Source organism: Leucopleurus acutus, assembly GCF_964270905.1.
Source record: "Leucopleurus acutus genome assembly, chromosome: 5".
NCBI classification, from domain to species: domain Eukaryota; kingdom Metazoa; phylum Chordata; class Mammalia; order Artiodactyla; family Delphinidae; genus Leucopleurus; species Leucopleurus acutus.
In genome coordinates this window covers 3,299,032-3,370,045 of record NC_139147.1, presented here as the reverse complement: position 1 = coordinate 3,370,045, position 71,014 = coordinate 3,299,032, and the positions used below count along the sequence as shown (strand labels likewise).

General features: G+C 50.6%; 2 protein-coding genes across 3 annotated transcripts in view; one reads left to right on the top strand and one right to left on the bottom strand.

Moving 5' to 3' along the window:
- Nucleotides 1-19,268, bottom strand: part of TMPRSS3 (transmembrane serine protease 3) — a gene marked incomplete at both ends in the record, with an annotated part of 19,663 nt that extends 395 nt beyond the window's left edge. Inside the window, 11 exons of the mRNA XM_082839161.1 lie at nt 2,465-2,617; nt 3,233-3,375; nt 4,474-4,569; nt 6,640-6,809; nt 7,558-7,723; nt 8,220-8,263; nt 9,493-9,618; nt 12,359-12,482; nt 12,879-12,995; nt 13,858-13,968; nt 19,175-19,268. Of these exons, the coding sequence (XP_082695287.1) occupies nt 2,465-2,617; nt 3,233-3,375; nt 4,474-4,569; nt 6,640-6,809; nt 7,558-7,723; nt 8,220-8,263; nt 9,493-9,618; nt 12,359-12,482; nt 12,879-12,995; nt 13,858-13,968; nt 19,175-19,268 (1,344 nt within the window). The remainder of the gene's footprint in view (nt 1-2,464; nt 2,618-3,232; nt 3,376-4,473; nt 4,570-6,639; nt 6,810-7,557; nt 7,724-8,219; nt 8,264-9,492; nt 9,619-12,358; nt 12,483-12,878; nt 12,996-13,857; nt 13,969-19,174) is intronic.
- Nucleotides 19,269-30,781: 11,513 nt separating this feature from the next.
- On the top strand, nt 30,782-70,505 carry UBASH3A (ubiquitin associated and SH3 domain containing A; the record flags this gene model as incomplete). 2 transcript variants are annotated; one of them, XM_082839450.1, is made up of 14 exons in its annotated part: nt 30,782-30,894; nt 32,864-32,917; nt 35,622-35,808; nt 38,192-38,390; nt 42,249-42,418; nt 43,340-43,548; nt 49,967-50,090; nt 55,562-55,661; nt 58,486-58,608; nt 59,909-60,001; nt 64,275-64,419; nt 65,074-65,180; nt 68,378-68,487; nt 70,368-70,505. In XM_082839450.1, the coding sequence occupies 14 exons, from the start codon at nt 30,782-30,784 to the stop codon at nt 70,503-70,505; spliced, it is 1,872 nt and encodes a 623-aa protein (XP_082695576.1). The 2 variants fall into 2 exon arrangements, with proteins under 2 accessions (XP_082695576.1, XP_082695577.1); XM_082839451.1 differs by lacking the exons at nt 65,074-65,180; nt 68,378-68,487 and having other exon boundaries at nt 70,368-70,395.
- Between the last annotated feature and the right edge of the window lie 509 nt (nt 70,506-71,014).

The following is a 71,014-nucleotide window of genomic DNA, read 5'->3' as shown; positions in this document are numbered from 1 at the left end:
ACTGGGGTGATTCCCCTCGAGGTGTGAGAGCTACTGGAAGGCCCTCACATCAAGGTTCAAAAGAAACAACTAAAAATGCAGGCCCGGGGCTTCCCTGGTGGCGCAGTGGTTGAGAGGCCGCCTGTCGATGCAGGGGACGTAGGTTCGTGCCCCGGTCCGGGAAGATCCCACGTGCCGCGGAGCGGCTGGGCCCGTGAGCCATGGCCGCTGAGCCTGCGCGTCCGGAGCCTGTGCTCCGCAGCGGGAGAGGCCACAACAGTGAGAGGCCTGCGTACCACAAAAAATAAAAAATAAATAAAAATGCAGGCCCGCTGGAAAACTCTCATGGGAGGGAAGCCTCTTCTGGGTCGTCCCAGAGACGTCTGAAGAGGCGTGACTCACACAGGCCTTCAGATGCCAGAGGCTGCCGTGGCTGAGATGCTCTCCCAGGCCTCAGGGGAGCGGTCCACCTACATCCAAAGAACCTGCCTCTCGAGCTCCGGGAGGAAGAAGAGCCCTTTCTAAAATCCCCCCACGTCCTCAGAGTGTGCCCTGGAGACCCCTGCCTCAGAATCGCCAGGGCGTCCGACCAGACCCTCTGGCCCCTCAACGCTAGCGGGCAGCCAGAAGGAGTGCTCTGCGGCCCCGCTTGGAGGTCCATCACTGAGCTTTGCAGGGTGGGGGGCTGGGCTCACAGAGCTCGTTAGACTCATGCCCTGCCCTTGTTAGCCTCGGCAGGGGGCTTCTGTGGGTCCCCTCACCTCTAATATGGAAATGGTCCTAGGGTCCCACAGCCAGGGCGGTGCTGGGGGGAAATGGGCTGGGAGGTCAGGACCCCTCTGTCCGAACCTCCCAGACTGATTCTGGAACCTGGTCCTCCCCGCCAGCTCAGGACTGGGCCGGACTTCTTCAACCCACCCCTGCAGCAAGCCTGGTCACATGGACCCTCTGAGCCTGGGGGCAGCGTCGTGGAGCTGCACTCCGAAGCTCCCTGGGCGAATGCGGAGGGTCCTCCACTCCCTGTACCCACGTGATGCCCCCACCCCCCCGGCCCACATGACCCTCACCCCTCTCTATCCTGCTCATGGGCTGTCTGCAGCCACTGCAGCAAGGAGGCTGCTCTTTCAAACGTCTGTTTTCTGAGGGGGTGAGGGATTGGGGCTGAACTGGGGGCTGAAGAGCATTGCACAGCCCTCAGAGCTGGGCCAGGCGGTCAGCTAACAGCAAAATGCGCCCCAGCAGAAGTCCCCGGCAGGCCTATCTCCTAGCCTTGCCCTGCAACGGGCTGGCACTATATGCCTGTAGAGGACACACAGCTATACGACAGCAGGGCTGGAATTCCAGCCAGGCCCAGTCCTGGGGCCTCAGCCCTGCTCGTAGCTCCTGATTTAAAGCAAATATTCAAGGAGGAAGAAGTGGAAATTAACACCAAGGCACTTGAGGAGTTTGGTCCTTCTTAGCCAAATGCTTTAAATTAAAAGGAGCATTTTAAAGGTCTTGATCTACCAGGACAGAAAGCAGATTACTGGTCACTGGAGGCCGGGGGACAGGGAACAGGGAGTGACTGCTTAATGAAGTCTTATTTCCAGAAAATGAAAATATTCTGAAACTAGGTAGAGACGGCAGCAGCCCAACATCGTGAATGGGCTGCATGCCCCCAGATTTTCACTTTAGAATGGTCAGTTTCACTCTGTGTAAAGTTTGCCTCAAAAAAACCCAACGAAAACAACAACAACAAAATACACCAAAAAAAAAAAAAAAGTTCTTTGAAATTGGTCCAAGGCCTGACGTGGGACTCAGAGCCGGTGATCAGGTCCGCAAACATCTGCTGCGCGCCCGTGGGGTGGAAGGCCGGGCTGTCCAGGCTCTCGCTCTCTAGGTGGGTGTCTCCCCCTATCTTCTAAGCCATTGCGCTGGGGCCTGGAGTAGGCTGGGGCATTCCTTGTCCCTGGGCGTCCCATTCTTCCTCCCGCCATCACCAGGGCTCCCCCTGCCAGCCCTGGTCCTGCCAAGCCAGCCTCACTGACCCATCTCCCTCCTCCAGCACCACCCCCGACCGCCCACAGGGAGGCCCCCCCAAAGCACAGAACCGCCCAGACCCCTCCTGATTGGAGACTCTCCATCCCCCACCTGTCTCCACACCCACACGTGCCCACCTGGCTGGTTCCCGTCCCCCAGGGCTCTTCCTCGGCTGCCCCTCTTCCTTTCCCCAGTTGGTGGAAGCACATTTCCTTCATGTCCCAGCAACACTCGCCCCATGTGTGCCCACCCGCCATGCCCACCCCGCCAGGGCCTTGTCTGTGGGATTAGCCCTGCCCAGTCTAACGCCCAGAAGCACGAAGTCACTGCTTGACAAATCGATAACTGATTGGTCACTTCCTGGCTCCGGACAGCAGGACTGGGGTCCCACGGAAGGGATGCCAGAGGTGGACTGACTGACGGGTACCAGCACGAGATTCCAGGGCAGGGGCGGCGCTGCACCCACCTCCATCTGCTCGTGAATCCAGTCCAGGAAGGCGGTGATACGGGTGTAGACTCCGGGCTTGTTCGCCGCGGCACAGCCAATGCCGAAGCTTGTGGCTCCCACCAACTTCCACACCCTCCTCTCTTGACACACCAGGGGCCCCCCACTGTCTCCCTGGATGACAAGGAAAGAGCAAAGGGCACACAACAGGCACTGCCATGGTGTGTCCCTTGTCCTGGTGGCAGGATCCCCCCCTTCACTCTATCACAAAATACAGCACGAAGATGGCTCTGCATTCACCCCCCAGTCCTTCTGGAACTGACTTGTACCCCTAATAGTGTGGTCCTTATCCTTTGGGGACGGTCCCCCTCCAGCCGTCTCCCTGCCAGATCTCGGTACCCTGAACCCACGCAGGTCAAGGCAGCTGGGGAAACAGAGGGATGCTCCAGAGGGAGGGTCTGCCTGGCCAGGGGCTTCGGCTGGACCAGGCAGTGTTGGAGTGTCGCCCACTGTAGCTTTGCAGACTGGATTCCCTGGTTCCCACCTGCCCTCTGCCCCTCTGGTCCCTCTGCAAACTCTGAAACCCTTCCCACTGCCCAGCACCCAGGCAGAGGGGAGCATTGGGTAAACACTGATATCCTGAGCAAACTTCTTCCCACGCCCTGTAAATTTGCTTTTCAGTCAGTCACAGGGACATGCTGGTGGTGGCCTCTCCCGCAGGCTGGGTTGCCACAGCAGAGCCTCGCCTTGCTCGCAACGTGGCCCCCAGGGGTCACCAGGGGCCCCTACCTGGCAGCTGTCCACACCGCCTTTCAGGTAGCCAGCACAGACCATGGAGGGGGAGATGATGCCACCGTACACATCCCTGTGGTTGCAGATCTTGTTGGAGATCAGAGGCACAGCCGCATGGTTGAGGACCGGGGAGGCATCGCCTGGGTCAGAGCAGGGGGTGGTTCGTGTGGTGCGGGGGGCCCCCACCGGGAACTCAGGGGGCCTGCATGCGGGTGGGGAAGCCTGGAGGTGGATGGCCTTAGAGCTCTGCCCCCTGGGGAGTGGGCTGGGGGACCCCACTGCTTCATGTCAGGGCCACTCACTTCCCTAAGGTCACCAATGTGGGAGGACGGGGGGCAAATGTAGCCAACAGGGCCCCCCCCCACCGCCCCGCCAGAGCCTGTCCTGGGCCAAGCACTTGACCTACACCAGTCTGTTTAGTTCCCAGAATAACCCAGATGACAGCAGGGAAACTGAGGCACGTGAAGATCCCACTCACAGCTTTGGGGTGGAACCTGGGGGTGGTCAGCAGAAACTTGTACTCCCAAAGGCATCCACATCCCAACCCCTGGAACCAGGGACCGTGTCACCTTCTAAAAGGGACTTTGCAGATGTGATAAGACCTTGAGATGGGGACACGATGCCGGGCTCTCTGGGTGGACCTTAAGTGTAATCTAATCACAAGGGTCCTTCAAAGGGTCAGAGAAGGAGATGTGACGATAGGAGAAGCAGAGGTCAGAGGGGAGAGAGATTGGAAGATGCTGTGCTGCTGGCTTGAAGGTGGAGGTGAGGCCAGAAGCAAGAGATGCAGGGGCCCTAGAGGCTGGAACATGTGGGAACGGATCCTCCCCCAGAGCCTCTGGGAGGATCACAGCCCTCCCAACACACTGACTTATGACTTCCGATCCCCGTAACTGTAAGGTAATACACGTGCATTGCTTTAGGCCAGTAAATTTGGGGTCATTTGTTACAGCAGCGACAAGACACTAACACATCTGCGGTGGGTCAGCCTCGCCACCCACCCGAACAGATCGACACCCTCTAACTTCACCTGCTTGTAAACTGTGACCTTCACGTATCACAGGCTCACCACAGGGCACACCCGCCTCCCATTCCTCTCATGTCTCAGTGGCCGGCTGCGCTACACCCCGACCGGGACACGGGGGCGGGGACATTACACTGGGAACCTGGGGAGCAGGGCCACAGCCCTCTCGGTTCTAGGCACCCTGGACGCAGAATCTTGATTTCAGAACACTGACCTCCATCCTCTGTGGCCCCCCAGCCTGACGTCCAGCACATTTTCCCATCAGGAAAGTGCTCTTCGGAGTTGGGCAGACAGACTGGCTGGATCATCTCTGTTTGGAGAGGAAACAAGAGCTTTCAAGCCTGCGGCAGCTGTGGTCTGAGAAAACCGTCTTCTCAGTGCCTACCGCTCTGGCTCAAGCCAGCTCCCAGAGAAAGGCCAGGCCCCTGGTCGTTTGGAAGCTATTTGTTCAGAGTAGGGACCCCTCGCCCACCAGAGCCCTGAAACTTTAAAACAACCCGAGACCGTGGCAACATGAGGGAGTCCAGACCAGGGCTCAGCATATTTTCTATAAAAAGACAGATAGGGCTTCCCTGGTGGCGCAGCGGTTGAGAGTCCGCCTGCCGATGCAGGGGACACGGGTTCGTGCCCCGGTCCGGGAGGATCCCACGTGCCGCGGAGCGGCTGGGCCCGTGGGCCACGGCCGCTGAGCCTGCGCGTCCGGAGCCTGTGCTCCGCAACGGGAGAGGCCACAGCAGGGAGAGGCCCGCGTACCGCAAAAAAAAAAAAAAAAGAAAAAAAAGCCAAATATTTTAGGCTTGGCAGGCCACGTGGTCTCTGTTTCAACCCTCACCTCTGCCACAGTAGCATGAAAGCAGCCACGGGCTGTGGTGAACAAATGGGCCAGGCCATGGGCCGATAAAACTTTATTTACAAAAGTAGGCAAAGGGTCAGATGCAGCCCATGGGCCATAGCCTGCCTGCTCTTGTTCTAGACCATGGGCACGCTGCTTTATGGACCAACAGTGTGTGAACATTCCCATCCCTCCTGACATATCTGGAGGCGACGAGCCTGCCTGTCCACGTGGGCTGTGTCACGTAAGCCCTCCACCAAAGACCGTCACGGGGCCTTCGTGTGCCCGCATTCTGGGACACGCTAAGCTTCTGGGGCAGCTAGAGGAGAGGTAGAAGGGGGAAGGGCACTCGTTCTAATTTTTGTCAAAGTGCAAGTGTTGGCACCTCAGTTCTTTATAACCAAGGGTCATTAATCATAATTAACAAACCAACACCACCTTTACAATTTCTCCTTGTTTCTCTAGAAAGATTTGTTTCCGAGTGTGATACGTAGAGAATTCTGTGTGCTGTGTGATAAACACACTGTTGATTCTGCCAGGTCCAACCTGCTGCTTGTCCTGAGCCAGGATCCTGCTCCAAGGGGCCTTGTTTATCATACTCTGCTGCTCTCTGAGCTGCCCTAGTCCTTGGGAAGCAGGAGGGGGCTCTCACTTATTTAGGAGTAAGCTCATATGCTCTGCTGCATCTGCAACACCTTGGAAAGTTCTGTCCTGTGTGGCTTTTCTGGTGTTTTTGAAACCTCCGGGAGTCGGGACTTGACATTTCTGTGGAGAAACAGAGCCTCTGAACTCAGCAGCTGGTTGGGAGAGAACGTTTCTGAGTATTTCCAGGAGCTGGAGATTCCCAGTGTCTTCTGACTTGGAAAGAAAGGGCTGCGGGGAAGATCCCACCACAAGCACCTGGCTGGCCTGGGAGGCCCTCTCTTTCTCAGCCAAGATTGAGACACCAGGCAGATGGGTGGGGACCTCACCACAATAAACACGACACAAGAAAAAGCTCTTTGTTCCCATGTGCCTGAGACCCCCTTCTACCACCCACAGGCACCGGGTAGTCTGGCCTGGGGAAGTCCCTCTAATCTCCAGGTGGTACCAGCAGAAAGGAAGTAGCACAAGTGAGGGCCCCCGTGGCCCCAGCCAAACCAAGTTGACCAAAGTAGAACCACACAGGCTCTGAAATCAAATAATCATCAGAACCACAGCCCACAGAAGCAGGCCAGGACCTGCAGAGTGAACCTGAACAGGGTGACCGTCTGCTAAAATTGAAGATGTACGTCTCCTTACGATGTACGTCTCCTTAAGATGTACGTCTCCTAACACGACGGTCCAAATGACCAGAATGTGACTGAATATTTCTTATCATACCAAGAAGGGGGAAAATCACAACTTTAATACAAAGAGACGGTCAACTGAGGCCAACGGGGGAAGGAATCCCGTATTGGAATTGTCTGGCAGAGTTTGTAAGGCAGCCTTCATCACCATGCTTCAACAAGCAATTCAAATTCTCTTGAAGCAAAGGATAGCAACAAAATGACAGAGACCCAGACGTACCGTTGAAAGTGACAGGCCCGGCCAGCTTCATGAGGGCGATGTCATTGCCCAACCTCTTTGGCTTGTACTTGCTGTGGTAGATGATTTTTTCCACCAGATGGGAGGGGGCTGGACTGTCCAGCAGAGAAACGAGGCCCACCTGGATGGTCCATGACTTGGGGAGGTAGAGACTAAAATGAAAAAGCCCCAAGCACGTTAACCCACGGACCCCTCAGGTGTCCCGAGAGCCGGTGCCAAGCAGATGCCAGCAGACGTCCCCCCACCAGGCCCTGCAGAAGCACAGACCCACCCTATGCATTTCCTAGACAGGCCTTGCTCTTTGCACCTCTGGGCATTTGAGAAGTGAGCTGAACTTTGCTCCCTGTGAGAGTCCACCGGGGTCTATTCTCCATCAGAAACCGAAGTAGAGGGAGGCGGAAATAACGGGGACAATCGCCCCTGTGTTTGGAAGTATTTTCTGTGGTTTTCTTCCAAGCCACCCCCCCGGAGAGAGACTCAAGGAGGGGTGGCTCTGGGGACACCCCTGCCTACCCTGCACCCTCCCTCTCCCTCTCAGCCACAGCATGGTCCACTGTGATGAGCTACGGGGAGGCCTAGGGCCTTTCCGTTGCTGGGTTCCCTCCTGCGAGAGCTTCCTTCCTCTTCCTTCTCTCTTTTCTGTAAGAGCTGCGGGCCAGAGATCCTTAAAATGAGCCCGGGGTCACCAGTCTCACCCAGCTGATGGAGCTGGATCCACAGTGAAGAAGGAAGGTGCCCCGCCCCGGGGACATTACTCTGTGACCATCCGGTCTGTCTTCCTGCTTTCTGGACCTGCCCTGCTGTCGACCACCCAAATCAGCCCTGTCCCAACATGGCCCGGACTGGGATGGGGGTCTGCAGAAGATGAGGACCCCCCGCAAGGAGGTCAGGAGAACTCACTCATAAACACAGTGGGCAGCCGTGACGATCCACACGGGGGTGATGACGGACCCTCCGCACAAGTGGTAGCCCTGGAACTGCAGGCTGGCCTGCCAGGGCCACTGAGCCAGCAAGGACACGTTGCCACCCACGATGCGCGGGCTGGAGCCCGTCCTCAGACCGCAGACTGCAGAGCGAGAGGGAGGGGCAGGGGCGGGAGCTTTGGCAGGAGCACAGGGTGAGGGATGGGGGGGGCAGGTCCCCTGCGGCGTGGGACTAGCAGGGTGCTGTAGGGGTGCAGTGGGAAAAGCCCGTCAGGACACAGCGCCAGGTACGGCGCCCCCTCGCCAGGAACACAGGGTGCCTGCCCAGGCTGGGGGCGGGCACTAAGCAGCCCGTGCACACTTTTCTGGCAGGAGGGGTGGGGAAGAGAAGGTGACAGAGAGTCAGGCGATTGGAGCCACCACGGAAGGACAGGACATCGTGCGCCGTGGTCCTGTCTGCTGCTGAGAAGTCGCCCAGGGCTCTCTTCACCAACCTAGCAGATGGGGGTCGCAGAGTTCCCACCTGGCCCCTGGGAGGAAGGGACTGCCAACAGAGCGGTCCAAGGAGCGGGGAGGGGGGACAGGAGCCTGTGAGCCAGGGCTTCCTTCCGTTTCTCTCTGCGTTTCTGTAACTCTCACCTGAGCACTTCAAGGTAACCACGTAACCCGAGGTGCATCCCTCCCTAAAGTGGAAAAGGAATGCGTTTAATGATAAATACCCGAGGCCTGTGAACTGAACACTTTTTTTTTTTTTACTTAAATCTTGGGGTAAAAGAAAAATAAACTTTACTCCCCTGCTCTTGAATACAGATTATAATTTTAGTCTATAAAAAAAACCCCACGAGAGTGAGGTCGCACAATTCATTATAAAACACGTGACTACAGTGAGGTATGGTGTGTGTGACCGGGTGTTGAGTATTTCTAGGTTTGTATAGCTAATGATAAGAAATGTCTAATGAGCTATATTATATAAATATACACTGGTGTCATTTGCATGTCAGTTTTGTGGCTCTCCTGCCACAAAGTCCTTGTAGCCTGGGACACATGCATGTCAGAGAAGACCTCCCCCCACCTCCAGAGCTGAGATGTGATTGCCCGGGAAATGACACACACTGTCCCTTGCGTGGGTGGGTGTTCATGTTACAATCCACCCTGGGATCCCTTTGTAGATCCCTTTGTAGATTGCCTGCCTTTAGAGCCCCAGTCCTGTCACATGATCATGCAAGAAAAAGCTAGTGTCACCAGACTGAGGTTCTAGGACCCAAGAGATGAGCTGTCCCTGCAGATTTCACGTGGGTTCAGGAGCGACTGTCAATTGCACAATAGGCTGACAGGCAGGTGTTTCCTGGAGCAGAGAACACACTCCTCTTGGGGTTTGGTCCAATGAGTCAGGAGGAGCACATGGAACGTGGGTTCAGAAAGCCTGACGTACCTCTGTGCACCAGACAGGTGACCCCTGTAAGCTTCAGGTACCTGACTGTCATTTAAGGATACCTCGTTTTACCTTCCTTACGACTTCTTTGGGGAAACATGTAATACAAATGGTGAACATTAAAGTATTTTGTAAATAAAGAAGGATACGTTTCTTTCTTAATTTCTTTCTTTCTAATATTTTTTCTCCTCCCTCCCTCCCTTCCTTTCCCCTAACACATCAGCAGCGCCCACTGTGTGCACGGTGCAATGCTGCATTTACGACACGCGCATCACGGGACCCCTTTACCATCCTTCCTCCCTCTGTCTGTTGGGCTGTATTTGCCTGGCTTGGGATTAAGTTCTTGTATCCCAGCCTGGTGCGTCCACCCTTCTAACCAAAGTGGCCAAACCCGCACCTTGCACTTGGAGAGCACAACCTCATGCACAAGTCCAGCGGATGAGTGGACATAAGTGGACACAGCACCACCTGGCCGCTTACCTCACGTACACCGACTGATGTAAAGTGGTCACTTTGTCATCTGGCAAGAGGTGATTGATGGAAACGAAGTCCTCTCGGAACTGCTCCTCCAGTGAATCCACTCTGATGGTGTCCGAACTCACATAGCTGCAAGCACAATGGAAACACAGACCTGATGTGTGGAATTCACTCTGTCGCAAATCTACCTGGGCTCAAGTCACAAGGATACAGGTATCATACTGGGAGGGGAGTCATTTTGCAGCCCCAAACCGTAAATGGCTTCCTTCTGCCAACTTAGCAAGGTATTCCAGACCTGGAAGAGTCTGGGGCGACCCTCTCCCCACAGCCCATCCACCCACCATGGGCTCCAGCCACATGCGAGGGAGGACCACTTCCTGACGTAGCTGGGGGGACACTCCCTGATGCATTGAGCTGAACTGACCTTTGCTTGGCCTGAAGCGAGCCTCAGAGGGAACAGAACACAGAATTGGGTGGAGTGTTTTCAGGTGAGCACCGAAGTGGGGATGCTGAGCGCCCCAGGTACGATAGGCTGGGGGTGGGGGGGGGATGAAAGACTTTCCCAGGTTGCCCAGAGCTGGCAGGGCTCCCGTTACAGAGAGATGAGCACGTAGACGGAGAGATTCGGGGGCACCAGGACAAGCCAGTGTTTAAAGGGTCAGGAGACAGGTCTGGAGAATGATGGAAAAGAGGGAATAATATTTTTCAAATCAGGCATCCAAAGAGTTATGAGATGGGAGGTCGTGGAATGAACAAAAGACAGAGTCGCTGGCTTGCTTCGCTCACGAACTCACCAGCTTATCAAGCATGATTTCATCAGGTGATTGTAAACGCTGGGGGGCGGCGCGGGCAGCGTACGTGGTGTACAAAGTGCAGCCAGGTTTGAGTTTTGAGAAAAATGTAATCTAGGCAGCAGCAATGACCCTTCCAGCCTCCCCAGGTATTGCTCAACCCGCTGATACGTCAGGCACCAGATGAAAGAGCCGGATGTTACCGAGATGGAGATCCTGATACAGGTGGACTGGGCCACCAGTGGGGCGGTGAGGGTGATGCAAAGGGACCCCAAAGGCTGCACCCGGAGCCCCATAAATTGTCAAAGTCTCAGTGGTAACAACAACCATGACCACAGACTCTTATAGGGCGTCCCTGCGGTCCAGGCTGGCTTCAAAGCCCCAAGATCACTTGACCCTCACAGCGACCCTTTAAAGCTGGTATTATTATTTGCCTTGTTTTTGAGGCCTCAGTCATGTGACGGGGCTGCAGGTGTGCTGGGATTTGGACCCAGGCAATCTGAGTTGCCAGTCCATCTTTTATTCTTTATCACAGACCTCTGACACAGGATGCTATAGAGCAGAGGGGATCAAAGGAGGGCTTTCAAGAGAGAAATAGGAAGAATAAACAAGAAAGGATACAGAAGCAAATCTTAGAACTGAAGAACCAGGGAAGAACAGAGCAAGTTTAGAGGGAAGAAAATGGACAGTGTTGAGGGGACAGACTGGAAAATTGCACACTCCAGACTTGCCCTGAGATGGAACACGGAAGGAGCCTCTCCGCAGACGGCTGGGGTGCAGAGACGCCTGAGCACTGCCGGGAAGCGTTGGGAGAAGGAGAGAGGGGCTGCTGGGTCCTTCTGCAGGGCAGGGGGGAGGCCAAGGATTCAGGGCGGGGAGGTGGTCCAGGAGGGAGAAGCAGGGGAGGCAGATGGGAAGAAGAAGGGACGCCCCCTAGTGAGTCCAAGGAACTACCTCCTATGGAGCAGAAATGCCCAAGGGAAGCTTTCAGCTGTGAGCCGTGGTGGTGGGGTTTGTGTGTGTGTCTGTGTAATTGGCGTGTGTGTGATGTGATGTGTGCGCATGGTGTGTGTGTTTGTGGTGTGTGATGTGGGCTGTGTGTGTGTGGTATGTAAACGTCCTCCTTGCCTATGAGGGGTCAAGTCTACATAATTCCTGAAGGCAATTGTGTGGGTGTTTTGCTGTTGTCGTTGGGCTTGAAGTGCAGCTGATTTCTGAATCCAGGTTGTCACGGGTGAGAAAGAGGCACATCTCAGGGATACAGGCTGGAGGGTGGGTTTCACTGGCTTTGGAGAAAAGAGTTGAGAATATGATGCAACAGATTTGCAAGTCAGGGCTCCCTGCTCAGAGCGTGGAGGTTTTAACACCCGTTTCCTTGGGCGCCAACAGGGATGCCCACTTCCTGAGGAGAGTGTGGGTACTCAGAACCTGCTGGTTTTGAACTCCAAGAATCCGGCACAAAGAGGAGCAGAAGTGCAGTCCTGGGCACCCGAGGAAGACAGCAGCTACCAGGGGCCCGAAGGAGGGGCCAGGGGAGGGACGGGGCCGCATCAGGGCCAAAATGTGTCGCCCCAGTGCAAAAAGTCACATAAGGAACGCAGAACGTTGAAACATGGAGATTCCACTGCGATAGTTCTTTCTTCTACCTGTTTCTTTCTTCCACCTGTTGCTAATCAACTGTTTTGAATAACTGGACATTCACTAAATTGCTGACTTTTTGAACTTGGCTCTCTGGGGCTCCTTGGGAAGTGGGACCAAGCTGGGTGGTGTCGGGAAGCTGCCCAAAAGCTGTGGCCTGAGGAACTGGGGGCTCAATCCTCAGCTCTGAAGCTCTCTATTGAATGTTTGCATCTAGGGTCCTGGCCTGAGACGCCCCCAAACACGCTAGGTCCCGTGTGACCTTGAGCAAGTCACTTAGCATGTTGGGACCTTGGCTTGCGCACCTGTGATGTCAGGCATCGCGGGGTTGCCATGGGGACGTCCAGGTGCCTTGTGCGTGCTCAGCTAAACGGCAGCTGTCTGCCCTCATCGTGATCACTGCTCAGGTCCTGCCCACTGCTGGACACTCTCTGAATTACCTTGGAAACCCCAGCTGGGCACAGGCGACAGTAGCGTGGTGACTCTTCCAGTCCTCAGAGCACATGGTCCTCCAGGTGGCAGCCGTGAACACCTGGAGTGCGGCGTTCTGACCGCTCACGCGGACTGACCAATGCACAGGAAGACAGGTCGTTAGTGGCCTGAGGAGACCTGAGACCCGGCAGAATTTCTCTGCAGCCAGCCTAGACCCTCCCGTGCTGAGTCTGACCTGCCCCTGGTCAGTGCCCCACCCACGCAGGGCGGCCACAGTTCTTATCGTCTGTACCCCTGAGCTCTCTTGGAGTTCTCTTCTGCTTGCTTACAGAGTCTCCCCAACCCAATTTTAGCTCCATGTAAGGACCCTCCCTTAATACCCAGCCCAGGGTCTCCTGGGCTGAATGCCAGTTGGATCCCATGACTTAACAAAGGCATTGCCTTGGACCCATTTCTCAGATGGGGAAGGTCAGGTTCGGGTTGTACTGACGTCCTCCTGCTTCTGCTTCTGAAAAGGCATGACCTTACCACATCGGTACTCATCTTCCCCGTCTTTGCAGTCTGACACTCCGTCGCATCTAGCCGTCAGCTCAATACACTTAAAAGACGACCGACACCTGTACTTCCCGGAGCAGTCAAAGTGGACTGAGGAAAGGAGGGAGGGGGTCGGGGAAGGGCTGCTTCAGTGCACAGCACTGACGACCGTGCACCTGCCACGCGGCCTTGAGCTTGCCCAAGCGTCATGAAAGCTGCATTGAAACGGCACCACTGCCAGCAGCCTGTTTCCCTCAGCCCAGTTTCTGTTCCAGATTCCAGCGGGTGGGGCAGCTGCACCCCACCGTGTCTCCCTAAGTGACCTCAGGCCACAACTCAAGATGAATTTAGACTCCAGTGGCTCAAGGTCCAGAGAGAAAGTGCATGGCTGTGGCCGACTGGCTAAGCCGGCTGAGCGAGCAGACTTGAGAGAGGACCCCTGGCCCTCAATCTACCTCCTGCCTTCTCTGACCCTGGGCGAGAGGTGAGGGCACTGTGGACCCCAAAGCCGAGCACGTGGAGAGTTAAACTGATCTGAGATCCGCCTATTTGAAGAGTAAATGCAAAATTGTTCCCTATCAGGGGCCATTCAAATGACTCTCTTTCTCAAAAGCCACTTGCACCTTATTTGAAACCCAGCTTGGCCTGGCATGAATGGCCTCCTTGTCTCCTCCACCCGCTCCCACCCTCTCCTGCCTGTGGGTTCAGTTTCATCAGCTGCCTTTGGCCACTGTTAACTGGGCAGAGGCTCCTTGGTGACGAAACCTCCACCACAGCCAAAGGCCCCGCTGGGGCCCTGGTCGGCTTCATGATCCTGCCGGCAAATAAAGCTCAAATCAGCAAACCCAGAGGGTGTTTGCCTTAGTAATTAGGGCTGTGTGGCGGGCCTGGGTTGGTGTGAGGGGGGAGCCCGTGAAAGTCTAAACGCCTGAACAGGTATTTGAGAACCTACTAAATAATGGATCGTACTCACTGCCCAGACCAATGGCCAGCGCTAATATCAGTGCAATTATCCCGATGACAATGATGGGAAAGAACTTCAGTGGCAGCAGAGACAGGAACTGGGCAGCCACCGCGTCGGCATCTAGAAACCAAAAAGCGGGGAGAGCAAAAGGCCACGGAACAGCGAATCTGAATGAAATAAAACAAAATTTAGCTCTTCATCCCCCCTGCCCTCAGTGCAGAGAATGTTCCAGCCCAAAGGGAGTTGACTTCGAGAAAAGGCCGCCTACCCGGGGGCACGTTCTCTACAAGTTGAGCCCCAAGCTCCCCAACACCAGCCCAGCTCCATCCGTCCTCGGTTAGGGGACGGTGTGATGGGTTGAATTGTGTCCCCCAAGAGACGTGTTTATGTTCAAACCCTCAGAACCCAGAATATCATCTTATTTGGAAATAGAGTCTTTACAGAGGTGATCAAGTTAAATCAAGGCCATTAATGTGGGCCTTAATCTAAAATGACTGGTGTCCTGATAAACAGGGGAAATTCAGACACAGAGACAGACACACACAGAGGGAAGATGATGTGAAGAGACACGGGCAGAAGGCCATGTGAAGAGGAAGACAGAGATGGGGGTGACACATCTATAAGCCAGGAAACCCATGATTTATTAGCAAACCCCAACATCTAAGGTGAGGCAAGGAAGGATTTCCCCTTCAGGGGTCAGAGGGAGCGAGTCCTTGCGGTCACCTTAGTTTCAGACTTCTAGCCTCCAGAGATAATAGATTTCTCCTGTTTTAGGCCACCGAGTTTGTGATGTTTTGGTGGCCCTAGGAAACTAATACGGAGGGGAGGTAGAACCCTAACTCCCAAGGATGTTTTCCTACAGAGGAAGGCAACATGTAAAACCCAAGCAGGGTGCTTTCAGGAGAGAGAGAGCTGGGATCTCTGAGAGGGTCACCAGATGATGTGCGGGTCATTCTCCACCAGTCCTGGGCATTGACACCGAGGGCCTTTATTCCAGACCATCTCTTGGAGGATGCTGGCAGAGCAAACAGCTTAGAAGACAGAGATGGTGTCCTTCTCCAGAGCAAGGGACAGGTTATTATTTACATCTGGCTTAATAAATACCACCTCTTCCTTTGGGACAAAGCTTGTGCAGGTCTGTTTGAAGCCCATTATAAAAGATGTGGATTCCCTCAGCTCAGGGCTCCTCAGCTGTGGTGCAGACCCGCTGCGTGTACAGGGTGCACCTGGGCCGCTCCACGTTGCTGCTGAGGGACGTGGTGGGCAAGCGTGACCTACTCAAACAGGATGCTCGTGCCACCTGTGCTGTGCGTACACGTGTCTGACGGAAGGGCTGTGTCTTCTGCCAGCATCCGTGGGACTGGGGCAGGCTGACCTGTTAGCTTGCAAGTAGGGTAAAGCCCCAGACCCTTCCCAGTTCTTGCCTATAGAACAAGGCTGATTTGGTAGAAAAGAAGATGTGAAGAGCTTAAGATACCCAAAAGTGCAAGCCTCTCTGGACAACAGGAGGATTTCCACTGCAACGTTTACTCTCAGGAGAACAGGCCATTTCATGCAAATTATCTCATCAATCCTGAAAATACATCTATGCTGAAGTTGTCCTCTCTTATAATTAGGAAGGTTAGAATGTAGGGAGGGGAGGAAGCTTTCCAGACCTCACATGACGACACAGGACGGAGACTGCCCTGGCCTGTTTTCCTGCTCTTGGAGATGTTGGGCCGAGAGTCTCCCATGGAAGAGCCAAAAAGAGGCTCCCTGTCTGTCTTTGGAAACCCACAACTTCATCCTCTGGCTATAAAGACTGCAATTATAAAATGGTCGGTACCCTTCCCGGTTGCCCAAAACAGAAGTGAATTAGAAAACAAAAAGGGAAACAAGAAAGCGATGAAATGGGAGAAAAAGGAGAAAAGAGTAAACAAGGAAAAAGCAGGAGCAGAAAGGGAAGAATGGGGGGATCGGAGACGCACATCAGACCCTGTGCTGTGAGTGTGGAGCGGGGCAGAGGGACCACCCGCACGGTCCTTGTTCAGCCTTGGATGCAGGAGCAGGCGCCTTGCCCCAGGCTGTGCTCTCAGCACCTAGAAGGGCACTAGCCATTCCACGGTCCTCAGTAAATGTTAGTAGATTGAAGGAATGGATGGATGGATGGATGGATGGATGGATGGATGGATGGATGGTTTGGGGATGGTTTCGGGATAATGAACGTGGTTTTATCTCAAGGCCAGAGACCAGTTCCTTTCAGGATGACCCATTTAGAGTCAGCAGAGCAGACCCCTCCCCTCCACCTCCCCCGCCTCCGGAAGCCTGCCCCAATCAGTCACTCTCCCTACTGAGATGCCGGCTCTCCAGCCACACTTTAAAACTCAGCAGGAACCCCAGAATGACTTCTCATCATTCTAGCTGTTCTGTATCTAAGAGTGAGGTTTCGGAAGTGAGCCCCAGTTGTAGATCCAAAGAGTGTCCTGCAGTTATAGCGCCTCCTGCAGTTACAGCGCCTTTGTATCCGCTCACATTTGCCACTTTACGGCTCCTCGGCCGCGTGCCCTGTGGTCCCACTGTGGTCCCCCTCCTCCTTGCCCTGTCTTTGAGGTCATGCTTGGAATAAAAAGCAAAAGGTATAGCATCTCTTCAAAGGAGGAATGCAAATGATAAACAAGCATTTGGAAACGAAAAAAACACCACAAATTAGACACAATTACATATCACCTTTGCAATGTATTATTACTACTACTACTATTTCCACTGCAGTCCAAAGTGAAAGGAAATGGATCTCCACTTAACAGTCCATAAGAGTATAAATTGTGTCAACTTTTTGACAAATTGGAAATATGTACCGAAAAGCTAAAAAATGGATAGAATTTTTGACCTATTAATTCCACTTCTAGGAATTTATCCTAAAAAGTCATCATAGATGTACACAAATCTCTATGTAAAGGACACTTAAAGGAGTGACCTTGAAAATATTGACGCACGGACAGATGGAGACAGCCTAAGCGACCAACAAAAGGGAGGTGGTGAAATAACAAATGGCACAGAAATATCTAAAATGATAGAGGAGAGGGGTCGGCAACGTTTTTCTGGGAAGGACCCGATCATAAATGTTTTATTTATGGGCCATAAGTGGTCCTGTCACAACTTCTCAACTCTGCAGCTATGGCCTGAAAGCAGCCAGACAAAATGTGAATAAATGGATATGTCTGTGTTCCAATAAAACTTTATTTATAAAAACAGACAGCGGGCCAGATTCGGCCCAGGGGCCATAGTTTGCCAAGCCTTAAAGGCTAGTTAATTATTTAATGTCATGGAAAGATGAACATCATATTTTTAAGTTAAAAAAAAATAAGCTTCAAAATCATACAAATAGTACAGGCAGACGTCGTTTTATCACGCTTTGCTGATATTGCAGTTTTCATAAATTGAAGCTTTGTAGCAACACTGTGTAGTCAGGTAAAGGCTAGCATTTTTTAGCGATGAAGTTAATTGTTTAACTAAGTTAAAACGTAATTTTTTAATTAGGGTATGTACATTGTTTGGGGGCATAAGGCTATTGCACACTGAATAGACTATGCTATCGAATAAACTTGACTTTTATACGTATGGAGAAACTAAAAAATTAGTGTGACTCATTTTATTGCAATATTTGCTTATTGGGCTTCCCTGGTGGCGCCCAATGGTGGTTGGGAGTCTGCCTGCCAATGCAGGGGACACGGGTTCGAGCCCTGGTCTGGGAGGATCCCGCATGCCGCAGAGCAGCTAGGCCCGTGAGCCACAACTGCTGGGCCTGCACGTCTGGAGCTTGTGCTCCGCAACGGGAGAGGCCGCGACGGTGAGGGGCCTGCGCACCGCGATGAGGAGTGGCCCCCGCTCGCCGCAACTGGAGAGAGCCCACGCACAGAGACGAGGACCCAACACAGCCAAAAATAAGTAAATAAATAAAATTTTAAAAAAATATATTTGCTTATTGCAGTGGTCTGGAACCAAACCCAAAATATCTCTGGGGTCTACCTTCATATTTCACTTCCAAAGAGAAATACAGATATGTTGATAGGAAAAAGGCAAGAAATAAATTATAAAGTGCTAATAGGTTTATCTCTGAGTAAGAGTAAAATTGTGGTTCATCTTAAAAAAACTTTGATTAACTGTATTTTCTAAATTTCTCTCATAAACAATGCATTGGTTTATTTAAAAAGAAAAGTTTAAAAAAGTTTTTATTCCTTCCCATGACGAGGAATTAATCATGAAGAAATGATCAAAACTTAGCAGAAAAGAATATGTATAATGCTATTCATGTTATGATTTATATTATAAAATATTAGAAACAATTATATGTCAAATGATGACCAAAATGGCTATGTAAATTACACACCTACCTGATCCTATAAACAAGGGCATTTAGAAAACCAAAAAGCACATGGAAGAACGCCTGTCTGCACCTGCACTGCCTGTGAGTGTATACTTATGGTCAAGGACATGGAGAGAATAAAGAAAATGTAAAAACTAGCTAAGTTTGGGTGGTTAGGTAACTGCAGGATGTTTTTTCTTCATTTCCAGTGATGCTAATTTTTGAAAAGCATTTGTAAACTGTGTATATTTTCCCTTACTTGAAACCTCTTCTCCCACCTCCCATCGGTCCACATCCGCTGTCCAGGTGGTTTAAAAGGAATCGTTAGTGCGGCCCCCATGCCATGCTTTCTGGAACCCTAGCCAGGGGCCCCGGATGTCCCTCTGCCCAGCCCCTGGGCTCAGTCTTCCTGACTGCAGCCAGGACCAGGGAGCCACAGCTTCCTGTGACAAGTCCTGATAGGGTCTTTGCCAGAAAGATCCTATCCAGGCACGAAGGAGTCTGCCATTTCTCCAAGCATTTATGACCCATTTCCAAAACCAACGTTCCTTCCTTCAGTTGCTAGGAGCAACTCCGTCGCCTGCTGTTGAATTTTAATCCAGGTATCTGATACCGTGAGGGCAACCGGCTTATTTTAAGTTTTCTGGAAGGGCTGGTGACCACTGATTGTCAGGAATTCCTGGAGGGCTCAGAGATTTCCTGGCCAGGATCTGACCCCTAACTCCCAGGGGCAGTGGGAGCCTGGATATCTGAAAACCTCCATCCAGAGAATACCAACACCTGTCTCCAGGGAGTTGGCAAGAGGCTAAACAAAGTGACGGCCCCCCTAATGCCCCTTCTCTCCAGGATTCTGCAAACACGAGGAAGCGGCCTGTGGGTGTGAGGGCTCCTGGGGAGATATTTCTCCAGGGGAACACTCAGCCACATCCATCATCTATATGGGGGAGGGGAAGCGGGGCAGAAATGATCCCTGGTGCCACCTACCTGGTGTAACAGGACTTATTTTCAAATCGTCAAGGCCGAAAAGCGATCTGAAGGAGAAGGGGGCTTCGGCAGCAGGTGGGTCATTTTCCCCCATGGTGACTATTTCAGGACCTCGGAGACCAGGCTCTACCTCCACCTCCTTCGCAGGAAAGAACAGAGAGCGTTTGCGTCCCTATTTATAGTTTTAGCATCAAACGAACCTTTGTCGTGTGAAATCTTTGAAGTCTGACAATCCACATAAAGAGCTTTCAGTGCCGATAAATCAGAACTATTTGTCCAGGGAGAACGCATTTTTTTTTTCTGAGCCACAGCAGATAACGCAGAAACGTCTAGAGTGAGCGAAACTACGAATGTAATTCTGCCAAACGTATGACTTTCCCATTATTTGTTCAACCAATCTTCAAATCAATTGAATAGCATGTCTCTAGAGATATGCCCTTTTACCATTTAGAAGTTAGTTACCATTATCTTTCAGAAGATAAATTACTTTCAAACCCTTTCCTTCTCTCTTTCGTCCCACTTAAACTTGACCCTTGGCCCGTGCAGGTGATACACCTACCATACTATAAGAAGTCTGGATACTCACATCGTGTCCGTGCCCCCAAAATGCAGATAGCACCAAGGAAGGGACGCTCACCCCCAGTATTCGGAGCTTCCCGTAAACACAACCTTTTCCTGGCTCGCACAGGCTTGACCTAATTAAGGATGAAAGTATCCTCGCCCTCTGGGTGCCCAGTCCCCCCCCCCCCCACCTTGCAAAAGGAGGAGTGGCTGGGGACTGCGGGCTCGCCCAAAAGCTACACGGGGGATCTGTTTCCTCCAAGAGAATTCCACCTATCGTGATGCCGGACAGGTCAGAAGCCTTTGGAAGTCATTTCCAATAACTCAGAAGAGGGGCAGAGGGAGCAAAGAAACAGTCCAAATGTTCCCGACTAAATTCCAACTCCCGACTAAATTGCAGCTCACTCTCCGAGGACTCAGGCGAGAGCACCCCAGGAAGTTGCTTCTGCAACGTGCTAAAGCCTAGACTTGCCAACAGCCATATAAACATGGATACTTAGATCACCCATTGTTATTTTCTCTCCATTTACTTGTAATGTTTGAAATTCAAAAGGGAACTATTAAGCCACTTAAAACAGACTCTGTCTTCATGCTGTTTCACGTGGTCATGGGAAAATCTAAGCAAGAGTCATGCGCTAAAAATGTTTATTTCATTTCCATTGCGAGAGTAGCTTCGACGAATAGCTTAGGAAACTAATAGTTCACATTCAGCATCTGCAGCTGACCGTCAGCCTGTGGCAAATTCCACAGCCTGGCTTTAGAACGAGAATAAGAATCAACAGCAAAAGGCTTTCTGAAACGGGGAACCTAGGTGAGGGAGTCCCCTCCCAGCAGGTCATGGTTGGGAGGTTTCACATCCAGAAATGTTGAGAAGTCATCTTTCAGAAGCGGCTTCTCTCCCCTGCACCTGCCCCACCCCCACCCCCCTCTCCACTCACCATTTCTGGAGCCGCCATCATTAAAAGCAGAAATAATTTCCTTTCTCATTATAAAAGCAAGCGTGATGGTAAGCAGGCTGCCAACAGGAGAGTCCAACCGGGAAATATTTCCACCGAGGCACTCAGCCTTGTCGACTCAATCATCACGCAAATGGCTTGATCACGGGCCCCTGGGTAACCCTACCTGGCAGTGACTATCAAGTAGCCACTGGTGGTTGACTGCAGAGACCAGAGAGGGGAAAATGTGGCTTGCCTTTAATTAGTTAAGTAAGGTAAGCAAACCTTTTCAGAAACTTCTCATAAGAGAGGCTTTGGGACACAGGCACTCCTTTTATTTAAAAGAACAGGCAGGTCCTGCCCACTGCTGAGCAAGGTCACCCAGCAGGGCAGGGAAACTCTTTGGTGGGGCTTTCGAGCCCCCTGTGTGCCCGACCTCAGGTTTAGACTTGCAGCGCTCTGCAGACAAAGGACAGGGGACCCGCAGCCAGCACTCTACAGAGACACCCTGCCCGCTCCACTCTGCAGAGTCCTCTGCGTCCCAAGAGGCTTCTGCACACAATACGGCTTAGAGATGTGTTATCAGGAAAGCACAGAGCCCTGCTGCTGTGGGCAGGGGACTAGGAAGCCCTTTGGAAGGCCAGGGTGAATGTGAGCTAGATGAGAGTCGTGCATTCACTGATTCAGCAAACATTGATGGGCCGTCTGCCATGAGCCAGCCATCTAGACTCAGAGCAGGTGGCAGAGGGGACAAAGCACTCACCTGTGGTCTCAGGTGATGACAAACAGTAGGAAGAGATGAGGCCAGGAGAGGTTTAGATAATGATAGGACGGTGTGGTGGAGGAAGGCCTCCAGGAAGGAAGTGATGTTTTCGTAGAGCCCTTGATGATGTGGCAAAGTGGGTCTCGTGAGCCTGATACTAACCAGGACTCTTGGCCTCCTTCACCAAGAGAAATTGATAAGAGGCCAGACAGGAAATTCAGGCAAGGCTGTATCGGGGCTCCTGTGGCCACAGGAAGGAGCAAAAGCAAGTAACAGGTTCCCCTGCTCGCTCCCCGAGGGGGGTTGAGCTGTTTCTTACATGGGGTGAGGGGAGGGGTGTGTCCAGGGGTCAGGCCAGAGGGTGGCTCAGGTGGTCTGCCCACCCTTTTGGTGGTGTTGAGTGCAGGGGGCACACGCAGTGCCCTGCTTTTGCTCCCAGCTCTTCAGAAGTGGCAGTTGGGGTTTTTTTTTTTTTTTTTGGTCTTTTTGTATTTTTTGAATCTTGTTGTCCAGAATTTGTCCTAACTGTGCATGCACGAAGTTATTTTTAATCCTTTAGAGTTTCTTTGCATTTTGTTTCTCTAGGAGACGTTTGTCCAGGTGCAAGCACTGCAGCAAAGGATCCCAGGTCCCAGCCTGTCTCCAGCTAAGAGGGGAGCTTGCTCCAAGCATGGGACCATCAGTGCCAAAGGCCCAGTGGAGAGGATGAGTTAGGAGTGTTGGAGAAGCTCAGGAAAGCCTATGTGCCTGGAGAGGCCAAAGGGCAGAGCTTGGAGAGCCCGGGCTCCTGGAAGGACTCTGGTTTGGCATCCACGTGAGGGAAGGGGTGGAGGAGCTGATGTGGTAGATCCCCGGGTGTGGTGGGGATCGACCTGTGTGCACCAAGTATAGGGGCAGGTTTGTGTGTACAGAGGACCAGTAGGAGGCTACTGAAACCCTGGGCCACCACGACTGCAACCAGGGTGCTGGTGGTGCAGGTGGAGATCAAGGGCAGGGTTTGGGATTGATTTTGAAGGTCGCCTTGGTGGGATTTGTCAATGGCAACAGTAGCCAAAGAACTATATTCAGCCAATCGTGAATTACTTCAGTCTTGTTTTCCCACCTCCGAGCACCTGCTCACATATCTCTCAGTGTCTTTTGCATTTAACACCAGGTGTCCCTCAAGCCCATACATCCCTTCTTTACATCTGTCCTAACTACCCTCCCCAGTCCCTGAAGGAGCATTTGCTCTCAAAGACAGCAACAGGAAACTTAGAACTTAATTCTTTCTTTGCTTTTACCTGAGTGTCATAGCTGGCGCTCCCAAGTGTGGTACAGCTCTCGAAGGACAGAGTCTAGAATGTACTCTTTGGGTGTCCAGCCCAATGGTGAGTGTATGATGGGCCTCCATGTCTACGAGTTGATTGTAAACCTAGGTGGATGGAGAATACTGAGTGGACATGCAGAAAACCAAAAGCAGCCACGAGGGCATATTACCATGTGTTCACATGTTGGCATGTGGGTCACATGAAGTCAAAGATTGGGACAATTCACCAGGGAGTATTAGGGAAAGAACCCATGAAGGTAGCTGGACTTCTGCCACCATAAAGTAGCTTTTCAGAAAGGTTACCTACAATTCAATTCCATCAAACTCAAAATAAAATGTTAAGGAAACAGAAATCAGCATACGTAGGGCTGGTATTCACCAAGCTAATGTCTCCGTTTGAAGGTATGAGAAGGGGCATCCTCCCCTGAGGACTGCTCTAGAAGCTGTGAAGCCTTAGTAACCATCTTCACACAGCTTGAGTTACAGGTGTGGTCTGTTTCCACCTTGATTCCTTTAGTGAGTGAAGGGAGGCTTTGGGGCTCAACCACAGTAGAAATCGTTGATCAGGAAGCTTTAGTCTTTTCACTGTTGGCCTTTGAAGATAACTTTTCAATCTAAGAGAAAGGAATTAAGCTAGATAGGGCACTTCCTGGTTTACACGGATAAGATATATTTTTTTTAATTTACATTTTAATGTGCAATAAGCACCATGGTTCACAAAATGGCTTACTATTAGAAGAGAAAAGTATGTTTGAAGAGAGGCTCTATTTCAGACCCCAACTCTACTTTTTCCCTTTGGGTAACAAGCTTTGCCTATTTTCAGACATTCAAATTTAAGATCTATAATTCATTTGATTTTGAAATTATTTCATCTTTTGAAATCCTCAAAGGAAAAAGATATTACTTTAAAATAAAATTTTTACTTTTCACATTTAAAGGTGAAATATCGAAACTCTTTCCTCTGAGGTGGACGAAAATATAAGGAGATGCACTATATAGGTATATGTCATATGTATTCAATATTTGGTGTCCAAACCAGTGCAATAAAACTAAGGAAGAAGGAGGAGGAGGAAGAAGAAGAAAGAGAAAAAGAAAAGGAAAAAAGAAAAAAGATGAAAGAAAAAGAAAGGAATAAAGGAAGGAAGGGAAGAAAGAGGGAAGGAAGGGAGAATTTTTAAAAGAAAAGAATATGTACTGGTTAGAAAACAAGAAATACAGCTAGTATTATTCATAGACAAAATTATTTTTGCACAAAGAATATCTTTAAAATTCTAAAGATAAACTTTTAGAATGAATAAGTAAGTCAAGTAAGACTTGTGGATATAAGTTGAGTGTAAAATAATGTGAAATCAATAGTATTTTGATTTACCAGCAACAGAGAGTAAGAACATGAAATTTTTAAAAGATATACTTTACAGTGCCTCAATAATAATCAAATATCTAAGAATAATAAAAGCAATATTGTAAAACCTTGTGAAAATTAAGAGGGAAACCTCACTAAAATGGAATTGGAAGGCCAGAAGTGGGAGTTCTCACAGACACACAGGTAGACGTCAATTACAGGAAGAATTGTCAATTACAGACCCCAGCAGAAGGGTCACCAAAAGGAAAGAATCACCAATTATGCGCCCCAACAGGAAAAGATGCACATTGCATCTCCTACAAGAAATTGACCACCCCGGTAACTCAGCCAGGGAAAAACCATCATCACCCTGAATTCTCACTTTTATCCAATGGACTTAGTTCAAAATAAGCCCTCCCAGCTTCCTCCTTTTTACTATAAAATAATGTTCCTCTCCTTTGTTTATTAGACTTGCCTGTGGTTTTTACTGTGACTTACTTGTCCTGAATTGCAATTCTCTGTTATTCTCGAATAAACCCATTTTTGCTGGGAAAATAACTGACTTTTATTTTTTAAGATGACAATCTGGATACAGAAACTATGTAACAGAATTGGAAGTGCCTGGAAATTTGGCAACTTACATAAGATGGTCAAATTCCTTGAAAAACAATTTAATAAAACACAAGAAGAATAGTCCTATATTGCTTAAATAAAGTAAATCCATAGGTTAAAACTTCCCAAAAAAGAAAATTGTAGGCTCAGATGACTTCACTGATAAATCTTTTCAAATATTTAAGAAAGAAATTATACCAAACTTACAAAAACTCAGAATTTGGAACGAGGTAACACTTCCCAACTCATCTATGAGGCCAGAATAAAGCTGACACTAGGGTGACCAACTGTTCTTGTTTTCCTGGGACTGAGTTCCCAGGATGGGAACTTTCAGTGCTAAGACCAAGAAAGTCACAGGTAAGTCAGAAGGAGTTGATCACTGCTGATACCAAAACCTGACAAGGAAATTACAAGAAGGGAAAACAAAAGGCCAAGCTAACTTACAAATATTGATGCAAAGATTTGAAACAAAACATTAACAAATTGATTCCAGCAATATATAAAAAGGATAACATATTATAGCCAAGGAGGTTTTATCTTTGGAAAACAAGATTGATTTAACATTCAAAAGTCAATTGGTAAAAAAAAAAAAAAAAAAAAAAAAAGTCAACTCATTCATTGAATAAAAAAGGAAAACAGTATGATCACCTCAATAGACGCAGAAGAAGCATAAGATAAAATTTAATATCCACTAATGAAATTTTAAAACACTTCAGTAAACTAGGAGTGAAAAGGAATTTCTTTTATTTGATAAAGAGTATCTACCAAAAAGCCACTTTTATTCAACATGGCATTGGAGGTCTTTGCCAGACAATATGGCAAGAAGAGGAAATAAAGTTTATAAATATTAGAAAGTGAGGGGAAAACTGTCCTTATTTGAAGATTACATAATTGTGTACATAGAAAATCCAAAAGCATCTACCAAATATTAGAATTAATAAGTGATCTCAGGGCTTCCCTGGTGGCGCAGTGGTTGAGAGTCCACCTGCCGACGCAGGGGACACGGGTTCGTGCCCCGGTCCGGGAAGATCCCACATGCTGCGGAGAGGCTGGACCCGTGAGCCATGGCCGCTGAGCCTGTGCTCCGCAACGGGAGAGGCCACAACAGTGAGAGGCCCATGTACCACAAAAAAAATAAATAAATAAGTGATCTCAGCCAGATTATTGGATGTGATGTCAATACATAAAACTCAATTGTATTTCTATACACTGGCAGCAAACAAATGGAAACTGAAATTATTTTTAAACCATAGCACTGAAAACATACAACATGTAGGAATAAACTTAATGACAGAAGTACAAGACCCTGAAAACTACAAAGCATTACTACAAGAAATTAAACAAACAGAGAGATATACCATACTCATGAAAGACTTAACATTGTTGAAATTGATCTATGGAGTCACCGAAATCTCCAGCAAAATCTCAGCAGGCCTTTTGATTGGTGGAAATTGACGTAATACTGCTTTTGATTTTCCTCTGGATTCCTTCCCTTTCCTTTTTTCAAATCAATTTTATTGAGGTTTAGTTTACGCACTATAAAATACACCCATCCTAAGTGTTTAGTTCAGTCAGTCTTGAACATCTGTGCACCTATACAGTCACCACCAAATCAGGAAATAGGACATTTCCATTATCCTGCCAAAACCCCTGCATATACTAGTCTTGGTCAACCACGTGACCTGCTTTCTGTTTCTATAGATTAGTTTTACCGTTTTTAGGATTTCATTTAAATAAAACCATATAGTATGCATGATCTTGTGTCTGGCTTCTTTCAGCCAACAAAATGTTCTTTTAAATTCATCCATGCTGTTGCATGAATCAGTGGTGTGTTACTTATTATTGATAAATGTTATCCCATGGATTGAATATACCATAATTTGTGTATCCATTCTCCAGTTGATGGACATTTGGATTCTTTCCAGTTTGGGTTTCTTGTGAATAAAGCCATCATGGACATTCATATACAAGTCTTACTGTGGACATACATCTTCATTTCTCTGTGGCAGATTGCTAAGAATGGATTGGTCATATAGCAAATGTATGTTTAACTATAAGAAACTGTCACAATGTTTTCCAAACTGGTTGGACAATTCTGTATTCCCACCAACAACATTATGAGAGTTCCAGTTATTCCACAGTCTTGTCAAAACTTGGTATCGTCTGTCTTTTCAATTTTAGCTCTTCTAGTAAGTGTGTTGTGGTTTTAATTTACATTTCCCCAATGACTAATGATATTGAATATCTTTTCACATCCTCACTAGCCATTCATGTATCTTCTATTGTTAAGTGTCCATTTAGATCTTATGCCTATCTTTAAACTGGATTGTTTGTTTTCTTATTATTGATTATAGTAATATAAATACACACAATAGATACATATGCAATTACAGTAAGTCCCCTACATATGAACCTTCAAGTTGCGAACTGTCAAAGATGCAAACGTGCGTTCGCATGTCCAATCACGTAAGTGATTAGTTCACGTGTCTAGCGTACATTGTCACGTGCGAGCATCCTCTACAAGTGGTTGTGCTTTTGTGTACTTTACTGTGCAGTACTGTATAGAGTACAGCAGTATAGTGTCTTTATTTCAAACCCAGGATGTCTGGAAGCAAGTGTAAGAGCAGCGGTATACAGCCGATTGTGTTAGTTGGGTACCTAGGCTAACTTTGTTGGACTTACTAACAAATTGGACTTACGAACGTGCTCTCGGAATGGAACTCGTTCGTATGTAGGGGACTTGCGGTATATTATATTATATTCTCTATATATTCTGGATATAAGTCCTTTGTCAGGTGTATATATGATGATATTCTCTCCCAGTCTGTGCCTGGCCTTTTTAGTTTCTTTATGATGTCTTTTCAAGAGCAGATGTTTTCAATTTTGATGAAGTCCGACTCATCAATTTTCTTCTTGTATGATTCATGCTTTTTATGTACTAAGAAAGCTTTGCAAACTCCAGCATAGCAAACACTTTTTCTTTTAGAAGTTTCACAGTTTTAGCTTTTACATTTAGGTTTATCATACATTTTCGGTTAATTTGGGGGCATGATGTGGAGAAAGGGTTGCTGTTCATACCTTTCCCATATCCATATGCAGTTTTCCGGCACTATTTATTGAAAATATTACCCCTTCCCCCATGAATTACATTGATCCCTTTGTTGAGAATCAGTTTGGCTACATATGAGGGTCTTTCTGCTCTCTCCAATGGCTCACTATGGCAACCTGATTTTTAAATTTATATGAAAAATCAAAGGGCCCAGGGGAGCAAGACAATCTTGAAGTAGAAAACACAAGTCAGGGCTTCCCTGATGGCGTGGTGGTTGACAGCCCGCCTGCCGATGCAGGGGACACGGGTTCGTGCCCCGGTCCAGGAAGATCCCACGTGCCGCGGAGCGGCTGGGCCCGTGAGCCATGGCCGCTGAGCCTGCGCATCCGGAGCCTGTGCTCTGCAACGGGAGAGGCCACAGCGGTGAGAGGCCCGCGTACCGCAAAAAATAAAAATAAAAAAAAAGAAGACACAAATCAGAGGCCTTAGCATTATAGTGATTAAAATAGTGTAGTGTGGACACAAAAATGAACAAATCAAACAGGAAAACAGAGTCAGAAACAGACTAATACATATTCAGTCTACTGACTTATAATAAGCATTCTACTGCAATTCACTGGGCAGGGGATGGTCTTATCCATGAATAAAGAAAGGTATAGGGAAATAAGTGAATTTTATGCCTACCTCCCACCATATAGAGAATGAATTCAAGGGGATCATAGAGCTAAATATGAACCGCAAACATGGAAAAGCTCCAAGAAGGAAACATAGGAGACTATCTTCATCAATGTTGGATTAACAATGATTTCTTTTTTTTTTTTTTTTGCATTACGCGGGCCTCTCACTGCTGTGGTCTCTCCCATTGTGGAGCACAGGCTCCGGACGCGCAGGCTCAGCGGCCATGGCTCACGGGCACAGCCGCTCCACGGCACGCGGGATCCCCCCGGACCGGGGCACGAACCCGCGTCCCCTGCATCGGCAGGCGGACTCTCAACCACCGCGCCACCAGGGAAGCCCAACAATGATTTCTTAAATAAGATGTAGGAAGTTCTAACCATAAAAGAAAAGATTGCTACATTAATTTTTATTCAAATTAAGAACTTTTGTTTTGCCCAAAGACATTAGTAAGAGATTAAAAAAAGCAAACCAAAGCCTGGAAGAAGTTACCTGTAAAGGCATCCAACCAAACACTCATCTCTAGGGCTTCCCTGGTGGCACAGTGGTTGAGAGTCTGCCTGCTAACGCAGGGGACATGGGTTCGAGCCCTGGTCTGGGAGGATCCCACATGCCGCGGAGCAGCTAGGCCTGTGAGCCACAACTACTGAGCCTGCGCATCTGGAGCCTGTGCTCTGCAACAAGAGAGGCCGCGATAGTGAGGGGCCCGCGCACCGCGATGAAGAGTGGGCCCTGCTTGCCACAACTAGAGAAAGCCCTCACACAGAAATGAAGACCCAACACAGCAAAAATAAATTAATTAATTAATAAACTCCTACCCCCAACATCTTAAAAAAAAAAAAGACTCATCTCTAGAGTTTCCACAAATTGCTAAGCAAGCACAAACAATCCAATTTTAAAATGGCAGACAACTAGAAAAGGCCCATCCCCAAAGAGGAAATTCAGATGGTCAACAGCCTGTCTCATGGTGGTCAGTGTCACTGACATGTGGGGAAACGCAAATTAGAACCACAGGGAGATACAACGACACAGCCCCAGACTGGCTGAAAGACTGATAACATCAAGTGTGGGCAAGGACGTAGAGCAGAAGAAACTTTCATCCGCTGCTGGCAAGGGGGCAAGTTGGTACAAGTGCTTCATAAAATTGCTTAGCAGTTTCTAATGAAGGATGCACATGTCCTATGACCTCACTATCCCACACCTAGACGGGTGCCTAACAGAAATGCATGCATGGGGCACTCGAACACATATACAAGAATGTGTGCAGTGGCAAAACTGAAAACCCCCCAAATGTACATCAACTGAGAACTAGAGAAATAAATGATGGTGCATTTATCTGATAGTTCACAGCAATACAGTGAACCATGGCTACACTCAATAACGTGGATAAATTTCACACTCATAATTTTGGGCAAAAGGAATCAGACATGAAAGAGTACATGCTATACGGTTCTGTTTATGTCAGATTCAAAGATGAGCAAAATTAATATACAATTGAGCACAGCAGCTACATTTTGGGGGAGGGAGGAGAAAACTAGGAGGCTGGGGGAATGATGCTGGGGGCCAGGGGTTTTCTGAGGTTCTGGTGATGTTCTAGAACAGGGTTTCTCAACCATGACACTGTTGACATCTTGGTCTGGGCCCTTCTTTGCTGTCATATACGCTGCAGCATTCCTGGCCTCAGCCCACTGGGTGCACGTAGCAAACACCCCCTCCTCCAGCTGTGACAACCAAAAATGTCTCCAAACATTGCCAGCGGTCCCTGGGGATGGGGGCCAAAATTCCCCTGGTTGAGGACCTTTGTTTTATTGCTGGTCTTGGAGGGTTAGGTTAGCGAGCTCACTTTGTGAAAATGCATTGAGCTGTACACGTAGGATTCATCAGCTTTTCTGCATGCATATTAAACTTTAAGAGTTTTTTAAATTAAAAAAAAAAAGTCAATGAATAACTAGAAGAGCCAAAACTTTTAGAGCTAGCAGGGACACTAGATGCGGTGTCTTGCAGATAAGGAAGCTAAGATACAGTGGCTCAGAGTTAACCCCACACCGCCTTCCCCTCCCCCACCCTGCCCCCTCCCTCTCAGGCCGACTCGCTCCGCAATACAGCCCAAGTCAGAGCCAAGGCCGATCCCCTGCAGGTACTCGGTTGGACCTCTAGACTCCAAACCCCACTGTGGAAGGGGCTTGGTTGACCTTACACCCATACTCTGCAAAGAGAATTCTGAAAACCAATAGCTCATGCAAACAGGATATTAGCTTTTGTCAGAAAGATCAAAACGGGCTTGAGGTTTTGCTTCTCAGCCTCAGCCTCCCCTGCCTCTCCCTCCCTGCTTTATCTGCTCGCTTCAGTCGACATCAGGAAGAGATGGCAGCGGGCGAGACTCAGATCTATGCCAAGGTTTCCAACAAGCTCAAGGGCCGCAGCACCACCTCGCTCCTGGACCCCCTCCTGGGCATGGGCTTCCCGGCACACACCGCGTGAGTACCGCCCTGGCTGGCCATGTGCCCTGGACCCTGAGCTGGCCCCTCTGGGGCCACAAAACTGCAGGTGGCTCAGAGCACTTACTTCCTGTCAAGGGGTGCACCGTGCCGGGCCAGAGACTGGCTCAAAATGAGGCCTTTTCTGCTTTTATAATGACACGATCTTTGCCTTTTAAAGACAAACTCTGCTGGCTGGTGATGGAGGGACCTTGAAATTTGTGAAAATTGGAAGCAGGGTTTGGAGGGGCCTAGCTGTACCTCCTCTGTGGGCAGCTCAGTGAATCTGAGACAGCTTTTTAGACTCGAATTTGAAAGCCCCAAAGCCGGGTGGGTCTCTGATGCTGGGATCTCTTGAAATACACAAGAATGTAGTTCTAAATATGCAGGGAAACCCCTTGTCCTTAGGGGGGGACTCTCTTGAATGTCTGATAATGGAGCGGAATGGTTAAGGAACTCCCCGAGCAGGGTGGACATGAGCCTACTTGTCCAAGGAGAAGGGCCACACAGAGACAACTCCACCTTGAAGGTTACCCTCCGGGAGAGGACAGGGTCCCCCAAAACAATGAGCTTGAGACTGACATCAGGTTGCAGCTTCCACAGTGTTCTTAGATCTGGTGCTTTTCACGTGTTTATTCATGTGGGAAATACATCATAAGTCCCCTTAGGTAACCTCGGATTTGGGGTGGGGGGGCAAACTCTCCTTAGACAGATGACAAACCCTTGCCCGGCTGCGTGGAATGACTGAGGCTGGACCCCTTTCCTCCCCAACCCAAATCAGGACTTCGTTGTCATGTTAGGCTCATAGTAAATCGGGGGTCTGTGAGACGGGAACAGGACCAGGCGTGTGCAGGGCGCTTGCCGTGGGCCGGGCACCGTCCGTCAGGGGCAGACGGGGACACCGAGGCTGGAGAGGGCAGATTCTGGAGGGGCAGGGCTGGAACCCCACTCCCAGTAACACTCACGCTTGCAACACTCACGCTTTATTATGTGACCGAAGCCACCGTCGGAGACACACTCAAAATTCCTTCCAGTTTAAACAGCTGCGTGTTGGGGGTGGAGAAACGTGTTTTAAATGCCTCCCTCAGGCGAGCGCGCAGGCAAGGCTCCTGTTAACGCCTCCAAGCAGCCTCATCTCCGCCAGCATCCTCTGAAATAGCAGCGCTGGGCACTGGCCATCTTGGGTGCCTGGTCAACTCCGGCTATTTCCAGGCTGAATTCCCGGATGAATTACCTTCACCAAACTCCATGTGGCCAGTTCAGTCCCCTTCAGTTAAACTCCATTCAGTGTACATTCATCCCAGTTTCAAGGATGATTAAGACTTGGTTGGGCCCAGGGAGCTTGTGGTCCAGTTGATCAGGTAGATGGACTCAAGTCCATTGAGATGAGGGGCAAGGTGGCCATATGTGCGGTGGGGAAGTGCAGGAGAGCTGCACAGGCATCCTGCTTGGGTGGTTTGCGGAGGGCTTCCTGGAAGAGAAACCTCTGAGCCGAGCCTGGAAGACCCAGTGCCATTTGCCCCAAGGCATGTTGGCACCGGGCCTAATCTTGGCAGGGAGGCAGGTGTGCAAGCCTGGGACATGGCCCTGCACAGCCGACTCAAGGGTCCAAGAGCGGGTCCACCTGGCTTGGGAGCAGGTGCGTTGGGGAGGGATGGGGACACGGGATTCAGGTGTGGGTGGACCTCAGGACAGGAGCCCTTGGACTCCGTGCCAGGGACTGGGGGTGGGGGCCAGGGAAGGAAAATGATGGGCTGAGATGCAGGGCGTCTGCGTTTCCAAAACCACAGTGATGCCACGCGGAGGGCAGAGGCCTGGGCAATGCATCCCACTGTGAGGTCTGGCCGTCCAGCCCCTGGGGGGGACCCCCTAAGGTCCCATGTGCTGCAGGGACACTCCTGTCTCTCTGACCTTTTCCAAAGAACAGAAGGCAGGTTCTGAGAGCTCCTCGCGTTCTCCCTCCCCACAGGCTCAAGGCGTTGGCGGCGACGGGAAGGAAGACGGCGGCGGAGGCGTCAGACTGGTAGGTGTGGTGAGGTCTCTGCAGGGTGAGCGCTGGGAAGTGCCCAGGACACTCCAGGGGGCGGGGAACCTCCATGCCGCCCACCCAGTACCCAGGGAAAGGAATAAAGAGGCCCCGGTTAAAATGGAAAACAAAAGAGAAAGAACTTTGAACAACGTTTTCTTCACTTAAGAGTCTGATTTAATCCAAACGTGCCTGTCAGTGAAGAGTAATTTCCATGTGATCTGTTGAGTAGACAGGGCAGAGCCAGTCTTGCTGATATGAACGCGAGGTTGCCACCGTCTTCACCTCTGATGGGGCGAGAACTTGCAGGCGGTGCTGAATGCCCCCCAAGGCCTCACACGTTGCCCCTCAGGGTGCCAGGTGCCTGGGGGCTGGGGGGAGCTCTGGGTTCCAGGAGCTCTGCGGCTCTGCCAGCCTCCTGCTGCTACGGGCCTCGGTTTCCGACCCTGGGAATCAAAGAGGACACCCCGTTCTCTAAAACTCAGTCCCGCCCGTGTGTGGCCTGATGCCATCATCCTTCCCCTGGTGGGAAGTCCCCTCGTGCTCCGCCCCGGAATAGCTGCAGTGAAAATCAAACAAAAACCCCAGGTCCCGCCAGGCTGGGGTGCCCTCCCCAGAGCAGGATGGCAGACACAGGCACCAGGTCTCTTAGGGCTCAGCGTGTCCTCGGCGGGAACCCCCTCCTCCTCCAACAACTCTAGGCCAAGGGCAAAAATGCCCGCCCTGTACGGGACAAAGGGAAGCACCTGGGACCCTCTGGGCTAGGCTAACCCTAAAGTCCATTGGAATTAAAAACCAAACCCACTGCCCTGAGGGTCGTGCTAGTGGTGACTCAGCCAGAAAGCCCAGCAGACCCGCCGAAGAACAGGGAGGTGGTGGGTCCCCGAGATTCTGTGAGAGTGGGCGCAACCGCACTCCTAATCGGGGGCGGGGGCTGCAAATGAGGATGCCGTTAACAGCAAAAGGCGGCTTCGAGTGTTGGTGAGAATGCGGGGAAGGCGGCCCCTCGCTTTCTCAGCTGCAATAGCGGTGAATATCAACACTGAAAATGTGTAGCTGCCCCCCAGAAGTTCATGTCCAAGTACATTCCCTGGAGAAACACGGAGGACCTAAAAGGACGTGTGCAAAGATCTTGATCACAGAGCTGTGAAATTTAAAAAAAAGAAAACAATCTAACTGTCCATCAATGCATGGGTGGATGAGATATGTAGATGGTGCACTGTTATACAGACCTTAGAAGGTTCATTCTGACAAACTTCCCCAGATGTATGTGTATCAATGTGGAGAGATTACAAAAACACAGGGTTGAGTAAAAAATGCAAGTTGCTGAATTATTTGAACAATAGCTTATGATTTATATAAAACACACACAAGTGCTATCTGGATTTGTTACCTAAATGTCTAGAAGAAAACAAAGCAGGTTAAGACTTGAGGTTTCCTCTAGAAAAGGGGAAGTGAGCTACAGTGGAAGGGGTATAGCTTCCTCTATTGGTATTTTTTTTTTTTATTAAGGAGAAGGTATTTGTGTGTATCTTATGTTTTCTCCAGTGGCTGTACCCTGATTCCTAAATTCAATATTATATCACAAGCACTTCTCTGAGTCATCAAAAATTATTCAAATCCATAATTTCCAGTGACTGCATGATAAAGTTACTGTCTTTTTTCTCGTTTTTTCCTTCTTTCCTATTATAAATAACCGTACAATAAATATGTTACATGAAGTCTTATCTATACTTTTTGCCTCGGATAAATTTCTGGAAGTGGAATTATTAGTTCAAATGGAATGGGTATTTTAAGGCTATTGACACATCTTAGCAAATTGCTATATGTAAAGGTTGCAGAAATTCATCCTTAAGTCTCACTGCACCTTCGACACAATTAAGCCTAACTTTCACCCTCTCAAAGACATTCTGCTAATTTGACAAGTGAGAAAATTAGTGTCTCGTGGTTGCCTCAATTTTTTTTTTTTTTTTTTTTTTTGCGGTACACAGGCCTCTCACTGTTGTGGCCTCTCCCATTGCAGAGCACAGGCTCCGGACGCGCAGGCTCAGCGGCCATGGCTCACGGGCCCAGCTGCTCCGCGGCATGTGGGATCCTCCCGGACCGGGGCACGAACCCATGTCCCCTGCGTCGGCAGGCGGACTCTCAACCACTGCGCCGCCAGGGAAGCCCCAATTTTTTTTTTATTATTGGTGAGAATGAACTTGAATTGGGGGCTCTATGTCATTTTTCCTAGTATTTTTTTTCTTAGTATTTAAAATAACTTTCTGAATTGAAAGAAAATATAGTAGCCACCTAAGTTCTGTCTAGTTCTTTGTGGCTTTGATTTTTACACTTAATTTGAAGTTGGAGATAAAATTAAAGTGTGAGTTTTTTTCCACAAAATTTTCAACCCTAAGGAGATGACTGGCCCACAAAGACCATTAGAAGACCAGGTTTTGAGTGTTTCTGTCACCTTTCTCTGCTTTTCTGGGTCTTCGGCCTGGGAATCAGACTAGCCAGGATCTGAGACCTGGCTGGACACTGACCTGCTCTGCGGCCACACTCAGCCCCATGCTCGGCAAGTCCCGCCCGGGCACGGACACCTCTGCTCTGCACGGCCTGCTGTTCTGAGTTGCTGTCACCACTGTCCCGTGTCCTCCATGGGGAAAGACTCTTTTGGCCACGACGCCAGGTAAAAGTGTCCCATTCTCTGTTGCAGGCTGCACTGCCATTGCAATGACCCTTCTCTCGACGACCCCATCCCCCAGGAGTACGCCCTTTTCCTCTGTCCCACGGGACCCCTGCTGGACAAACTTCAAGAGTTCTGGAGAGAGAGCAGGCGTCAGTGCGCAAAGAACAGAGCCCATGAGGTCTTCCCTCACATAACGCTCTGTGACTTCTTCACGGTGAGTCGGTCCAAGGAGTTTTTCATGCTCATTAACACAGCAGCTGAGTCATTTTCTGCCAGAACTAGGTGGTGATGGGTCAAAATTGAGGGGTTTCCTTTCACAGGGTGGTCCACAATGGTGGTGTTACCCGGACTCTTTGTGTGAGATATTCTTTACTTTCCTCCTCATCTTCATCTGGTCAACTTCTATTCATCCTTCAGAACCCAACTCATTTATCCCCTCCCTTTTTGAGTCTTCCCCAGCTCCCCAGGCAGAAAAGGTTGCTGCCCTTTGTGCTCCCACCATCCTCTTGTTTCTAAGTCTAGCGGCCCTCTTTCCCTGTTGCATGGCCATGTGTCTGGTTCAGCTCTGCATCCCTCACTGGACTGAACTGCTCAAGTGAAGGAGGATAATTCACTTGCCATTGCCCCCCAGAGACCAGCACCATGCCTCACACAGGTGTGTGATGGATCAACTAAAGGACGGGTTGGCCAGCCACAGATGTAGGACTTCTCCCTGCCTGGGGGACCAGTTCTCTGATTCGAAAGATGTTCAGAGAGCCAGCTCCAGCTCCCAGGATGGGGTCCTGGGAAGGTAAGAAGGACCTGGGATGCTCAAAGGACAAGAGGGAGGCATGAGAATGAGAGAAGGAGGGGCAGACACCAGAGAAAAGTACAGAGGGCACACCCTGGCCCCACCCCGTTCTACTGCCAGCAAACTCTAAGGGTCCCACCGGGGCCCAAGGAGCCCTCTATTCCAGGCTCCTTTGCGCTGCACGGAAAGGGGGATGCAAACCTGTGCAGGAAGGCTTCCAGAAGATGCCCAGGAGAAGCAGCATCTTCCAAAGCCCTTGACAATCATCCTCATTTGCCAGGGCCAGTGGGGAGGGATGCCCAGGTTCTGAAACCAGGAAAGTCCCAGGCAAACCAGGGTGAGTTGGTCACCCTACTTGCACATTGATGGCATTTGTGACAGGCTCCTTCCTGGCTTGTCCTAGGAGCTCATCAGGGAAAGGAGAGGCAGTGAAGCCAGCAACGAACATGACCTTAGAAATGGACACACCGGGTCCTGACAGCCAGAGAGCTGACCGGGGCCCCCAACTCTTCCTCCCAGCCTGTCGAGGCATGTCCATTTGTGCACGCACACACGCATACACAGACACACAGAGACACACACAGCATCTCACACAGACACACAGACACACCACACGCACACACCATGTCACACACACAGATATGCACACAGAGACACACACAGCATGACACACAGACACACCATACACGTAGATACACACACACACATTTCCCTCCTCTCGAGGTAGCTGCCCCCTCACGCCCGCCCCACGCCCCACCCTGCCCTGGTGGCTGAGCGCCCCTTCCTAGCACAGGAGTGTAATAGGGATTCACTCTTTGCCTTTGATTCTGTAAAATAACGCCCAACCACCGCATAGCGCCGTCATCCACAGGTCGGTGTGTAACGCGGCTCCTTGTTCCCAGACCACACGAGGTGCGTGCCCTCCAGGCACCATGAGGTGCGTGCCCTCCAGGCACACGTGCTTTCCAGGCCCGACGAGGACTGCAAAGATACAACAGAAAGGGTTGAATTTAGTGCGCTCCTGGCTAGCAGGGGGGCTGAGGGTGCGCATTAACAACGATGATAAGGTTCATAACTCAGAGAATAAAGAGGGCTGTGGGAAGCCCAGAGGGAGCCCGCTGCTGGGGAGCGCGGGATTTGGCCGGCTCCCCAAAGGGGGTCGCTCTGTCAGGGTTCCACTGGGGTCCCACACGGGCGCGTGGAGTCGTTCCCACTGAGCAAGGAACCAAGGGCTGTGTGGCCAGAGGGCAGGTGAGTGGGTGACAGCAGGGTTGAGGGGGAGCTTGTGAGCCAAGACCACGTCAGAGGAGACCCCGATGGGGGCAAGGATGGCTCGGTCACTGGCCGAGTGTGTGGCCTGCTGCCGGGTCTGAAGGTCAGCAGCTGAGGGGTGGCTACAACCCTCCTCAGTAGGGTAGGTTCTGAGCGGTGCGCCCCGGGGCTGCCTTGGTGTCTACAGGAAACTTCCAGAAGCCAGTGGTGCAGCGCTGAGCCCAGCTGTGGCCACAGGACCGGAGGACGGGGCTCAGGATGTGATGCGGGGTTGGGTCAACTCAACATGGAGTGAGGCACATGTTTAGAGGGACAAGGGATGTTTGACCTGGGCACTCAAAGGCTATTCTATTCCAAAAAGAGCTTGACCTGAATTCTATAAGAAACTGGGGACCAGCTATAGAACGGCTCCATCACCCCAAACGCCAGGACTAGTTAAGTTATGTTACAGCATCGTGGACAGAAAGGAGGCTCCTGAGGCTGCCTGATTTTTATTAGCTAAGGTAACAGGTGACGTCCTGTCTCTGTACCTCAGTGCGAGGACCAGAAGCTGGAGTGTCTGTACGAAGCGCTGAAGAGAGCCGGGGACAGGACCCTGGGCGCCTTCCCCCCGGCCGTGCCTCTGGTGCTCCATTCTTCCGTCAGCTACCTGGGCTTCTTCGTGAACGACAGCACCGCAGACATCATCCAGGAATTTGCTGTGATGTTCGCCACGGAAGCTTCCATCTTAGCAGGTAGGCAGCCCCAGGCAGAAGCACGCGCAGGGCCCGGTTAATAGAAAGTGGTCCCTTTGGGCCTGGGGCTGAGCCCGCCACACTCGGATGCGATGGGCAGACCCCAGGGCAGCAAGAGTGAGGCTGTTTCCCCGATGCAGCGACGGTCATCCTACGGGCTGGCCGGGCACAGGGCTGTCTGCACCCTCACCAGGTCACTTCCACACCCACCTGGCCCTTTACAGCCAGCAACTATGACATGGCCTTAACCTGAGGCTGAACAATTAGCTAGAACCTCCGTAACGGGCCAGGATGTCCTTCAAAAATGTGAGCTTCGTCAGACAGAGAAAGACAAGTATCATATGACATCATTATACGTGGGGAAAAAAAAATGGTACAGATGAACCTATTTACAAAACAGAGTCACAGATGTAGAAAACAAACTTACGGTTACCAGGAGGGAAGGGGTGCGAGGGATGAATTGGGAGATTGGGACTGACACAGCCACACTGCTATACACAAAATAGATGACTAATAAGAACCTGCTGTAGAGCACAGGGAACTCTACTCAACACTCTGTAATAACCTGTACGGGAATAGAATCTAAAAAAGAGCAGATATATGTGTATGTATAACGGATTCCCTTTGCTGTACAGCAGAAACTAACACAACATTGTACATCAATTATACTCCAATAAAAATTAATTAAAAACAAAACAGAGTGAGCGAATAGAAAGACTCAGAACTAGCAGAGGGCTCTTCTCTGAGTGGGAATAGCCTTGTCTGCATCGATGCGGTTTTTCAAAACACTCAGCCGCGTTCCAGCTGCTGGGAAGCTGTCCCAGGAGGGACGGTGTGTGGTCACATGATGACAGGGGATTGTAGGCTGGGGCACCTCCCCCAGCCCCACGCCCACCAGAGGCAGGCCTCCTCACCAAGCCAGTGCTGTATGTAGAACACAAGTCCTAGCTGATTCATTTTAACGTTCTAGGTCTAAGCGTAGTCTTGTCTCCTTGGCCTCTTGGGGGGAAAATTATCTAGACTCACTTTGCAAATCAACCAAATTCACTTTCCTCAGACACCAGCCCCGGTCTGGAGACTGAGGGTCCGGCTGGGGTTTAGTGGGAAGAATTCCAGACTTGACCTCAGCTGTGAATTTTCCCTCGTCTCTGGTTGGTGATGGGACCTGAATCATGTCCTCTGACCCCTGAGTCGTTTTCTTTCTCTGCAAATGGCTGGGGTTCTCGCCCTTTAAACAGTGCGGCATGTTTGGGGAACTTCCCCGTGGTCCTGGTACTCAGAGGTGCTCCGCACAGCTGTGCTTTGCTGAGTCTGAAACTCGAAGAAGCCGCAGCACCCTGGTAGCAGGACCCCTCCCTGCCCCCTGCAGACATGTATGAACGCAGATGCTGGTCACATGAATAATTTCCTTAGTCCCAGATTTCCATTTGGAGGCTCGCTTGTCGAGTCTGGGATCATATTTGCAGCTAATGATAACCTCACCCATGTCCTTGCGGATTGCCTCCCTTATGTAAACGTTGAGTTCAGGGGATGGTTCTTGAATCTCCTTGTCTCTAGAAGGACGACGGACATGGCTCCTGTCCTGATGCAGTGTATCAGCCACTTGCCTCCGAGCAGGCCTAGTACCTCACTTACTCCCATGCCCCCCAAAAGTAGCTCTGAATGACCACTCATTTAAAAATAGAGCGACCGAGGGCTGTGCAGGGTAAAGTGCCTGCCCAAGGTCACTGTCATGGGTTGAAAAGTGTCCCCTAAAATTCAAGTCCACCAAAACCTCAGAAAAGGACCTTATTTGGAAATAGGGTCTCTATTAGATGTAATTAGTTGAGGTCACACTGGAGTAGGACAGGCCCTAAGTCCGGTGTCCTTGTATGACGAGAAGACACAGAGACAGAGAGGAAAGGCCATGTGACCACGGAGGCAGGCATTGAAGGGATGTGGCCACAAGCAAAGGAATGCTGGGGCCACAGGAGCTGGAGGAGGCTGGGAGGGCCCCTCCCCGGGAGCCTTCAGCGGGGGGCACTGCCCTGCAACACCTTGGTTTTGGACTTGCAGCCTCCAGACGCATGAGAACAAATTTCTGTTGTTCTAGGCCACCCAGGGTGTGGCCATCTGTGACAACAGAGTCCCCAAGCCAGTGGGTGGTGGACCTGGCATTAGAGCCCGGTCACGTCCTGCTTCACGCCTCCTGGGCTTCGTGCTGACCCGCTCCGCACCCCGGGAAACCGGCTTTGACCTCACGTCTGTCGCCCACCCCTTAGCAGGCTCCGCCCTGCCCTCCACGGCCGGCACCCTGGGCCTGACCCTGATGGATCGGGAGGCACCAGGCACAGCTCAGCCAGCGAGCGTGATCCTGGCCAGCTCACGGTCCCCAGGGGCATGGGCCACACAGAGAAATAGACAAGCGCCCATTCAGATCAGGTGACTCAGTGACCTCTCTGACGATGACCTCAGCGGGCCTTTCCCAGGCCACGCTGACTCATCCACGGCAAGGCCGTCCCCCCCACCTCGTCTGGAACACCCGAGAAAAGGAATTTCCCCGCCACGCACATGCTCTCTTGCTTCGAGCTCCTCTCCCCTGCAGCTCAGGGCCTGGAGACCTCGCCAGTTTCTCTTTTGCTACCAAAGGCTCAGATAGAGGATGGGAGACCTCAATGGGGTTTTGCCAAGTCTGGGCTCCAGGAAGTGGGTGCATCACCCTTGACGTTTTTCAGGGGGCAGACGGATCCTGTGTGTTGCTAAGTGTTGCCTGTGAGAAAGGTAGCAGGTAACTAAGATTTACTGAAAGTTTCCCGGGGACCTTACGGTTAAGAGGTCGGTTTCCCAGGACAGCCCGTCCAATCCTCAAGTTGTTGCTGTCGAAACTGAAGCTGAGTCAGACCAGGATGGTCCCCAAAGTCAGTTGCCAAACGGGGCAGCTGGGTCTAAAGTCAGGTCTATCCGATTCCAGAGTCTGTGCAGTTCCACTAGTCACCGCCTCCCCGGAACAAAGCTGCTTTGTGACCTGGCTGAAACCGGATCCTGGCTGCTTCGGGGACGCTGCTGCCCACTAACCTGAGGGCCCTGGGATGGGGGCCAGGAGGACTGGGGCCATGAGGGCAGAGGTCACTCCAAAAGACCAGGGCCTGGTGGCGCAGGGGTTGAGAGTCCGCCTGCCGATGCAGGGGACGCGGGTTCGTGCCCCGGTCCGGGAAGATCCCACATGCTGCGGAGCGGCTGGGCCCGTGAACCATGGCCGCTGAGCCTGCGCGTCCGGAGCCTGTGCTCTGCAACGGGAGAGGCCGCAACAGTGAGAGGCCCACGTACTGAAAAAAAAAAAAAAAAAGACCAGGGCCTTGGCCGCTCCAAGGGCTTCCTGCTTCACCAAAGTCAGCAGAATATTAGAGGCACTGCGATGCCTGATGGAATCGCTTGCTTAGGGCATTTTCTTCCAGAGACTCCGCAATTGACTGGAGCGTGAGCCCACCCGTTCAGGCCACTGTGTCACATGCACACCCCGGGGGATGAAGGAGATTTGAATCAATTGTCGGGTCAATTAGCTTGCAAATTGATGGGCCACAAACAGCCGCCCCCAAAAGCTGTGTCTCTATACCCTCTGCTTTCCTGCTTCTTCGTAGAATCTGCGAGTACCCGGCCACCTCCTTAACGAGGTGACCTCTGTGTGGTGGCCCGTCGGGGCCAACTCCTTGCCCTGTCGGGGGAGCGCTGGTGTGGGGAGGGGAGTGGGCAGAGGCAGGAGGTGCGTGTGTAAAGGCGTGTGCACCTCCAGCCCGGGCTCGTGGCCGCCCCGGATGCCGAGACCCCGGGCGTGCAGTGCGGACGTCCGGGTCAAGGTGCCTCGTTTGCGTGATTTCACAGACTGCACCGTGAAGCCCTGCACCAAGCAGCTGCATCTCACCCTGGCCCACAAGTTCTATCCCCACCACCAGAGGACGCTGGAGCAGCTGGCCAGAGCCGTCCACCCCGGCCACGGCTGCCAGTGGACGGCCGCACTCTACTCCCGGGACATGCGCTTTGTACACTACCAGGTGAGCGAATGCAGGCGGACGGCTGGACTGGACCCCGCCATGGGAATAGGTGAACGCTGCCCTCCTGACGGAGCCCTGACCCGCAGGAGCCCTCGGATGGAGGTATTTCAGCAGAAGGACGAACTTCTATCCCTTGTCTAAAATCATTCTGTGGCCTGCGTTTGGGAATTAACATTCTTTTGTATATATGAGTCGCAGACACAGAAATTTGGGGAAAAAGTGGAAACATTTCTGGTATTAAAAATGGACAGTTGCAAAGATTTATGAATACATTGTGCTGCTTGCTAATTTGTTTAGATAATGATTTGAGTGAAGCCTCGGTTCGAGACTCCCTCCCCATGGGATTGGTTGCTTTAGATAGAAAGCTTGTTACGCTCCTTTCAGACCCATGGAACAAGTATGAATGAATCCACCATGTTCTGTGGTGTGGGAGAAGCTGTAAATAACCTCACTCTAAGGGGGCCAGATGTGAACATCTGGTTATGCTTTGAGATTTTCATATAAGAAATAAGTAAACAGAGATAAATAGGTAGGTAGATAGTAGACTGATAAAATAGGTAGATAGATGATAGAGATAGATGGGTAGATAGATAAATTGATAGGTAGATAAGAGGTAGATAGATAGATAATAGATTAGCTAGATAGGTGATTGATAGATACAGATAGGTAAATAGATGATAGATAGATAGATAGATGATTGATATGTATAGATAGACAGAGAGATAATAGATAGATGATAGATAGATAATAACTAGAGAGACAGACGATAGATAGATACCAAAATTCATCTCTGAATGTATCTGAACAAGTGTATACTTCCTTTTGTCATATTCTACTGTCATCAGACAGAGGCTTGGATGTGTCTTGGAGACACAGAACCCATCCTTGCTTGAGACGTGAAGACACTTTCCTCCATTCTAGACCCTGAGGGTCCTGTTCCAGTACAAGCCACAGAACATGGATGAGCTGACCCTCAGCCCCGGTGACTACATCTTCGTGGACCCCACGCAGCAGGAGGAAGCCAGCGAGGGCTGGGTGTTTGGGATCTCGCAGCAGACCGGCTGCCGGGGCTTCCTGCCCGAGAACTACACGGAGCGAGCTAGCGAGTGTGACACCTGGGTGAAGCACAGGTGAGCGCCGCTCTGCCCCTGCAGCCCAGACGCCTCTCTCGGACTTAGTGTCTGAGAGCGTCTTTTTGGAAACAGTGGCCACGGTGCTTGTATGCTTCTAGACAGTTCCATTGTTGGTAAAAATTGCCTTCTCCGTGCTGGCAACATTATCCCTGCAGGTATATGGTAAATATCTTGGTTGATTTGTGGTTTTCCACTGAAAACATTCAGAAAACATCAATTACTCTACAAAACTTTTCTGAGATCAGAATCCCAAAAGGACTACAAAATACCACTTCCTTATTATGAGCATAACAAATTATAGCAGCATACAAGCACTGTAGAAGAGATAATTCAATTAAAGATAAGCCAGTGAAATCAATTATGGTACGTCCATACAATAGAATACTGGAGGTTTTTAAAAATGATCACAGGGAAGTATTTTATGTACTGATATAAAAAAATCCAAGAGAAGTTGCAGAACAATATGTATAGGATAGTACTGACTGTGGGGAACAGATGCATTAAAACATTACCATCTGTACTTCTATCTGCACAATATGTATTTATATGCACGTTCATATGTAATAGTTCCCTGGAAGGGAAGATGTCTATAAACGTCTAACAGTGGCTACCTGCAGGATTGAGGGTGGGAGTTGGGAGAATGGAATAGGAATGGGAGGGAGACTTTTCACCCTCTACCACTGCATAATTTTTAACTTTGTGAACCATAGAAATGCATTACTTATTCAAAATCTAAATTAATCAATTTTAAGTTTAAAGAAAAGAATATAAGGAAACTGGGTCAAAGGGAGAATAAAGGGAGAGAAGTCAGACAAACCCGGGGCCAAGCTCTGTGCACACCATGCACGCTGTGGGCCCCAGGCTCCGAGCTCTCCCACACCCAACGTGGAAAGGGATATGGCTTCCATGAAAAGATCACAGCCATCCCAGGTGTGGGTAGACCAGTCGTCCCGGAGAAGCACAGTTTTGCAGGTGTGGACATGGCCATGTGTCCAGTGGCCACAACAAAATCACAGGACATTGGTGTCACGAGGGACTGCAGAGATAATCAGGTACATCGTCATCCCTGAGAGCTGAGAACACTTGGGCCCAGGGAGGTGGAGGGGCCAGATGACATCACGCAATCAGGGAAGCACTTGGTTCCTTTTAGAACCAGCTCAGACCATCACCCGGTCCAATGAACCCTTTAAGGAGTAACAAGGGAGAAGATGCCGGTTCCACCCCAACTGACCATCTGAGGTCCAGGTGGTGTGGGCTCCCGTCTGGTCCCTGTCCTTTAGCAAGTCCTCAAATCCTTGCTCAGGACGAGAGAGCATCACTGTCGCCAGGCAGTCAGCAAACTGGATGTTTCTAGAACTATGCAGCTAAGATTCTGGAGAAAATGAGTTTGTGGCTATCGCATCTTTCACCTCACAGTTAATCTATTATTAGTCACCTGTCACCAAAGTAACGGTTCCAGCTTTTAAGCTGAACATTTCTGGGACTATTCCTTCTAGAAACAAGTTTCCCCTAGGAATTGATAAGTATTAACAAGAATTATAGCAAAAGAAGAGAAAACTAAGTACTGGGCTGGGCTGTGGGGTGTCTGATTGGCCGTGTTTTGGAAGCACCCCAGCTGTGCTGGGGAAGAAGTAAGACAAACTGTGATATGTGATTATGGGTCAGAAGGACAGAGAGCCAGCACTGTTGTTGGACTCAGCTGTCCCGGCTAAGTCTTTTAAAATGGCCCAAAGTGTACTTTATTAAACATTCAAACTTTTAAATTCAGAAAATGGCCCTAGAATGTCTGGACACCTTACTAATTGGTTGAGCAGAAATGCTGTCCGATGATACTGTCCAAGGCTACTTTAGCTGTGGGCAGACAAACTGTTGTTTATAGACAGTGGATAAATATCTCTGACAGTGTCAGCACAGAATTCACACTTGGGACGTGCAACCCAAGCAGGAAATATTATTGGCCTTACATCAGTGACCCACCACCAGTGCGACAATTCAGCCTTTGTGCCAATGGTTCAGGGTCTCTGGATTTACTCAGCAACAAAATGACCCCACAGTATTTGCTGTTACTTTGAAGAAAAAGATCAGAGGTGACCACTGTGATATTGATGGAACATAGTCATGCATCACAGCAGTTTTCAACCCTCCACAGACAAGGATGTATGTAGCATAATCTCGAACAAGGAGCCATGAACGTTAGAGCTTAGAGGACACTTTGTCCTCTTTGAGCCAAGATGAGAGACCCAACCCTGGAGCAATACATGCTCAGTAACTTTCCAAAACCACAGCGCAAGCTCCTGGCAAGCAGCTCAGACACAATAGAGATATTGTCATGGGCTGCATTGTGTCCCCCAAATTCGTACGTTGACGTCTGAAGCCCCAGCACCTCACAATGTGATTGTATTTAGAGATGGGTCTTTAAAGAGGTGACTAAGGTAAAATGAGGTCACAGGGTGGGCCCTAATCCAATTTGCCTGGTGTCCTTATAAGAAGAGGAGATCCGGACGCAGACACACACAGAAGGATGATCATGTGAGGACACAGGGAGAAGACGGCTGTGTACACACCAAGGAGAGAGGCCTCTGGAGGAACTAACCCCGCCCTTACCTTGATCTTGGACTCAGCCCCCAGACTGTATGAGAATCAGTATCTGTTACTTTAGCTGCCCTGTCCATGGTACCTCGCTACGGCATCCCTAGCAGACACAGTCCACACAACCCCACAGATGGCAGCTGTGCCCCTTTTAAAAGCCAAGGAGAATCTAAATACATCTATTTCTATGGTGTAAGTTAAGCAGTAAGTGGGTCTCCCACGTTTCAGAAAAAAACAGAAGTATTAAAATGCTACGTTCTTTCCTTTCTCTTCTCATCACCAACATCCCGGTCGTAATCAAGGTTGTATTTCATTTGAAAGAGTAGCAAAAAAAAAAAAAAATTCAATTTTTCTCTCCAGCTGTAAGCTTCACAGATGTTATTTATAGATAAGGAGGCTTCACTCTCTGCCCTGAGGGCTGGGAGCAGGGTGCGGGAGGGCCACACCTCGCCCTCAGGAAGGGGAAACCCACCAGCATTTCCTGTGTCAACATGAGACTCTGCAAATACTGAGAGCGTGCTCACTAGAAGAGGGAAATGTCAATGGTCTGAATAAGGGGATCACGTTCTTGTCTACTTATGACCAGTTAAAGATGTCCAATGTGCTGACATCTGACGCTGTGAGAATATGAGCCTGTAAATCTATTTGACCTGGATCCTGCTGTTACGGACCAGGGCTCTTAGCTTCCTTAATCAATGGAAATTGATCAGAGGCCAGACAAGAAATTCAGGCACGGCTTTGCTGGGACCACTGCTGCCACAGGGGGGAGTGAGAACCAACAACAGATTCCCTTGCTTGCCTGCTCCCCGAGGGGGGGCGAGCTAGTTCCTTATATGGGGCGAGGGTAGGGTGTGTCCAGGGGTCAGGCTGGAGGGGCGACTTAGGTGGTCTGCCCACCCCTTAGGTGGTGGTGTGTGCAGGGGGCACGCGCAGTGCCCTGCTTTTGCTCCCGACACCCTGTTTCTGCTCCAGGCTCTTCAAAAGTGGCAGTTGGGTTTTTTGGTCTCTTTGTATCTTTTGGGTCCAGAATTTGACCCAACTGGGTATGCACTCAGTTATTTTCAGTCCTGTACAGTTTCTTTGTATTCTGTTGCTGGAGGAGAGGTATGTCCAGGTGCAAGGCCTGCAGCAAAGGGTCCCAGGTCCCAGCCTGTCTCACCGCCAGTAGGATTTACCGCTCAAGACAGGACAGGCAACAAGATGGGAAGGGAAGGTACGACTGGCAGACAGTTTCAGAAGTGAGTTCACTACATCGAAACACCGCGTGGGCACTGAGGGTCCCGGGTGTACGGTTGTGATGGTGAAAAGCAGGTGGCCTGAGCCTGTGGGCCCCTGAGATGCAGGAGAAATGATGCCACTCCCAGCTCAGGACCTGGTTAGGGTCTCAGGATGGAGGCCTGGGAGCCATCAGCTTTACGAGAACTGGGGGACTTGGGGCCACTGTGGGAGAGAAAGGCAAACATTTACAAATGGGCCGAATAAGTAGAAACACACCACGTTCATGATGGAGCAAAATGAATCCTCCCAGAGCCATTTCCAGGTTTAATGAAATTCCAGGGAAAATCCCAATGGGATCGTCTGTTGGAACTTCACTGAGTGATTGAAAATTTATCTGGGAGAATAAATAGGCGAGAAGAGCTGAGAACACTTTGAAAAATAACAGTGATGAGAGGAGATATTTACCCTACCAGATATTAAAAGCATGTTATAAATCTATAATATGGTACTGACTTGAGGGAAAGAGAAAAAATAGATCCGTGGAACAGACTAGCTAACAGAGCAGGAGACCTGGTATATTAGGAGGTTCCTATCTGATAAATACATCAGAAATAGGAAAATAAATGGGTGTAAGATAAAAGGTGTTCTGTATGACCTCACAGCACACACTGATATCAGTTTAATTCTGAGTCAAGAATTAAACAGAAAAAGAAACTCATTTTAAAATAGAAGGCAGTTTAAACGACTGTATTTCTGATTGCTGGACTGGGGAGAGCTTTGAAAGCAGAGAAGCAGTGGAATGGATCTTAGGGTGAGACTTAACAGATGTGTCTTTAATACTGATTATTAAATGCTTAAAATGTAAGCCTTCTGTATGTTAAAACTCATAAAGAATACTACAATTTAAAGAGCAAGATGAGAACATGCTTTCCAGAGAATAGTAAGAAAGATGACGTTCCCTTACCAGTCACTCACGTGAGCAGACTGTCTGCCTCCTTCTCTTCCCCCGTAAACTGGAGGCCCAGGCATCCCTGGACACTCTGCCCACCCGTTGATTTGTGTCCGATTTTTTCATTGAACCCAGAGGCCACCTACTGCATTCCTCACTCCTATCCACCGGGACAGGTGAACGTCAGAAGGGTGTCCACCAGCTCTGGTCACCTGCAGCCTCTGGGCCCACGTGCCCTTCTCCCCACAGCACACTGTAATGCTGGGTCCAAACTCCTAGCCAGGGCCACCTGTTCACGGCGTGTGGCATCCCATCTCTCCTGGGCATCCCATGCCCTCCAAGGGCATCACGCCAGCATCACCTGTCATCCCAAGGCCCTCCCCAATGGCTCCCACCAGCAAGCAAACATGCTGTCATCTTAAAAACAAAGTCAAGCACAAGCTATCTTTTTTTCCCATTTCCCTCTCTAGCTACTGTCCATTTCTCTCCTCTGATTGTATCTTTTTCACTCAGCCTTGTTTGAAACTAGCCCACATGCTCTAAAGCAGACTACAGGCCTCCTGAGGACAGCTTCAGTCTAACTAGTCGTCCTTTTACGACCACCAGGACAGGTGTTCAGATCCCATGGGCAAGGGAACCAGAGGTGCTTGTAAATTGTTTTTAACTAGAGTTTACAAAGATGGCCTTTCGCTTTCTAAAGGGAATCTCCCCTGGGAACCTGGCCATTTCCTGCTCTTGGAGGATTTGCATCCATGACGGTCGGCGCCTGGCCCCTCCCCTGTTCCTCACCTCGGCACCAGCAGCCACTCGCCTTCCGGAGTTCTCACAGCTCTGGTGTGCCATGACCTTTGCCCTCAGTGGTCCTCAGAGCCCCCAGACGGCTGCCCACCTGGGGCACCTTTCTTGATCCCCTAGACGAGCAGCAGTTTCTTCGCCTGCAACTGCTCGGGCACCGTGGTCACCCGCCCACCCGCTAACGCATCTGTGCCTTTCTTGTGTGTTGCCATGGTGTTTAATGTGTCTGTTCCACTCCCTTATCCCTGTTCCCAACCATGAGCATCTTCACACCTTTGGTTATTTTAGAAGGCGATTCTTAGAGGATGATGCACTGGTTTGCTCGGGCCTCATAACAAGATATCATAGACATGGTGACTTAAACAGCAGGTGTCCCTTCTCTTGCAGCCCTGGAGGCTGGAGGTCCAACTGAAGCTGGTCCCTCCCGAGGCCTCTCTCCCGGGTGTGTAGATGGCCGTCTCCTCCCAGTGTCCCCACATTGTCGTCCCTGTGTCCTGATCTCCTCTTCTCAAAAGGATGCAGTCAGATTGAATTAGCACCCACCCTAGTGACCTCATTTTACCTTCATCAGCTCTTTAAAGGTCCGACCTCCAAATAGGGTCCCATTCGGAGGTCCTGGGGGTCAGGACTATACACCTGAGGGCACACAGTTCAGTCTGTAACAGGTGGTGACGGAGAACGTGAACCACCACCACTGGCTCAGGAGCTGCTATGTGCTGGGCACTGGGCCATTTTGAACCATTGTTTCGTTTCATCCCCACGATGACCCCACCCACCTGTCGCATCGCATGCGTGCTCTCCATCACGTGACGACCGGATGCTTCCCGGGGTCGTCACGACACTGATCTCTTTCCTCTCCCACAGGACGTACACCTTCGGTGTAGCCCCAGACCCGAGCTCCGGGAAGGACGGTGAAGCCAGCAGCAGACGGAACGGGGAGCCTCAGCCTCTGCCCGTGTCCCAGAGCAGCAGCCTGCAGTCCCTACAGGTGACGGGGCCCTGAGGTCAAATGAGCCGCTCACAGCCCGACTCTGTGTCGACTCCGGGTAGACTCGGCTCCTCAGGGGCAGCTTTCATTCAGACACTGCTGCCCTGAGCTCAGACCCAGGTGGGCCAGCAAGGGCCCCATCTCTCTGCTACCAGGTCCCCCTGCTCCGTCCACCCCGGGCAGAGGGTGACCCCCGCACACACGCACACACTGTGAGCCTGACCACTGTCATCATGGCACTAGGTCACGGGGCAGGAAAGGGGCAGGGACCCAGCCCTCCTGGGGGGCCACACTCTCACCCTAACTCTGCCATCGGCCAGCTGCCTCCTTCCCCAAGAGCCCACCGGCCCCCAGAGCTTGCCTCCAGTTCAGACAAGAGCTGAGCGCAGGGCAGGGGACCCTGGGAGGACAATGGGTGACCTCTTTAGCTGGGCCTTCAGGGGGTGAACGGCCTGGGTGGAGAAGCTGCAGACTGGGAGCCAGAGGCCTGCCAGCCCCAGACCGATGAAAATGGGGCCCCCGGCCCAGACTCTCTGGGAATGAGGGGGGCCGGCCTGGACTGGGGCCGTGGGCTCCCCGAGGCTGAGCCCCCCTTTCAGATTGAAGGAGGGGAGGAGCTGGCTTGCAATGGTCAGCCCCGAGCTCGAGCTCGGCCTCTGTCTGAACGCTGGTGCTTTAAATGAACGAGAACCTGACACCGTCCCCGATAACAGAACCCTCCCCTGGCCTGAGGTCACTCCATCCAGGCAGTGAGAAAGGAAAACTGGCCATCGTTTTGCTATGGTCGAGTAGTGGGCTGAAAAACGTCTCCAAAGAGGTAAGGTCCCAATTCCTGCCACCTGTTATGAGGAAAATGGTCTTTGCATGTGGGACTGAGATAAGGATCTTGATGGGGAGATCATCTTGCAGGCCCTAAACCTAATCACAGGAAACAGGGGATGCGATGCTCATAGGCGAGGAGACAGGCACACAGGGAGAAGCCACGTGACCTCGGGGCAGAGACTGCGGCCACACAGCCACACGTCAAGGATGCTGGGGCCACCGGGACCCTCCCCTAGAGCCTCTGAGGGGGCCTGGCCCTGCGACACCTTGATTTTGGACTTCCGGTCTTCAGAACTGGAAGAGAAGAAGCTTCCTTTGTGTTCAGCCCCCGCAGTTGGTGCTTTGTTACAGCAGTCCCGGGAAAGGCATCCGGCGCCTTCTGTCAAAGGATCTGATGTGGGCTTCCCTGGTGGCACAGCGGTTGAGAGTCCGCCTGCCGATGCAGGGGACGCGGGTTCGTGCCCCGGTCCGGGAAGATCCCACATGCCGCGGAGCGGCTGGGCCCGTGAGCCATGGCCGCTGAGCCGGCGCGTCCGGAGCCTGTGCTCCGCAACGGGAGAGGCCACAACAGTGAGAGGCCCGCGTACCGCAAAAAAAAAAAAAAAAAAGATCTGATGCAGCCCTGCTGTTGTGTGGGCCCAGGGGTTAGTCCATTCCACTCCCCACGGACCTTTCACTTTATCATAATATTCCTGATGCAAAGCTCTGCATTTCAAAGTTCAACTCCTCCATGCTCTTCCAGGGAAGAAAATGCCCCCAGTCCAAAACCTCAGCCCGAGGCAGTGATGTGCTTTGAGACCATCAGTGAGCAGATCCAGGTTGGGAGCACGTGTGTGTCCTGTGACCTACCGGGAAGATCCGTCCTCGGCAGGGGGAATGAAATAGAAAGGGGGTCCTGGTGTCCGTGCAGGCAGTCCCACAGCCATACTTCAAAATGTAAGACAGCAATGGGACTTCCCTGGTGGCACAGTGGCTGGGACTCCGTGCTCCAAAGGCAGGGGGCTCGGGTTCAATCCTCAGTCAGGGAACTAGATCCCACATGCACGCCACAACTAAGGAGCCCACGTGCCGCAACTAAGAAGCCCACATGCTGCAACTAAGACCCAGTGCAACCAAATAAATAATTTTAAAAAATGTAAGACAGCAAGACGACCTTCCCCTTGCAGCTGCCGGAGGTCGGTGTTTGCATCCTGGACCAAACATCGGCGCCCTCCACCACAGTATTCACTTCACCTTGACCTTGTGCCCATTTTGAAGACTCGGCCCCAAGGCCCCGAGAAACTACCTGTGGAGACTTTGACCGTCCCATCGGCTCACAAACACCGCATTTCATGCGCCCGTCGGAACGTAGTCAGGTCCACTGAGAAGAACATGTATGTCAAGCAGCTGGAGATTCTGCACCCCCCCGGGGGTGGGTGGGCCCCATGAGGGGTTGGGAGGGTCTGGCTGGGGCTGCCCATGATGCCGGACCCAAGAGCGCTTGTGAGGCAGGTGCAGTTTGCCCGAGACCCTACTTTCTGGTGTCTGCCCTTCTCAGCAATTCCCAACCACTTTCCAACACGCGGGGACTCTGCTGGGGCCCCTTCGTCCTTCTTGATGAACTTGAAGACGTGCTGGGGGGGCAGCCAGAGGTGCAGACCCTCGAGGCCCCACCCCTGTCGGCAGAATCAATCCCAAGGGCGTGGTCAGTAGCACTGGCCAGTTTCAAATGAACGCTGTGTCTCTCAGGGTGTTTACCTGTTAAAAATACCTACATTTTCCTCTCCAGTATTTGGGGGAAACCAGAGTGTGATTCTGGGTCTGGTGATGGAGTTCACACTGAGGAGGGCCACATCTCGTCACCTCTTCCTCACCTCACTCAATAGCAAAGATACAGGGACTTCTCCGGTGGTCCAGTGGTTAAGACTCCACACTTCCGATGCAGGGGGCGAGAGTTCGATCCCCAGTCAGGGAACTAAGCTCCCACAGGCTGCGCAGAGCAGCCGAAAGAAGAAAATAGCAGATACAAACTATCAACTTCTCTCAGTTTCACCCCGAAGCCCACCTTCAGAGGGATGTGAGGCCAAAGATGGGGAGGGAGAGAAAGGGTCCACCTGAGGAAGGGGAGTGGCCAGGGCAAAGCAGACCTCTGGCTGGAGCTGTCTCCTGTCCAGACGCCCTCCCCCTTCTGACCGTCCTGGTGACCGTGGCTCCAGGCATGACCAAGTCCCGTGTCTTCCCTGGAGTCCCCACCTCCTGTGGCAGGCACTGTCAGCTCTGCCCCTCGTCCTCTGCCATCTGTGACTCATCTTTCCATGTTGGTCCAGAGGCCCCAGTGAGATCCGAGGCCCCCTAAGTGGGGCACCTGTGGACGACACCTTGTGTCCCAGCATCTGGCACGCGTGTCCCCAGACCCTGACGGCGCGAGTCCCCAGAGGCAGCGGGCCTGTGCTGATGTGGAATTTCCCATCCTGCTCCAGAGTCGAGTCCCCTGAATGGTCTGGGCCTGGCACTGGGCAGCATCACCCCCGCCCCCAGGGCTGGGAGGCGAGCTCCTTCAGGGTCCCGGCCCAGCCTCAGCGCCTCCCTCGAGAGGTTCTCTGTCACCTCTGGGGCTCCCGGGGGAGGCCTGTGCCCCACACAGCTGTCCTGGCGGCTCCACGTCGGCTCCGCCCTCACCCTCTGCAGGTCACTCTCACCTCTCTGGCCATCTCAGCTCTCCCTCATTCTCTCCGTCTTTTTTGCAGAAAATGTGCTCAGGCTTCCTCTCGAGGTCAACCTCTCCCTCCGACATAGCACAGCGAGGAGAAGGTTCAGCCCCAGCTCCCCTGAGGAAACCCCTAGCCACCCCGCATATAGAGGCCCCCTCCTCAAAGACCCCCCACGCCACAGCCTGGAATGCAGCCCTTGGGTTAATTCACCAAAGTACTGACCTCCCCAAGAGCAAAGGTGGACATGAGCCCTGCAGTTTTGAGGCCCAAAGGCCGTCTGAGCCCCTGCCCAAAGCAAAGGGGGAGAGCTCCAGAGAGCTCTGCTGTTTCCACAGCTGGACCCTGCTAACCTCCTGTCAATGCCTTTCTCTCCCCAAAATAAATAAAGTAAAATAAAGTGCTGTTTTCCCCTAGCACTCAGCCAAACAGAAAAACGCCAGCTATGGGAAAGAAGGACCAGCAAGAAAGGAGAAGGAAGGGGTAGATGCAGGCCTTCTCCCCTGGGTGCCCAGAGCTGAACACACGACCTGGCACCCTGGAGAACCACGTTTAAGCAGAGAACCACATTTAACACACCAACACTGGAGTGGTCCCAGAGGGCCCCTTGGAAGAAAACCAGTGCCAACAACAGAGGAGACTAGGATGGATGGATGGATGGTTAAATGATAGATAGATTAGATAGAGAGATAGATAGAGAGATAGATAGGTAGATAGATAGATAGATAGGTAGATAGATACATAGATAGATAGGTAGATAGATAGATGATTGATAAATAGATAATAGATAGATTTTATAGATAGATATAGATATAGATACACACACACAGATGGTCCCCAACTTACAATGGTTCAACTTACAGTTGTTTGACTTTAAGATGATGCAAAAGCAATATGCATTCAGTAGAATTTTGAATACTTGAATTTTGAATTTTCCCAGACTAGTGACATGTGGTCCAGTCCTCTCTCTGATGTTGGGCAGATATCAAATGATATTAAATGCATTTTTTACTTAAGATATTTTCAATTTATATGGGTTTATTGGGATGTAACCCCATCCTGTGTTGAGGAAGATTTGTACATATCTAATAGTATATACATATATCTATTATATATAATAGATATTATGTAATCTATAATATAATAGTATATTATAATATAGTACATTATGATAGATATATTATAATATAGTATATTATAAAGATTATAATTATATTATATAATTGAATTACAATTACATATCATATTATAAAGTAATAAATGTATATTTTATTATATTTAGATAGATTCAGATCATTTCCTAAGAAGTCACTATGGAGGGGTGAATATTTGTGTCCCCCACCAAATTCCTATGTTGAAATCTTGTTGATCAATGTGATGGTGTTTGGAGGTGGGGCTTAGGTCATGCGGGTGGGGCTCTCATGAAAGGGGTTAGTGACCTTATGGAAAAGACCCCAGAGAGCTCCCTTACCCTCCACCGTGTGAGGACACAGTGAGATGTTAGCCCGAAAGAGGGCCCTCAACTAACTGTGCTGGTGCCTGATCTCTGGCACCCTGAGACTTCCAGCCTCCAGAACCATGAGACACAAATTTCTGTTGTTTCTAAGCCACCCAGGGTATTTTATTACAGCAGCCTGAAGGGACCAAGACAAAGGGTAAGAACTTGGAAGAGACAGAAAGTAGACAGTTGATGTGTCATGATGTGGGTCATTTGTTCCACTTTCTTTTCATTTCCTATGTGTGCTGTAGTGCCCAGAAAATTAAAAGTTGCAAGAAATTAGAGATCACCTGCAATTCTAGCCCCTTCTCATCATAATGATCCTGGTAAAACGGGCTGTAGCTACTGAGCGAGGAAGGAAGAGACGTGGTGTCCAGGCCACCACTGGACGAGGGGGAGAAGCTGCTGGAACAAGTGTCATAAGGTGGGTGTTCACTCTCACGTGCCTCTTTCCACCATTCCAGGCCACCATACTGAGGAAAAGCGTCCTGGTGGTGCGCCATGGGGAGAGAGTGGACCAGATCTTCGGGAAGTCCTGGCTGCAGCAGTGTTCCACTCCCGACGGTAGGTGCAGTCCTGGAGAATCCAGAGGCAGGAATTAGACAGAGCTAACAGATGAGATCACGTCTCAGACTTCTTAGCCAGAGCCCCTGGGGCACCATTCTTCAGAATGACCATGCATAGACTGTTCATGTGGGATAGACACACGTTCCAACTCTCTCCACAGGCATTACATGTGTGCATGTGAGCGTGTATGCATCTGTAAGTATCTTACCTCAAACGCTTTGGGGAAGATGGAGGAATGGTTTTCAATAGTAAGCAAGTCTGCTGGAGTGACACGTGGACAGCCCTGTGTGTCCTGGCAGCACACACGTGGCATTTGGTTAGTGGGTAAGGCACTGCCTTGAAAGCCAGTCACTCTGACCGCAGTCACGGACCCTCAGCTGCTGGCACATACCCCAGCTTGCAATCTCACAGCCACATCTTTCTGAGGTCCTCTTCCCTGCGGTGGTCGCTTCCCTACAATGTCTGGCCGTGCTATACTCAACTGAAGGGCATATTTTTTAACGTATTGGGTGCTTACCCCAACTTCACCCCTCTGGATGCCAAGAACTGAGAACAGGGCTTGTAAACACAAAATACCCACAGTCTCTGTACTGATCCACAATTGTATCACACACATCCCCTAATGGAAAGTCCAGAGTGCCACTATTTCTGAGCCATGGATAATTATATAAATGAAAGTATTAAGTGAACCTAGTGATAAAATCCATTCACAGTGGCTGGACTTGCTGAGCCCTTGGGGATCCCTCCAGGAGCCCAACAGGCCAAGAAAGGGGGAGGTGAATAGGGGAAGCATTGGCAGATGACCTGAATGCAGAAGAAAATTCCTGAGCAAATGACATCATGACTACACCTATCGCCAAGAACCCATAGAACTAATGCAATGCTTGTCTCTACAAAACAAGACCAAGTAGAGGCACAAAGGCTCAGGGAAGAAACAGGTGGCTCTGAAGATGCATTGGCATTCAAACAAAGAATTATAAGACACTTCTTGCAATAAAACAATTACTAAGACTACAGACTGAAATGGCACACACGTCAGTAGGTATATGATGGTGGTGGTGGTGTGAGAACCAGACCAAACAACCAACATCAAAAAAAGAGTGACTGAAAAAAAAAAAAAAAAGAGTGACTGGACTTCATAAAAAGAGGGAAAAGATTTGGTCATCTATGCAAAAGATCAAGTCACCTATAAGGGAAAATATTTTAAAGGCACTGGAAATTCCCAGCTTAGAGGAAGCTGCTGATGGGTCTTCTACCAGGTAAGGAAGCCCTGGCAAAGTGCGTTGTGACTGTCTACTTGGTCTGAATTCTGCAAGTTGCAGTGTTTGATCAATTACAATGACAGGTATTTGGGGACACTGCTGGCCTCCCCTTGCATTCCGGCGTCCCTCCTGGTTTCTGCTCACTTCTGGACGAAGGACCCACACCCTCTATGGCCCCTGACTTCCCAGCGGCACTGGCCCAGGGCACCCCTATTCGCTCAGACTGTACTCCCGTCAGAACCCAACCACCCCCCAGCTCCTCGGCTTCTTCTGAGCTCTGCCCTCTGCCTCACAAAGTGATCACAGATAAAGCATCAGTGAGGGCAAAAGTCCTCAGTGGAGTAGTTTCACATTTGGGGATGACAGATGCCCTTGAGAATATGACAGACGTGACGGACCTTCGCTTTGAATGAAAAACAAATACCAGCTTTCCCTGCGGGCACACCTAACACTCGCATTTAATAAAGGTCTGTAAAGCTTACGGTTCAAACAAAGTCTCTGCCAGTGGAAATTCCAGGGAGGCAGCTTCCAGAAAAATCTTGCATGGAACCTAAAATCACAAGGCATGCAGATAGCCTCCTCCTGCCTCCCCTCGGTGAACTGCTGGGAGGCTGGGGTGGCGTGTTCAGGAGCAAGTGACAGGCCAGCCGTATGACGTATGGCAGGTCTCAGGAGAGGCAGGTTGGCTGCTAGAATCTGTTGTAGCCAGGAGGTTTGGGGGCCACTTGGGAGGATGAGAGGGCTTGGTGTGGTGTGGCGTGATTATCCATTTATCCGCAGGGATAATTGGATAATCTGAGGATGAGATCAGACCTGACCCTATTGGCCACTACCTCTGAGCCAGGCTCCGGGCTCCAAGCATTATCTTGCTGATTCATTCAGACAACTCTGTTGTTTCCCGATTTTTATTGATAAGGGAGATTAGTCAGTTGCCTCTACACACACAGCTAGTAACTTGTGGTGCCAGGATTTGCACCAGATGGTCCAATCTTCGAGCCCAAGGTCAAACTCAAAGTGAACCAAGGTGCTCTGAGCCTCTGAACGGGTGGTGGTGGTGGGGAGTCCCAGTGGAGCCCCCTGATGTCCAGTCCTACCTCAAGCAGCTGACTAATAATACACAATGCGGGACCCTCTCCCGCCATCTGTATTCTGTCCCGTAGGCAATGGGACATCTTCAAGCTATGGGGACGGGTTGAGTTTCATCTAATTAATTAATACCAATTTGAGATTCTTATCGAGTTAAGCTAAATCAGTCTCGGCTCTTAATCAGGAAGATTGTATGAATGACTCTTCATGGGGGGGGGTGGTTTGAGAGGACAAAGAAGGTCCCATGGTTCCTATGGCTGAAACATACGTTTTCTGTGTTTGAGGGAATGGGTGGTGGGAGTAGGACTTCCTCCTGGCATCCACATCACAGAGCATGCTCAAGAAAAAACACAGTCGACCACAATGTAAATAATTACCATGTTTCAAACGTGGGTCTTGATCTTAAGAGTTTAGTGGGACAAATGTGCACTAACTCTGTGGAACTGAGCATCTGGTACGTATTTATGCTTTAGGGAAATACTACCGGCCAGACCTGAACTTCCCTCGCAGTCTGCCCAGACGGAGCCGAGGTATCAAAGACTTTGAAAACGATCCACCTTTATCGTCCTGTGGAATTTTCCAGTCCAGAATGGCAGGTATGTTTGAGGATCATTCTAGTAGGAATAGTCACAATAGTGGTAGCAGTGATTATCACTCACGTGTATTGAGTCCTTGCTACGTGCCCTTGGAGGTCAGATCTCCCCTTTATATAAGGGCACCAGTCCTCATAAATTGCTCGTCTTAGCTTGATCACCTCTATAAAGACCCTACATTCAAAGAAGGTCACACTGTGAGGCATGGGGTTAGGACTCCAACGTATGAATTTAGGGAACAGAAATCAGCCCATCACAACATCCACGGAAACCTCACTGGTGTTGGTACCTTGCAGATTTTGTACTGAAGAGATCTCCTTCTTTCCCAAAGACCAGGTCCTCTAATTTTGCAAGAAGAAATGTGATTTACAGGCTTGTCCTTCCATGAGCCCCAGGGGGCTTGAGTTTCCATTACTACAGATGACCATGAACTTGAAACAGCACCCACTTGATGCTCACAGTTCTGTGGGTCAGAAACACAAACACAACATGGCTGGGTTCTCTGTTCAGGGTCTGAACTCTGATATCAAGCTGCTGGCTGGGCTGACTTCCCACCTGGAGCCTCCTGGAAGCAATTCCACATTCGTTGGGCTGGTGGGAGAATTCAGTTCCTTGTGGTTGTAGGACTGAAGTCCTCACTTCCTTGCCTGGTGCCAGCAGAGGGCCTGCTGGATTCCTAGAGCCCACCCACCTTCCTTGCAACATGGCCCCCTCCATCTTGGAAGCCAACAATAGAGAATTTATTGCATGTCAAATCCCTCTACCTTTGGTTTTTAAAAAAATTTTTATTATAGTTGATTTACAATATCATATAAGTTTCAGGTGTACAGCAAAGTGGTTCCGTTTTAGACAGACAGATAGATAGATAGATGTTCTTTATCAGATTCTTTTCCCTTATAGGTTATTACAAAATATTGAGTCTAGTTCCCTGTGCTATGAAGAAGGACCTTGTTGGTTGTCTGTTTTATACATAGCAGTGTGAATATGTTATCTGACTTCTTTTCCGTGACCGGCTGGAGAAATCTCTGCTTTTAATGGGCTCACCTGAATGGGTCTGGCCCACCTGTGATAATCTCCCTTCTGCCTTATAACATAACCTGGTCACAGGGGTGCTAGCTCACCGTACTCACAGCTTCCACCCACACACCAGGGGATTATACAGGGTGTGTATACGGGGTGGTGGTGGGGATTCTTGGGGCCACTTAAGACCCTGCCTGCCACGGGTAGTAAGCCACCTGTTGGAGTTGCCACCATGGGTAGCTACAGTTATGAAGAGAGCACTTCTCCACCTGCTGTCTTCCAGGGGAAGCTCTGCTGGACAGTGGCATCAGGATCACCTCCGTCTTCACCTCCCCAGCCCTCCGCTGTGTGCAGACAGCCAAACACATCCTGGAAGGTCAGTGAGAACTGTAGCTAGCTTCTCATGTGGCCTTGACCTCATGACTCTTCTCCTGGGGGAGACGACAGTGAGCAGAGGTGAGACTGGGGTGGGTGACCACGAATGGCCACACAAAGTCACAAGACAGCTGTGAACCAGCCCTCGAGGACTGTTAGGAGGCACTGAGCCAGTTAGCATTTCTGGAAGGTCAGGATTGTAATTCGCCTTTGGCCTGCTTCTGCCATGTGTTTTTTAAAAAGCTGGGGGCGAGGGTGTTCCCAGAGAGCTGAGAACTGCTGTGGTCCCTTCTCAAGTCCAAAATGCAAGACTCCCTGGGCAAGGGAATCGGCTCCTGGGAGCTGTTCGGTACCATCAAAAGCTGCTGTGTGATCGGAAGCCAGTGGCAGACCCTTCTGAGCGAGCGTCCACCTACAGGAAGAAGCAACTTCCTGCCAGAGATGGGCAGCCTGCCCTGGAGGTCCTGGTTCCGCCCCTCCCAGTGTGGGGAAGGGGACACAAGACCTAGGTTGCCATGCATGCACGGCCGGTCCTCCACAGTGATGGGAATGAGGGCAGAGCGTGTGGACACAGGTGTAGCAGGTGGGCACATGTGGAGGAGGTGGCTTGCCTCTGCTTTCTCAGAGACACAGGAAGTCAGGTCACCAGGTGAGCATGAGAAAGGGGAGTGCTGAACGTGTGACATGCTTATTGGGGAGGGGGGCCAGGACAGGGATGGGGAAGTACAAGGTGACCATTGGGCAGCACAAAGGCCACTTGACGTCATGGGCACAGCCTTACACGGAGACCCATCAGCTGGGCTGGGGCTGCCCCCAGGCATGGGCCAGGAGGAGCGGAAGGACCTGGGGCTGTAACCCCAGACGGGTTTGAGAAGTGAGTACGATGAAGCAAGAAAGGGTGCGAGGTGCACAGGGAAGGGCCGTGGAGATTGAGTGGAGATTTTAAGCTGTGTAAGGTAGGGAGTTAGGGGCTGGGGGAGGCCAATGATACCAAGAAAAGAGTCAGCTCCGTGGAGTGAAATCCCGGGAGGTGGCTGGAGGGTTGGAATCCGACACGGGGGACAGGAGGCTACAGAGAAAGGAAGGCTGGCTGGAGATAGAGAAGGGGATGGCACTGAGCTTAGAGGGGGTTGCAGCTGCTGGGAATGACCTACTAGATCAAGGTCAGGGAGGAAGGACATCAGTGGAGGAAGGGGACAAAGCGGAAAGAGGCTACTGCTGGAGCGGTGTCAGAAAGAGGGCAGCAAGTGGACCTTCACGGGAGGAGCTGTTGAAACGATGGCGGGTCCGCCAGCCTGAGCCCCTCCCCAATATCTCCTCCACGTAGATCAGAGAAGCTCGGACAAAGTGCCTTCCCAATTCTGCCATGCAGCTGGGAATCCCTCCAAGGGATGGACCTGATCCTTGCACAGGACCCGTGTGGGCCCGTGGCCAATCCAGTCCTTTCCTACCTTCTCATTAACGTGCTGTTTCTTGATCCACTGGCTAAGTTGTGAGGGTAGAAACCCATTTCATCACCGTCCACTTTCCACACATTTAAAACTCGGACGTCGTCTCTGTGCATCGTCAGCCCTGCAGACGTCCTCCGTTTGTCATTTCTCATCCGAGCATGACAGGGGACCCTGGACTCCCCTGCACGGTTTCTCGGGTCCCTGAGATGGAGAAACGCCCATGGTTTCCCCCACTGTTGAGATGCGCACGTTCATTGCTTTGCTTCCCTGCAGCTCTGGGCTCTGCACCCATGGAGCCGAGGGCAGGTTAACGCACAATGTCAGCTGCTAAACAAACCCGGGAGGGGCCCAGGACCCCGCCGTGTGTGCTCTGTTTCCATTTGATAACTCTTAATAAATAGGACAGAAGAAAGCAAAATAGATATGAAGTCATTCTATCCCCGGATAGCTTAGGATCAATATATGTGTAATTAACTCACAGCTACAGTGATCAGATGTGAAGAAAGTAAGAAACACGCACAGATACAGGATAAAAGGTGACAGGCTCATCCCCGATTCTCCTATGCCCCCCACCCGCCTTTAAACCTGCCATTTAATGGAACCTATTTTGTTTTAACCCATCCGAGAGGCTGATACTTTTCCACTAACCTAAAAAAACACTTGAATTTCCATCTGAGGCTGGCAGCCCACAGGTGAGCGGGGGTGACACCTGCAGATAGCCTGTGTCCAGCCAGGCCAGCACGCAGATGTCTCTGACAGTGACTGCTTCCTCCGAGTCACCAGGCCCTTTCCTAAGGATGCTCTCGGGCTCCCTTTCCCCACCCAGCCTCCCAGCCATGGTCACGATGTATGAAAAAAAAGATAAAGGAATATTCTTTTGGCCTTAAACGAATATAACTGAGAGCTTCAAAAACATTTTTCATAACTTTATCCCCTTTTGGTTATCCTTCATGTTTCTTCATTATGAACGTATCGGTTCCAATTTCTCTGACTTCTATTATGTGGATCTCTTGCATTTAAAATAAAAGCTCCCCAAAATGTTTTCTGACCATGATCATGTCAATGTCTTTAACATGATCTCTCATTGACTTTTACTCTCTATGCAGGTGGGGAGAGGACGACAAAGTCAGTTAAAAGAGCATAAATCCATAAATCCTGTGTTAACCCAGAAAGCAGGATGCCCGGCCTTCTTCATATGTCCTCGAACATGACCATCCTGTTCCCCAGAATGCTAAGCTTTATCTCACCACCATGTCAGTGAATGTGTCCAGACGGACCATTTCCCAAAGTGTGATCCACAGAACAGGAAGAGGGCCCAACGCCATTTGGGACACTCTCCAGACTCCTTTTTTTTAATTTTGTAGAGTATTATTTTTCTTTTTTCAATTTATTTTTTATTGAAGAATAGTTGAATTACAATGTTGTGTTAATTTCTGCTGTACAGCAAAGTGACTCAGTTATATGCATATATATTCTTTTTCATATTCTTTTCCATTATGGTTTATCACAGGATATTGAATGTAGTTCCCTGCGCTCTACAGTAGGACCTTGTTGTTTACCCAGCCTATATATAATAGTTTGCATCTGCTAATCTCAAACTCCCAATCCATCCGTCTCCAAACTCTTTCTTCGTGTCACCTATTCCCGGTGGACACGAGCCCCTCACAGGCTGCGGGAGAGCCCAGGAGCCCCATCAACCAGGCTTAACTCTCTTTTCTAAATGTGCTTTGCAAAGGAACCCATTTCATGAGCCTGAAATACACCTTGGGAATGGGTTTTATTGCCAGCATTTCCGTTTAATGTCATTTTCTCCATTTCGAATAAAAGCATTAAGGTCTTGTTTTCCCCCACTCAAAAAGAGGTGACTTCAGTTTACAGGTCTCTTACTGAAGGTATTAAAAAAAAAAATGTCAGCTTATGGAATGTGCTTTTCTGTAGCAAACATATGTACTATTTTTGGCAAAACAGATGAAGTATACTTAGATGCAAATATGATTATATGAAGTCTTGTCCAAAACAACTTCACCAGTTAGATTTTACTGAATTCATGACTTCCATTTCCAGTTTTGTTTAATTTACAATAGCAAGTGGAGGTTTTTTCTCATTAAAAAAAAAATTGGGCTTCCCTGGTGGCGCAGTGGTTGAGTGTCCGCCTGCTGATGCAGGGCACACGGGTTCATGCCCCGGTCCGGGAAGATCCCACATGCTGCAGAGCAGCTAGGCCCGTGAGCCATGGCTGCTGAGCCTGTGCGTCCGGAGCCTGTGCTCCGCAACGGGAGAGGCCACAGCAGTGAGAGGCCTGCGTACTGCAAAAAAAAAAAAAAAAAAAATCCTAGGGATGGGCCAGTTGTGAGAGATAGAATGTTCCAGAAGGTGACTCCCATCCACCCTCCGCTTCAGCTCAGTCCGGGGTAAGTGTTTACCAGGATGGCGCTTCTGTGTGACTAACAAGCTCCACAATTGCCCTCATCTTTTCCTCAGATCATTGGACCAGCCAAGTCCTCATAGGTGCAGGTTCCTTCTTGACCCAAGGAGGCGCGCGGGTGCCGCGCGCTATGGGGCTGCATTGGGTGACCAGGATGAGCTCCAGGGAGGCTGCTGCCAGTGGCACCTCCCGGATCCCAAGAGACTCTGGCCCTTCCTGATGAACAGAGGGTCATCACTCCTCTCACACCCTCCAGCTGCCCCGTGGCTTTTGTCTGAGAAGTAGTGTAAAGTCAGATTTTGTTCCAAAGCTTTGATTTAGACCTAGGAAGAGCCTTCTTTACAGACAGCCGAAACAGACGCCGAAGATGATAAACACTTGCATTCTGTTGAATCCAGAGCTCAAACTGGAGAAGAAAATTAAGATAAGAGTGGAGCCCGGAATCTTCGAATGGACCAAATGGGAGGCTGGCAAAACTACCCCGACCCTCATGACCCTGGAAGAGCTGAAAGGGGCGAACTTCAACGTCAGCATGGATTATAGGTGAGCCGCCTCGCGTCGTCTGATGCTGGGGTTTTCTCGTTCTTGTTAAAGAAAAATTACCACGACGCTTGGTAAAGATACCAAGGAAGGCTTTATTCAAGAGGGACCGCTGCAGTGGGGGGTTGCGGAACGGGAGGAAGATCAGATTCCCCTCCGAATACAAGGCCAAGTGGGGATTCTTCCTCCCAGGAGCAGGGTGGGGCGATGGGAGATTCTTAAGAGAACAGGGTGATTCTCGCTAAACGGAACCCGAAAGGATCCTTCCCGCAGGCAGGCCAGGGGATCGGACACCTCCTGGGGTTGGAGGGGAAGCCGAGTTTGCTCGGATATCCAGAGTGGTCAGATACGGGGGTGGGCGATTCTGGCTAAACTGAGTCCACAAGGTTGGCTGTGAAGCCCACAGGTCGGGCCCGTTGAGAAGAGGGTCGGCCAGTCTGGCTAGAGTTCGTCAGCCAGAGAACCTGCATCTCCCTCTGCCCGCGGCTGGCCGCCATCACAAGCCCGTGTGGCTGGTGCGCAGTGAGAAGGCACGCTGGAGGCCCAACGCCAGCTCTTTGCTGGTTTTGAGCACAGATCTGGAGGCTTGCTGCTGACCGCGAGCCCTGGCTAGAGGCGCGCCGTCACCTTTCTTCTGTTCCCCTCCCCCTCCTCCAGGCCCGCCTTCCCCCTTCCCTCCCTCCTGCCCGCCGAGCGCTACGAGGATTACCTGCACAGGTGTGCGGTGAGCATGGAACAGATGGTCAGCATCCGCCCGCAGGATGGTAAGTGCCCCTGTCGTCCTCGGGTACCAGCCGCCCTGGGGTTGGGTTCTCACCTCCGGGAGGGAAATGATGGATTTTTGAACCTAGGGATGCCCCAGCCTCCCCTGCCCCATTTCCCTACCACTGGAGTGCTACACCGCTGCCCCTGCATAGACACGTGCCCCCCGACCCAGGCCCTGGGGCCCCTGATTTCGGAACCAAGACCTGATGGGATCCAGGACAGAAGGGTCAACACAGACCACCCAAGCCCACTTCCTAGGAAACAAAAGAAACTAAGGAGCAAACAGCCAAATGTTGGGTCATGTTTAAATGACAGTTCAAACAAAGCGTCTGTTTAAGTTGATGGTTGAGACCATTAAAGAAATTTGAACATGGAATTTAAATCTGGAATCTGAATATGGAAGCATTTAAGAAATATTAATGCTAATTTTGTGAGGTGTGATAATAGCATGGTTGTCGTGTAAGAATGAAAAGTCCTCATTTGGAGATGCAAACCGAAGTATATCCTGTGAAATGACGTGATGTTTGGGATGTGCTTTAAAACACTTCACTAAGTGTCCATCAACCAATGAATGGATTAAGAAGATGTGGTGCGTATACACAATGGAATATTACTCAGCCATAAAAAAGAATGAAATTTTGACATTTGCAACAACATGGATGGACTTGAAGGGCGTTACGCTGAGTGAAATTAGTCAGACAGAGAAAGACAAACATATGTGGAATCTAAAAAATACAACAAACTAGTGAATATAACAAAAAAGAGGCAGACTCACAGGTATTGAAAACAAACGAGGAGTACCAGTGGGGAGAGGAAACGGGGAGGGGCACGATAGGGGTAGGGGATTAAGAGGTGCAAGCCATTAGGTATAAAATAAGCTACAAGGATATACTGTACAACATAGGGAACATAGCCAATATTTTATAGCAACTAAATGGCGTATAGCCTTTAAAAATTGTGAATCAGGGGCTTCCCTGGTGGCGCAGTGGTTGAGAGTCTGCCTGCCGATGCAGGGGCCGTGGGTTCGTGTCCCGGTCCGGGAAGATCCCACATGCCGTGGAGCAGCTGGGCCCGCGAGCCATGGCCGCTGAGCCTGCGCGTCCGGAGCCAGAGGCCACAACAGTGAGAGGCCCACGTACCGCAAAAAAAAAAAAAAAAATTGTGAATCACTATATTGTACACCTTATATAATATTGTCACTTATACAGTATAATATTGTACATAAACTATACTTCAGTAAAAATAAAATAAAAATACTTCACAGAAAAGGGCGTGGGGTAGCAGACAGATGATACAAGATGGGCAAAATGTCAACAACCGTTGGAGCTCCCTGATGGGAGCACGGGGATTCATCAGACCCGCTTTTGGGGTATATATGAAAATGTCCGTAGTAAAACTCGAAGAACGAATCCTATAAGATTTAAGTTAGCAAGTGCGTATCGAACATCAGCAATGTGTCAGGTACCAGATAAAGCATCATGGGAAAAATCTAAGCAAAGAAGACACACGTTCTGCCCTCAAAGGGTATGAATGTTGTTGGAGGGAAAGGCGCAAACGTCTGGAGTATTAGGAATATTAAATAACATGAAAAAGAGCTCAGAACAAGTCGAGAAGGGACCACCCGGCCCGCTTGCCCCACCATCGTTCTTTCCATCCCTTGTCCAAAGGAGCTCAGGGGACCAAAGACTCTGATGACCAGGACCTCGGGGACAGCTGAGCCCCTGCCCTCCCGCCAGAGTCCCCAGTGCACCGTGGGGCACAGGCTCTGAGACCTCAACCTTGCGGTGTCCAGCACCGCACGCACGCCCGGCCCCGAGACGGGTCCACGTGACCTGTTTTGACTGATGGGCGCCCTGGGGAAGGTGCTTTTGGAAACCACACCTTAGTGGCCTTTGACTCATTATCAGTCTCCCGTTGCTCACAATTATCGCTCCAGGCCATCAGAGGACAGAATGAAATGAGGGCCTTTCCCGCACCCAGGCCCCGCCCTGGCCCACCTGTCTGCACCTGACCCAGGCTGAAATTCAGTGTCCACGGATGACCTTCCTTCCAAGCATCTCCCTACGGTCCTGAGGGCTTCTGGAAGAGGACGCAGAACCATTGCTTCATTACCTCTAGGGTCTACTGAGCCCTGCCCGTGACACAGGTGGCCGCGGCCTGCTGCAGGGATGCAGACCCATCCACCCATGGCTGTGGCACCTAGGACGCAGCACCTGAGCAGTGGAATGAGTAGGGTTTGGAAGGCAAAGGCGGGGCCGGGAGGAGGCGGAGACGTGTGGATCCAGCGGACAGAGCAATGGAAAGTCCAGTGGGGCTGGAGAGTAAAACCTAACACCTGCCAATCCTGCGGCACTGGTGGCCCGTCACAGGCTTTCCCTGTTAGGCCCTCACCCTCCCGTGCGGTCTGAGATATCACCTCCACTGACACCATGTGACTTGGAAGCTCAGAGTGTCTAGGAGGCCGCCGTGTCCAGGTGGCCCGGCTGGAGAGCACAGCCCAGGGGTCAAACCTGCATGTCCGGCAACCTCACCATGACCTTGGAGGCCAAAGAAATGAGTGTGAAATTACTCAGAAATAACACAGGAGAAGCAGGTGGGGGCTTGGCTCTGGGGGTCACACCGGAGAATTTATAGCCACATTAGGGGCAAATGAATAGATCGCTCTGTGACTCTCAGCTTTCCAGGGAAGCTCAGGTTCTGATTCCGTCCTCAGGTGGCGGGCTGGGTCCGGCCTTGGGGCCCCCCTGGCTCACGCGCGGGTCTAACTCCCAGCCTTGCCCGCGCCCGTCACCTTTAGGAGACTCACTCGGCCCTGGACTCTGGAGGTCTTTCTGTAAAGAGAGAGTCATCCGTGGCCCCTTTGGCACTGAGCAGCTGATCTTTCGCAAGCTCACAGACGAGGCCTGGACGAGGCCGCTCAGCGCACAGCGCCGGCCCATCCCTGAAGCTTGCGGGCGGGTGCAGCCACCCGAGCCCCGCACAGGATGCGACGGGCTCAGAAGAACTTCTACACAAACGAGAGGCCGACTGCCAGTGTTAATGAGCTCTTACCAACCACGCCTCCCTCCTACCCGGGGTCCCTCAAGGCCTCGGGGCACCACGAGCTTGTTCCGCCCGACAACTTTGCCCCCCCCACCGTCTAATAAGACGCGTTCTCTGTGCCTGCTCTGACCTCGGGGTGTCCTTCCTCCCACAGTGGGCGTCATCCTGGTCGTGGGCCATGGCTCGGCGCTGGACTCCTGCACGCGCCCACTCCTTGGGCTGCCGCCCCGGGACTGCACAGTGTTCACCCAGCTAGTGAGGAAGGTACGCGCCCCCTCGTTCGTGTTTCTGCCGCAGAAACAGGCAGCCCGACGATGCGGCGTCACCACACGCCCCTCTCAGGACGAAGACAAGCGTCCTGACAACCCAGGGCAGCAGGGACCCACCTGTCACCTGAGAACGTGCCCGCCTGCTCTGACGCAAAGGGCAGCCTTGGGCAGGGAGCTGACGGGGAGGTTTGTCATCTTTACCATTATGGCAACTGTGGCCATTTGCTACCCACATAATACAAAAAACAAGACAGAGAACTTTTATTATCAGGTCACATGATAATTCCTCTCACTCCAGTAGTTGAGCACTTGGTCCAGTTGGGGGGTGAGACATTTGGATAAGAAGAGAAAGGGCGGTTGCTGGGCTCACTTGCTCTGGGGACTGGGGGGCTGACGGACAGAAGGGAGCCCCTCCCTCTTGCCTTTGGAGTCATCCAGCCTCAGAACACACGAGCTGGGCAAAGCTGCTGGGGTGCCTGGTGCCGGGCCGGGGCCGTATAAACACATACTGAAAAAGCAAGCAGGTGACGGATGTGTAGAGAAGGATAACGGGTACTTTGGACCAAACTGTGGAGCATCACCCGGCAAAGCAGAGGTGGCTTTTATCCAGATGGCGAGGTGAATGGAGGCGGGAAACTCAGGACTCAGACCGTGCCCCCATCCCTGCCCCCTAAATCTACTCAGGGCCTTGCTGCTGCTGACATCACCACGTCTCCCGTCCCCACGTACTCCGACGTGGCCGCTCCTATTCTTGCATCCCTTCCCACCCCGGGGCCCCCTGGGGGTCCTTGTTATCCATGCAGACAGCAGTGCTGCACACGCCAGACGCTGACTGAGACTGCATGTCAATTGCATGTTGACACGGTTCCAAAATCCCATTAGTCTTTGTGGCCAAATTCCCACCCACCCCCCTGACCCTTGGCCTCCCCTCTCGAGATGCCAGCCTTGCACTTCCACACTCCCGCCACTTTCTTACACTGAGGATTTAGAGTCCACCCCACCCCATCCCCAAGTTAGCTGGACTTGCCAGTTAATATCAGAAACTCATCAAGGGCTTTCCCAACCAACCATGGGCCTTAAAGTCAGGGGCAGCCGAAAACGGACATTCAGGAGCCCACCCCCATCACACTCATCCCCGAACCCTCCCCCCAGGCTCTACACACAGAAGGAGAGAGGGCCCCTGAGTCAACGCCAGCCCCCACTTGCATCCTGCCCCCCAGGTTGGAATTTTTGCACGTTTCTTCTAAGCAAGGAATTTCCGGACATTGAAAAGAGAGGGGGAAAAAAGGAAAGCAGAACACGTAAACAAACAAAGCCTTAAGAACAAAGATCTGCTCCAAACCATTTATTTTACAGGGAATTGAGGTCTAAAGTTTCGCTTTGTCCTTTAATCTTGGGTTTGAAAACACAATACCTGTATCCTTTTGTGACGCTGAATTCGAGAATGGAAGCCGCTCTTGAAGCAGTAGGGTAGACAGAAGGGGTTCTCAGTCTCAACACTGTTGACATCTGGGCGAGACGATGCTGTGCTACGGGGACTGTCCTGTGCATTGTGGGATGTTTAGAAGCATCCCTGGCCTCTACTCCTGAGATGCCGTAGCACCCCCGGCTGTGACCAAGAGTAAGGTCTGCAGACATTTCCCGCTGCCCGTGGGAGGGGCGGGGAGGCCCCACTGAGGGCTGCTGCGTTGGATGTTAGCACTGCCCGTGGGAGGGCGGGGAGGCCCCACTGAGGGCTGCTGCGTTGGATGTTAGCGCTGCATTCAAGGCATCGTGGGGACGTCACGCCAGCCTCCAAGGCTGTTGCCTTTGGAACAAGTCTGAAATCCATGGACCTGGTATAAAATAATAATAAGTGATTTAACTCTGTTCTAGATCCCTTCTCTGGGTATGTGCTTCTTAGAAGAAAACAAAGAAGAAGGAAAATGGGAGCTGGTGAACCCTCCCGTGAAGACGCTGACTCATGGCTCAAACTCAGCGTTTAACTGGAGTAACTGGATCCCGGGCAACTAAGAGCCGCCTCTATGTTTGCATAATTCACAATGATGAAGAGGGGAAACGCTTCGCAGTGGCTGTAAGATACTGTTATTTCGAAGAGGTCATAGTCTCCCCTAGTGTGACTTGTAGAAGCACAAAAGGCACTTTTAGATACCAGAGTGTTTGCCCTCCGCGGACCGTCATCCTGTGAGCTTAGCTGTGGGGATGCCACCGTGTACCATGTGCATTGGCCATGTGGCTTGGAGGGGAATGAGGAACCATGACACTGACCCCACAGAAAATTCTACTTTACTTTATATGTTTTTATTCATCAAATTCCCAATCGTTTTTTTCTTTTTCTGTTTCAATCACTCTTTGGCTATGTCCACATAAGCCAAAAGAGGTGGAATATTGAATAAAATGTTGCAAGGAAACCACCTACCAGATGAAAACCGGGAAACAGGCTTGGTGACCACAGACCAGGTATTAGCTTCCTAATTGCTATAGTAAGCTGGAGTTAGGAATATTAGGAATAGCTTCCTAAT